General features: G+C 37.3%; 1 protein-coding gene across 1 annotated transcript; it reads right to left on the bottom strand.

Moving 5' to 3' along the window:
* Positions 1-16,300: 16,300 nt before the first annotated feature.
* FGF5 (fibroblast growth factor 5) lies at positions 16,301-43,322 on the bottom strand. Its single transcript, XM_020988582.2, has 3 exons — positions 42,881-43,322; positions 32,902-33,005; positions 16,301-17,574 (listed from the first exon to the last, which is right to left on the bottom strand). The coding sequence occupies exons 1-3, from the start codon at positions 43,245-43,247 to the stop codon at positions 17,224-17,226; spliced, it is 822 nt and encodes a 273-aa protein (XP_020844241.1). The 5' UTR covers positions 43,248-43,322; the 3' UTR covers positions 16,301-17,223.
* Between the last annotated feature and the right edge of the window lie 28,767 nt (positions 43,323-72,089).

The raw sequence follows: 72,089 nt of genomic DNA, 5'->3' as shown, positions 1-72,089 counted from the left end.
AGTTACATCTCCCTTTGAGTATGCAACATGGAGTAGAGAGTTGATAAAATGAATCTAAGGCTTTAGTGGAAGTAGGGTTAGAAGTCACTGACAAAGAGAAATGAAATCAATGGTGAGAAAGGGAGGCACCTTAATTCTCCTGGCAAGTAAGCCAATTCTGTTGGACTTCTCTAGGCAAGGCCTTGTCATACAAAGATACATTCTAAGTCTGAAATTTAATTTTAAATATTTTATAGTACTTTCCAATAGCCAAAGTTCTTTTGTCTATGTTATCTTGTTCGAGCCTCACACAATTTTGTGAAGTATAGTACAGTAAGTCTTAATATGCCCATTTTATAGATGGGGAAAAAAATCCTGAGGTTCAAACAGGTTATGATTTTCCTAATGCCACAAAGATAGTAAATTACAGAGGTGGACCCAGATCATCTAGGAAATTCCTGTGAACTTATTGAATGAGTAAAATACAGAAACCAAGAAGAATGCTGTAAGGAGATTTTCTTTTTCTTTCTTTCTTTCTTTCTTTCTTTCTTTCTTTCTTTCTTTCTTTCTTTCTTTCTTTCTTTCTTTCTTTCTTTCTTTCTTCTTTCTTCCTTCCTTCCTTCTCTTCCTTCTTCTTCCTTCCTTCCTTTTCTTTCTTTCTTTCTTTCTTTCTTTCTTTCTTTCTTTCTTTCTTTCTTTCTTTCTTCCTTCCTTCCTTCCTTCCTTCCTTCCTTCCTTCTTCCTTCCTTCCTTCCTTCCTTCCTACCTTACTTCTTTCCTTCTTTCTTTCTCTCTCCCTCCCTTTCTTTCTTTCTTTCTTTCTTTCTTTCTTCCTTCCTTCCTTCCTTCCCTCCTTCCTCCTTCCTTCCTTCCTTCCTTTCTTCCTCCTTCCTTCCTTCCTTCCTTCCTTCCTTCCCTTCCCTCCCTCCCTTCCTTCCTTCCTTCCTTCCTCCCTCCCTTCCTTCCTTCCTTCCTCCCTCCCTCCCTCCCTTCCTTCCTTCCTTCCTCCCTTCTTTCTTTCTTTCTTTCTTTCTTTCTTTCTTTCTTTCTTTCTTTCTTTCTTTCTTTCTTTCTTTCTTTCTTTCTTTCTTTCTTTCTTTCTTTCTTTCTCTCTCTTCATTTTTAATTTGTGAGGCACTAAGGGAAGAATATATTCCAGCTGTGTGTCCTATCACCTATGAAAAGTAGTATGACAGAATGATGAAGAAATCAGAGAAGCATGGGAAGACATATGAGGTGATAGAGAGTGAAATAAGCAGAAACGTGAAAATAGTGTACAACTACTACAACAATGTAAATGGAAAGAATAATAATACAATGAAAAAATGAAATGGAGTATTGATTGTGTAACTATAAAAACCAGGCTTCCGCCAGAGAAACAGATGAGAAAATGTAGCTCCTTTCCTTCCTGGCAGAGGTGAGAGACTATGGGTGTGGAACATCAAATTTGGGTGGGGAAAGTCAAATTTATTGTTAAGACTTATTTGATATACTGATTGGCTTGGTTAAATTTGCTTTTGCTCTCTGTTTTTATTCTTTACTATCAAGTGTGGTTGTTTGAGCGGGGGAAGCAGAAGGGAAATACTTGGCAAAGAAAATTATATAAAAACAACAGAGATGGATAAAAATTAAAGTATGATGATGTCATAGCACTAGAGTTTAATTGTTTAGTTAGGTGCTTAAATCTTTTGGCTTTGAAATTCACAAGGCCTACTACTTCTAAGGCCAAGAAGCCTCCAATCTTTAGTAGAACCTTCAAGTATTCTAAAAAGCCCAGAACTCATTAACAAATAGACCATCCAGATTCCAGGGCCTGAAGCTGGCTGAATCTTAAATCCTCAGTTGCTAAGGATACTCTGATCCAAGATATTATATTCATTTCCTTTGGATCCTCTTGGATTTAGATGATATTTGCTAAAGTAAACATGTTTTATTAAATGTTACTATTTCCTCTTTATTCCTACTCCTTAACTCTTTCCTCCATGGTAAGTGATATGAGCTTGGATTAATATATAAACAGTCTTCAGCAAAGTAGAAGAAAAGTCCATTGTAAAGAGTTTGGCCTAATTAACACAAAAGATTACATCAATCTATGCGGTAGGTTTACTCATTTTTAATTATATCCATTTTTAGACCAGTAGTAACTTATGAAAATGCTGGAATGTGTTGAGTAATCAACAGAGTAGACTGACTCACAGTCTCAGAAGAAAAGATTCCCAGTGTGCTCTAAGTGGTGTGACTATGGATGTGCATCAGTGGCTACCCACAAGCTAAACTTCAGTACCAAATTCATCAAAAGTGCGTGATCTGATGAACCCAATAGTAAAAGTGAAGGGTTATTAAATGGCATTGTATGAATAATCACAACTATGCTTGGTAAAAGATATTCCCAAGGTGTGTGTGTGTTTCTGTGTTTAAATCAAATCCCTTCTCTTTTCCTGTGCACTACGTGAATGTGCTCTCTTGTATGACTCAATTCTGATGAAGTTGGAAAACTAAAGAATAGACCATGACGAATCACTACATCAACTTCTCTCTCCAGAGAAGCAGGGAAAACAATTGTTACCCAAGTCCTCAGTAGATCTAGAGTCTTGAGAGTAGAAGAGATTTTTGCAAGGAATTCTTTGTACTCGATTTATGGCATATCATTAGAGTGTTTATGCATGTTGTTTCTATTAGAAGGTCAACATTAGGAATTTGTGCTTAGGGCTATTAGTGGAACTTTACAAGTCAGGAAAGTCTGGGCCTTTCTCATCCTCCCAATGGAATTCAGACTTCTTATTCTGAGGGCCTGGTCTCTGATAGGTGAGCTTTCAATTTATCTTGCTTGGAACCAGGCATCATGACACGCTCTGGCCAGTACAAACTCAGACCCTCAGGTCATCTCTTCCCAATCCCCTTCACATAAACTTCTTGAGGGTAGGGACTTGTCTTGCTTGCTTGTAATTTTATCTCCTCTGCTGAGCATGGTGTCTGACACAATACATTTTTTTTCATTCATTTGTTTTGAACCAAATAGTTCCACTATTACAAATACGGTACAAGTAGTAGAGTAACTTCTAATAATCTCTCCACAAATTTTGGGTGATATTTCATGTATTGCGAAAACAGTATCTTACTATATACATTTACATTGTTGCTTTGTTATTTTGCTACTTTGTGTATTAAGACAAATCTCATAAAAATGCTTTAGCCCATAAAAAATATCTCTTGACTTTTTTTTTAATGTGGTGCCCCATCATCTGTCAATACAGTGAGCAAGAAGAACATATTTAGGGCAGAAGGAATGGCGAGAATGACAAAGGGAAAACCACATACCATTGTCACTCTCTGACATTGCAGCTTAAGGGTGATTGAATTGGTCCAGTCATGTTGTGGTGAAGCAGGTATGTTTTATCACCCCCATTTTATACATGAGATAAAAGGTATAGCTACAGTCTACTTCAATCACTTTGGTACTTAAAGGAAGTTTTACAAAAGGATCACATGAACCAAGAAATGATTAAAACAATAGATTATTGTTTTAATACATTTCAACTCCTTTTAATTCATGCAGAGGAAGGACTAAGTCTCACAATGAGACATACAGGGACAAGGATAAGTACATGGGGAAGAGAGTTTCAAAGCAAAAGATGCCACCAGTTTGAGTTGGGGGGGTGAGGGGGCGGGGGCAGGGCTGGTTGGGCATCAGGTTTGCTGATCTTCAGGCTACTAGCAAAGTGGAAAAACAAAAAGGTGTTCAGTAATAGTTTTAAGAGAGGCTGCTCTCAAATTTGGCTCCCATGGCTCCCATGAAACTTTCATCAACACTCCCAGAGAAGAGGTGAGATCCCTGGGTCCTTCATTACCTCCAGACAAGATTATCTCAGTGTTATAGGATTTTAGAGGGGGAAGGAGTTGGTGTCTCACTTAAGACTCCCTGATTGGTTTTTCATATCTTGCAATATGGGCAGAGAAGTACTAGGAACTAGCCGGGGAAGAGATATATCAAACTTTTTTGTTGTTGTTTGGCTAGGCAATGGGGTTAAGCAACTTGCCTAGGGTCACACAGCTAGTAAGTGTTATGTGTCTGAGGTCGCATTTGAACTCAGGTCCTCCTGAATCCAGGACCGGTGTTCTATCCACTGTGCAACCTAGCTGCCCCTATCAAACAATTTTAATACCCAGGGCAAACAATGCAAAATTTGTCCTCAGGTCAGTTTGGGAGTAGATGGACATCCTGAAATGAATTTCAATCATAGTGCTGAATTGTGTGGAGGGCATAGTAGAATGGGGCTAGAACAGGGAGGAATTCACTTTGGATTAGACCTCTAAGAGGCCTTCATCTCTCTCTTTCCTATTTTAACTAATTAATCTTTCTAACTAGATTTTAAGCTCAACTATGTCTATGTTGTGGAAATACTAAAAGTGCTACCAAGGGCCTCCTAACTCTATTTACTTTAACAAATACCTGGTTACCCCAACCTTAAGTGTAGCTCTGACCACTAGAAGTATCCTTACTGTACAAGCAAGCACAGGGCATGAAAGTTCCTAAAATGGCAGGTTTGGCATATGTCAGAGCAGAGATAACCCCCACCCTCAACAAACAAATAAACAAACCTACATACAAAAAAAAAAGATGTTTCTTGGACTATCGTAGAGGCTCTGAGAAAGTTACTGAATGCCCCAACATCACATGACTGGCAAATAGAGTCAATACCAGACAATCTTTTGCAGAATTGAGAAATATGTCTAGGTTTTTTTTATATTTAATGAGTGTATTCTGAGTATTATTCTTTTTTTAAGTTTATTTTTAATTTTCAGTTACAAGTTCTCTCTTCTCCTATATCCCTTCATCAACCCATTGAAATAGTAATATGATACTCATTTTATATATATATAAAAGAGTCATACAAAACATATTTACTCCATTAGCCACATTCTAGGTAAAAAAAAAAAAAGAAAAGAAAAAAAGAAAAAGAAAGAAAGGAAAAAAATATGCTTCAATCTGCATACCAAGTCCATTAATTCCCTGCCTGGAGGTGGGTAACATTTTTCATCATGAGTGCTTTGGAGTTCTAGTGGATCATTGTATTGATCAAAATTACTAAGTCTATCAGAGTGGTTTATTTTTATAGTATTGGTGTTACTGGTTTCTCCTCATTCTGTTCACTTCACTTTGTATTAGTTAATAGAAGCCTTTCCAGGCTTCTCTGAAACAATTCTCTTTATCATTTCTTACAGCACAATACTACTCTGTCACATTCATATCCCATAACATGTTCAGCCATTCCCCAATTGATGGGCATTGCTTGTTTTCAACTCTTTTCCACAACAAAAAGAGTTGTGAATATTTTTGTGCATAAGGGTCCTTTTCCTTTTTCTTTGGTCTCCTTGGGGTATAGATCCAGTAGTGGTACACATGATATTATAGTCCTTTGCTCACAGTTCCAAATTGCTCTCCGGAATGGTTGAACCAGTTCATAGCTCCACCAACCGTGCTTTATGTATCTATTTTCCTACCAGATAACACTAAAACATGGTAATGGGGTACAAAGGTGGCAGGTATAAATCATCAAGGTCTTAACATAGCAAGATAAACTATCATTGTCACAGTTTTATCCTAAATAATGGGATATTTTCTTAGATGGAAGGAAACACGCATTTATTAAGTATTACTAGCTACTTGTGCCAGGCATTGTGCTAAGTGATTTGCAAATTTTATCTCATTTAATTCCCAAAACAACCCTGGGAGGTAGGCGCTATTATTATTTCCATTTTATACATGAGGAAACTGAGGCAAATGTGAGCTAGCTTGCCTAGAGTCACACAGTTAGTGTCTGAGGCTAGAACTGAACTCAGGTCTTCCTGGTTCTAGGCCCAGAATTCCATCCACTAGACCACCTTGTTGCCTTTAGGTATAACATATGTGTTGGCATTTACTCTCCCTAGCTTTTTAGTCTTTCCTTAATAGTAAATTAGATAGTAGTTCCTTAGGGTTATTGGGTGATTATTTATTGTATTACATTACATTGCTCCATTATATACATTGGAGAAAATCCAATATTTCCTGTTTGTTCTCTACTATTTGAGAATTCATAATTTAAAGGAAAGACCTAGAACTTAAGGGGAATAAAAGAAAAGAAAAATCATTGGCGCTGTGGTGAGAATGATGAGTGCATTACTTCTCCCTTATGCTGAAACTTCACTTACCTCATCTGCATGCTTCAATTAACCCTTGAATGAATCACCCTGATGCTTGATGAAAATCTGCAGGTGGCCCTGCTTCCCCTTCACAGAAATGGTGTTGACATGCGCCCAGCTCAGGCTTCCCCCATGCCAGACCAGTGATCGCAAATGTGAATCCTGTCTGTGTCTTCACGCCCACCTTCACGCCCATGCGCAGAGCTGTGACCACAGAGCCAGACGCTCACAGGGTGGTCCACTAAGCATACCCTCAGGAGAACAGCCAGAAACTATTTATTGACAGCAGTCCAGCCTTACTGGAATGCTTGCTCTAACTAAACCCGAGGTGCCTTCATAATAGTATGGTAACATTGCCAGCCTCCTCAAATGTCCTGGGGGGTGTTCATTCATACCGATCACAGCAGCCAAGACAAGAACAGGTCTTCTCAGAAAAAAAAAAAAAAGTTATAATCCTATTCAGATCAACAGTAAGAAGATGCCTTATTTTTTTTCAATCATGCAAAGTTGATAGGCAAGTAGAAATGCAGTTAAAATGGTTAGAGATACAAGTCCAGCATCTCTAGACATTCATTTCTTCGTTAATGAAATCAGTGCAATCATTACTACAGAAGCTGAAAGCTTTTTTAAAGGGGGGAGGGTGTGTGGGTCGGAATGTAAATCACACTAGATTCTGCAAGAAATGATAGTCTTAGGGTGGAATCAGGAATCTTAGGGGCCAACAAGGAGATGTGTACGAATTGGTACTGGAAATTACCATAACAATAATACTGTATCCAGCATGGAAACCAGTTTGGAGTGGGGTGAGGGTAGGAGACTTAGAAAGTACAAAATCGGTGTTCACTCCAGAACCCTTCAAAAGACGATGAATTTCGGTCAATTAACATCAGCTTCTGGTCAGTTCAACTTGTGTGGGAAAAGATAGCTCATCAAAATGGCACAAAGGAATGAGAATGTGCCATAAGATAGAAAAATAGCTTTGTTTGCTATAGTTCTATACCCCCCCCAATATATAATATATATAATTTGGTTTCCTGGGTAAGGTTTTCAACCAAGAAGGATGTGTAACACGAATAGCCCTCCATTTACAGGAAACTTTTCTGTATTCTTAAGTAAGTTAATACATTTATTCGATCACAACCTAGCCTCTTGAGTTTAGGTAGAATGATCCATTTTTTGTAGGGTATGTTCAGCCTTGAAATGAGTTGAGAATTAAGGTTCCAAATTCCACATGCTGAGAGACCATTGTAAGATACTGTTTCCACATTTATAAAAATGACTGGGAAGTCCTAGATCTCCAGCTCCACCCCTGTTCTGTGGTCTTTCAAAGTCACAAAGCCTTGATGAGCCAATGAGGCAAAGGACTACGAAGTGAATGCAAAAGCATTCACTCCAAGAGATCCCCTTTAGTCTGCAATTCACCCTGTGATATTGAACACAGTCATGTCTCCCAAAGAGTCTTCTCTTCTCTGAACTAAATATGCCCAGTTTCTTGAACTTATCCTCATCTGTCATGGGCTCGGGGTCCTTCACCATCATCATTGCCTTCCTCTCAACATTCTCCACTTTATGAATGTCCTTCCTATACTGTGGTAAGGTAGTGGCCCCAGACCCCATGGGTGCTATTGTGATGAATCATGATTTTCTATGCTTTTAGCAGAAGGCAGCACATTTTCCCAGACTGCTTTATACTGTCTCTTACTTCTAAAAATTAAACTAATCATCTGTACTGATTCATATGGATGGTGACTGTCATGAAGGTCTTACTATTTTCCTGTGAACATTTTAATATTCTGGTAGCAGCTACATTTAATCCCATGGGTACTATATTCAAGGGAATATAGACAGATTAGTGAGTTCTTTCAACTTTCAAATGTATAACCTATGTCAAAATTGGAAGGTAGGTTATGGAATCTCAGCATACTACAAAGAGAAACTGATCATAAAATGAAGCCTAGCCAGGAAAGTGTAGATTTAATTGTACTCTAGAGAGTAAAAGGACATCCTATTGCCTCTTCAGCAGAAATTCACCTGACTATATGGAAATCTGATAAATTCTCTAGTTTCCCACTGAGGGAATAGCAGAGAATTTAATGAGAAACACATTTGAACTGTAACTGTAATGGTGAGATTATACAATAACTAATCTTGCTGTAGGATATAGAATGAGTCTATTTTCTCCAGGCAGAGTTCATGTGGGGGTGGGAGAAGGGCAAAAAGGAGCTGGGGAAACACAAGTAGAACCGAATTAACAAAAGCAATGTCTTCACCCTCCTACTGACACCCCACTGGAATGCTTGTTTGATTTATGAATAGCTAAGCATTGACAACTACATGATAATCCAAGCATTTTTATGATTGCAAAACAAATCAAAATTTCATATGATGGTAGCCCAATGGGGATAAAGGCAGCTTTTCACTTCCTGAGACCCTGGTGGGGGGGGAAGGTGGCAAGAAAAAGAGACAGTATTGCTAAAAAAATCATAATAAATCTAGTTCTATGTGAAAAAAATGTGATCTTATGAACCACAATTATCATCAACTTTATCCTATATTGATAAATACCTATGCATGCATGAGGCTGTAGTGTTGCTGCTGAAAACATGTTCAGGCATTGTACAAATTTGACTCTTTGGAGTAAATAATCTTCATGCCCAACATCATGTCCAGAAACTTGACAGTGACTCTTTACATTGGACATTAAGTTGAAAAAATTGACAGAGGTTACTGGATACAGTTCCTTACTTTAAAAAGGTTTATAAGCTATGATTGAACTCACTGATAAAGACATAGACAAGACATACAGAGAGTCAAACAAATGTGAATTGAATATGTTAATTCCTTCCTAATGGATTGCTTCAGGAGTTTTCAATATCATGTCTAGTGCATTGAAAATAGTGGGCTTACAGTATTTGTTAGTTGGTGGGTTAATTAGGTAAATAAATAAAGCAATAAAAAATTAATTTCATGTAAAATTGAAGAGTCTCATATTTTTCTCACTATAGGCCATAGCTCTTTACCCAACTCTTGTCTATGTAAAACCTGAATACAGCCTATAACTAGAACTTGGTTCTAGTGTGTATCTATATATGCTTCAGTTTTCAAAGAGATGCCATAATGGGGACATACTGCAAATTTGAAGTCAGTCTGTATTGAGATGAATATTGCTCACTGATAGAGTTGAGAAGTTTTTGTGTATTGAAAACTGAGTCAATCTGCACAGTGGTAAGATTTCAGGTGATCAGTTTATCCCGGGGGAGGCATTAACTAACAGAGCAGCTGATGGAAAATGGAGTTTCCTGCCAAGGAAACCTGAATTTCCCTATAACTAGAAAGATAATCTCTCTTCATATCCAAAATGCACAGGGTAAGGAGAAATGATCATCACTTAGATGATTAAACTAAATGAACAAATATTGAACTGAATTTTTTAAAAAGATGAATAAAAATAGAAAAGATGAATAGGAAAAAAGAATTCTCTGCCATTCCCTTTGTGAGATCATCGATCCATGTCCCACTCCCTAACTGTGGGGATACAAAGCCCTATCCTGTACCAACTTCTTTCTCTATGCCTTTCCTTGACGATTTCACCAAACTCAGTGGGTTCGTTTATGATTTCAATTAAGATGAGTCCCTGAGCTCAAGTTCCATATCACCAACTGCTTATTGGACATTAGTTGGTACTACTAAAGCTGTGCCCAATTGAATCAATGCTGTATTCTAGGGAAATATTTTCCCTGCTATGGCTAGATAAGCTTAATTTTGCTGAATATTGGATGATCTACAAATGAATGAGTGAATGAAAAGATATTTTATTAAGCATTTACTGTATCCTAATCACTGTGCTAACAGTGGAAGTACAGATAGGTCTAATTGGGAAATACGACATATATAAATGAGTTCAGGTACAGTGCAGATGGAAAGGTCCAGGGGTCCAAAGGCTTTAGTGTCTTATCTCATACCAATTCTGAACCTGAAGAGGCTTGAATTAGCCCTAGAAGAATCATCCTCCTAGTCACGCATATTTACAATCTCAGAATCATCCTCCATTCCTAAAGTAGGAATTCCTTCAAATGATGCCAATGGTCAGCTCATCTATAATTTATAGTCTAAGAAAATTCCCTGGGGTAACTTAAATTTTGGCGACTGACTATAATTGGTTAATCATTATATTAGAGGCAAGATTCGCCTCAGGTCTTCCTGACTCCAAGGCTAGCTCTCTTATGCCATCCTGACCCTTATAAGACTTAAAGACTTGTAATTGCAAATCTTTTTGCAACTTCTTTTCTGCAAATGTTGCAATTTTTGCAAAACAAATCACTTTTCTTGTCTTTAGTATTCATTGAATATGTACTTGTTGGCTGAATATCACAAAAAAAAAAGAAAAAAGAAAGAACATTCATATTTTGGGTTCAAAATGTATAATTCCAATGTCTGTGTTGTCTCTTACCTGATCAAAGGTGGTGACAATTTCAGATATCCGTGCAAGGTTAGGTACAGCCTAGAAGTATCAGTTTTTAAAAATGACTTACTGATCCTTTCTATGCACTAAATGTCACGGATAGTGACAATTCATATTTATATGACACCTCACAAAGTCCTACTTTTTGCACAAGACCCTATGTGGCAAGTCATGCAAATCTTTGCTTTCATTATTTTTCAGAAGAGGAAACTGAATTTCACAAAGGCAAAGTGACATGCCCAAGGCTATGTACATACGAATGTTTACAGTCAGAATTCAAATCCAGCCAGGTCACCCATTTTTATTAAAAACACTAGAAAGCATAGGAATAAATGGAAATTTTCTTAAAATGATAAAAAAAAAATCAAACATTATCTATAATTGACATAGATTAGAAACCTTCTCAATAACATGAGGGGTGAAGCAAGGATGTCCATTGTCACCATTATTATTCAATATTGTACTGTAAATGCTGGCTATAGCAATGCCAAGAGAAAAAAAAATTGAAGGAATAAGAACAGGCAATGATGGAAAACTATCACTTTTCACTAGATGATATGATGGTATACTCAAAAACCTCTAGAGAGTTAGCTTAAAAATTAGTTGAAACAATTAAGAATATCAGCAATGTTGCAGGACATAAAAGAAACCCACCTAAATCATCAACATTTTTATATATTACCAACAAAATCCAGAAGAAAGAGATAAAAAGAGAAATTCCATTTAAATAAACTGCAGACAATATAAAGTACTTGTGAGTCTACCTGCCAAGACTCACAAAGGAACTAAATACAATTACAAAACACTTTTCAAACAAATAAGGATAAATAAGGACAAATTCAAACAAACAACTAGAGAAATATTACTTGTTTATGGATAGGCTGAGCCAACATAATAAAAAATGACAATATTACTGAAATTAATGTACTTGCTCCGTGCAGCCAAAGAATTATCTTATAGAGTTAGAAAAAACAATTTTAAAAAATCATCTGGAGGACAAAAGGTCAATAATATCAAGGGAATCAATGAAAAAAAAAAGTAAAGGAAGGTGTCCTGGCAATATCAGTTCTCAAACTATACTACAAAGCAGTAATCATCAAAACAATCTGGTACTGGACAAAAAAACAGAGTGGTAAATCAGTGGAATAGATTAGGCACATATTATACAGAAGTAAATGACCACAGTAACTTAGCGTTTGATAAATCCAAAGATTCAAGCTATTAAGGTAAAAACTTACTATTTGACAAAAACTGCTAGGAAAACTGGAAAGCACAGACAAAACTAGGCACTGACCAACATCTCACAACAAATACCAAAATAAGCTCAAAATGGGTACATGATATTGACATGAAGGGTGACATCATAAGCGAATTAAAGGAGCATGGACAAAATTTCTTGTCATATTTATGGATAAGGGAAAAAAAAATATGACCAAACAAGAGGTAGAACAGTTAATGGAAGGCAAAATGGCTAATTGTTGCTACATTAAATTAAAAATGCTTGCACAAACAAAACCAGTGCAGGGGCAGCTAGGTGGTGCAGTGGATAGATCTCAGCCTTGGAGTTAGGAGGACCTGAGTTCAAATGCGACCTCAGACACTCGACACTTACTAGCTGTTTGATCATGTACAAATCACTTAACCCTGATTGCCTCAGAAAACAAAACAAACAACAACAACAAAACAATACAACCAAAATTAGAAGGAAAGTAGAAAACTGGGGGGAAATTTTCCTGCAAGTTTCTCTGATAAAGGTCTCAACCGTTCCATAACTAATAAATGGTCAAAGTATATGAACAGACAGTCTTCAGAATAAAGAAAAATCAAAGTTATCAATGTTCATATAAAATGCTGTAAATCGCTAATAATTAGAGAAATTGTAAATTAAAACAACACTCAGGTACTAAGACGGCAGAAAATGAAAATGACAAATGCTGAAGGGGAAGTGGAAAAATAAGGACACTAATATGGAGCTGTGAACTGGCCCAACTCTTCTGGAGGACAATTTGGAAGTATACCCAAAGGGACATAAAACGGTAAACACCCTTTGACCCAGAAATACCACCACTAGGTCTGAATCCCAAAGGAATCCAAGGAAAAAGAGAAAAGACTTATATGTACAAAAGTATTTATAGCAGCTCCTTTTGTGGTGGCAAAGGATTGGAAACTGAGTGGATACCCATCAAGTGGGGAATGGATGGACAAATTGTGGCATGTGATTGTGATGGAATACTATTGTGCTGTAAGAAACGACAAAGTAGGTGGTTTCAAAAAACACAGGAACACTTGTATGATCTGATGCAGAAGGAAGTGAACAGAACCAGGAGAACATCGTACATAGTAACAGCAATATTTCAATAACAACCGACTGTGAAGGACTTAGTTACTCTGATCAACACAATAATCCATGATGATCCCAAAGGATGAAAAATGCTATCCACCACCACAGAAAGAACTGACAAACTCTGAGTGTAGATTGAAGCACATTTTCTTCCGTTTTCTTGTTTTTTTTTTCAACATGGCAAATATTGAAATATGTTCAACATGACTTCATACGTATAATGGGAATCATATTTCTTGCCTTCTCAATAGATTTGGTTTGGGGTAGTAGAGAGGGGGAGAATTTGGAACTGAAAACAAAAATTAAACAAAACAAAACAAAACAAAACGAACTCAGTCAGATCTCAGACCTCAAAGTCCAATGCTTTTTCCACCATTCTACATGGACATGAAGCTGGCAAGGAAGGGTTGGCAACTCTTTAACAGGTTCAGTTTGAAGCCCTGTCTAGGCAGGCCAAGCTATGGCTCTCCCATGAAATAGCTTTTTCTTAACACCCAGAGTAGTAAACTCAGATCGGATATTTTGTAGTACCTTCAATTCAGGAAATGGGCATGAAGTGGAGAGCTGTTTCCCTCTAACAATATACAAAAAACCAATTATGATTATTTATATAACTAACTGATCACCATTTTAATAATGCTTTTTAAAGATTATTCATACCTCTAAAATTGCCTTTGTTTCAAAATCTGAACAAAATTTTTTTAACACAACAAAATACAAATGAGAAGAATTTCTTCAGTGAGATCCATCTTCAAGCAAAAGTTTCTGGTTTTTGCATGACAACATTTTTATTACACTATTGAAAGGCAAGTGCAAACCCGTCTGAAACTGCCGGTGTCTTGCTTCCTCATTCTGTGAAATGGTTTTAATGGTAATAATCATCATACAGTATGAAATTATTATTGAAATTATGTTTCCATATATAAAACTGATCACATTTGAAATGTTTAGTTACTCTGAATAAGGGCACTAGAGAATAAAATTATTACAACCCCAGATTATCAGAATTAGTACTTACACCGCCCTTCATATGTCTTTTGAAAATCAAAGTATTATAGGGGCAGCTAGGTGGTGCAGTGGATAGAGCACTGGGCCTGGAGTCAGGAGTACCTGACAAATCTGGCCTCAGACACTTGATACCTACTAGCTGTGTGACCCTGGGCAAGTCACTTACCCTCGATTGCCTCGCCAGAAAAAAAAAAAAAGAAAATCAAGGTATTATTATAATAGCTACTGTAAGAAAACTAGTCCTGTCAATCTATTTTGTTTAGAGGGAGGTAGGGCAGAGGAAAAAAATACAAAGCATATCACATGCAAAATGAATATTTATATTCCTAGAGCCACTTCTTCACAGATTGCTCTAAATGAAGAATATTGTTAATACTAAAGAGAAATTTGGAATAATGAAACAGAAATTTGCCATTTTACTTAAAAGTTTGTCATTCCTAAAGTTTTAAAAGTAAATTTAGTTAACTTTTTAAAATGATCACAGCTACATTTAAATAACCTGATTATTGCCTATTATTATCCCACCTGTAGAGCGAGTTCTGGGATTCAAATGCATCCACAAATACTATAAATAGAAGGCTCTAGATAATAAGGATTATTGAGGTGGTATATAATATATGTTTTTTGAAAATGTTTCATTCAATTAGCTAATTTAGGTAACTAGGCTTCACTGAGCATTAATTAAATGTAATTGTGTATGGCTGGTAAACTGTAGATAAGAAATGCAATTTAATTTTTTCTTATTTTAGCTTGGCTTTAAAATTTGAGATGAATGAGTCCTGGCATGCATAAGATATCTCTCCTGTGCTTATCCTACTTTAACTTAGCTTCTACTAATCTAGTCAAAATAAGTACATGAGATAAGCTATGGGAATTTGAAGCGTTATCTAAATGACAAGTAACATCTAGCAAAATAGTAACATATGCATTCAGATCTGATGTCATCCTTGCCAGCCCTTACAGAAACACATTTACTTGGTTTTACAACTTACATTTCTCATATTTAGTGAAGAACTTTCTTTAAATCAATTCATAAAAGGAAACAATTGCCCAAAAAGTACAAATATGCTTTATTGTGGATTAAAAATTATTAATATATATTTTATGTACATAAAATAGCCAACCCTTGACAGCTGGATACTTTGATCCATAGTGTACACAACATCTGTGCTTGTAAAAATCTCTATATCACCAGCAAATTTAGTCAAGCCTGAAGCATTTATGAGACTATAAATTAATTATAGCTCTTGGAGGGTTGCAGGGTTAAAAAAAAAAGTCTTGAATTCATAAAGAAATCATGCAGCAAATTGAAATAAAGTTTAATCAGATTGTTAGTTTTATAATAATATATTCTATTTGAATTACAGCATGTCTTTGCTATTTGTGCTAAGCAACTTAAACTATATGAGCATAATTAATGAGAAAATTTTTCATCCCACTAAAACAAACCAGGCTGACTTAAATGGTAATCTGTTCAAATCTTCTATTTTTTTTTTTTGCATCATACTTAGAAAAAAAGCTGAATCTTTGATTAAAAAAAAAAAAGTACATGCACATCCAGACCAACAAATATACTTTTACATGTTTTCTTAAGTAGGAGACCAAGAGTATGGGGAAACAAATAACTGTTGTGAAATGCGTCATTCTCGCCAAGAAAGACTCACAATTCCCATGGTCACTACACCACTTTTATTGCCACATTTCTGTATAGAAGATGAATTCAAATATGTTCACATAAACTGCATGTAAGAGAGTACTCAATGAAATAAATAAGTTATGCAACTCATATTAAGCAAAAGTGTTTGTAGACCAGCACTTGCTGTATAATATGAAGTATGGTTAGACACCACCATTATCTGCTCCTTTCTTAAAGGACGATTACTGTAGCACACAAGTTGCCTTCCGTTATACATACGTCACTTGTTTTCTATTGAAATAAAAGGCTGCCATTGTTATAGGAATGGTTGATTACCTTTGGAAGGAAAGACTTTAAAAAGTTTTATTTTACGACCACAATGACAATTTTTGATAATGAGACAGGACACAGATAAGAGTCATCTAATAGATCTTTGATGTGGATATAGTTCTTTTTGTTTTCTTGCAGAACAATGTGTTTCCATAGGCCTATCTAGCAGGGATGCTACATTAAAGATATTTTAAGCCCTCCATACAGCATGCTTGTTGGACAAAGTAAAGTGTATTCTTCCACTTGTTGGAGAAGAGGTGGGTGGGTAACTGTGAGGACAAAGAAGAAAAGAAGGAAAACAAAGGGAAAGGGAAAGGGAAAGGGAAAGGGAAAGGGAAAGGGAAAGGGAAAGGAAGGGAAAGGGAAAGGGAAAGGGAAAGGGAAAGGGAAAGGGAAAGGGAAAGGGAAGGGAAGCAGAATGAGGGTTGTCCTGACCAAATGCTGTACATATTTGGAATAAAAAATGCCTTCTGTACTTGCCCTTCCAAATGCCTTTTCCTTTTCTCCCCAATGCCTCCTTCCCCATTCAATTCTCTTTACTTCAACTCCTATTCTGGCCCAGCCACCAAAGAGGAATGAATCCACGTTATGGCAAAATTATAAAGAAAAAGGAACCGAGGTGACCCTGGGGCTCTGGGGGAAGGAAATAAACATTTTTAAGACACAGAGCTAAACTTAGAGCATCTGATGAGGTCTGGTCAAAAATAATGAAAAGTCTGGGAGGAAAGAAAATGCAGAAGAAATCTGCATAAATTACAAAAGGGTTTTAAGTGCATGGATAACTGATGTATTTTACATTGAAATGATTCCTTAAATTGTAATAATGAAAGTAAGAAAATATGCTTTTTTTTCTTAAAAAACAAAACAAAAAGTTAATAAAATATTTTCTCTGCACCAAAATATTCTTTGGAAAATAAAAATAAAAATGTTCCATGTATGGTTCTTTCAAGTTGTTTTGTAAAAATCATCAAAATACACAGTCCAATCCTGAAGATAGAGGTCCAAATGCCATTGAGAATTAAGCAAACAAAGGGTTTTCCATTTCACGGATTTGAAGCCATCTTCTTCCCTTTAGGTTCCTACTAAGAACATCACTTCAGTTAGCACTCTTCTTCACTGTCAAACAGCAGCCTTGCTTGGGTCTAGAGATACAAATTGTTACCTCCCTGCACGTCCTTAATGGAGAAAAGTGCAGCTCAGCCTGCAGTTCTAGGCCTAGAACTCTGAAGATACCCATAGCAACTACTGAAGAGAAAAAAAAAAGTTTCCTCACAACATCGACTGCTATCCAAAGCGAAACTTGAGTCTGTATTTGACTGTATTTGGCTTCTTTCCAGGTGCAGGAAGGGGGACCTTTGGTTTGACCAGGTGAGGAGGTCGCTTGTTTTTTTCTGGAACAGTGACTGTAAAAGAAAGTTCTGGCTGCTCTAACTGCTTGAATCTTGGAAGGAAATGGGTAGAAATATGTTGGGGTTTGACCCTTGGACTGCAGCCTCTTTTGGCTTTACCTCGTTTGTTCAGTGCCACATACCATTCTCTTCCAGTCTTTTCCGTCCTGTGGATGGCTGAGGCATAGGTATTATAGCTGTTTTCTTGAAACCGCTCCTTGAACTTGCAATCATCTGTAAACCTGGTCTAGAAAACAAAAGGAGAGAATTTTGACTGCCAGGAGGAAACCTTGAATAGATTTGAGCTGCAAAATTTTCAGCATGTTATTTTTCAAAGTTTGAATTCCAGTAATAGAAGCCGAAGTTTCTAGTGACCCCTATTCCATCCCCTTAAATAAAACTGCCCAGACATTGCTATAACTACCACCCTCAACACTGTTCCATCATTCACAACGCTGATTTCTGTGCTGAGTTACCACAGGCCCAGTAGCCCAAACATTAACATTCATAAAAGCAATAATTAGATGCCTTAATACATTTAATTATCGTTAACTCTATGAAAGACCTCAAAATAAATGACCCCTGAGATCTGTAGTCACTTGCAGATTTGCAGAAAAAGCACTTTCTTCTAAGGCAGACTCTTGCAAGCTGCTGAACCCTTAGCCTTAGAATGAAGCAGAAACATTTCCCTAAGAAATTGTCCCTTGGCAACACATGATTTTGTGTTCTGCGAGCCGGGGTTATATAGTGCCCTTGAAACAAGTATAAATTTTCCATCATTGGCAGTAAGACTTAGACTGCTAAGAAAGGGCCATCATGTAGCTTTATTCAGATCCTGTTATATAGCTCTTTGGTTTTTTATTTTCTCACAGAGATAGCCACAGAGTGTTGGTGACTTCTAATTATTTTTTTTTTCTTTTCTGAATCAAACACTGATTACTTTATACACTTATTAGATGATATGTTTTCTTTATAAGTCTTTATAAAGAAATAAGTAATATGTAAATAATAGAAATTATTTCTGTGTAAATATCTAATATAAATTAATATAAATTATTTATATAAACATAATAACATATAAATTATATAAAGCTTTACAAAAATAAATTATTTAAATAATTTATATATAATATATAAATAATTTAAATATATTATATATATTAATAATACAAATCTTTATAAAGAAAATATATCATCCATAAAGCAGTCAATGTTTGATTCAGAAAAGAAAAGAAAAATAGGTCACTAATACTCTATGTCTATGCTTATGAGAAAATCAAAAAGTAATTCTAGGAAGGAGCAAAAGTGGTAGGAAGAGATAACAACAGCAATGATATGTTCATGTAAGATACTTTCCCTTTCTTATGGAAATACATTATTTGCTGAAAGAGAAGAAAAAAAACATTTTGTGTGAAATAGAGAAAAGAGGAAAAACACAGATTGTGTTGAGAGAAACAAAGAGAAAAGTAGCCCTTCAGATTAAAGTTCTGAGAAGACTGGAGGAAACTCTTTTTGGAGTAGTGACTGCATTATTTTCCCACTGCTAATTTGAATATAACTTTTTTCAAGACTTTAGGAGTTTATTACTAGGAAACTCCAATTCAAAGGACTATGGGACTAATCTATAATAACCATCTATGCCATATTGGACATTACTGTGGATTCTGGGCTTTTCAACCTAAGTTAGAGACAGGTCACTGGGAGTCTGATTCAAGGTTTTAGAAACTGGACGAAAAAAAATCAGATCGTGGCTGTCTGAAAGTGCTGATTAGAGAAAAGGAGAATCCCCTAGTATGGGATGAAGAACTGGTAGTAGAGTAGTAGAAAGGTTGCCTTGCTTTCTAACACCATCTACAGCTTGAAAGAGGAGTAAGCCCTTGAAAACTTATCTGTATTTCCCTTTATTCCTCTCATAAGGGGAAAGCCCATCACAGCCTGTAAGGAAGGAGGGGACTTTTGTACAACCCAGAATTCAAAAGAAGTGTTTTTTTTTTTTCATTGAAAGAGTACCATATTGCCTTAGCTTTTAGCCAAAGGAAGTCAGGAACCTCTGCAGACTTTGGTTGTAAAGATCCTTTTACATAAAAGATCTTAACCTCATTTTAGTGGCCCAAGAATAACAGAAAAATGACCTGGCTCAAAAGAGGTACAGGTAACAAGGGGTACACATTACTGCCAGAAAGACTCCAGATCTGAAGATTCCAGCGTCATGAGAAGCTTTGGATACATGCGGTTTTCCCTACTCATGTGTTTCTCCGCTGTGTTTCTGTAAGAGCGTTATGAATCCCTACCCACCTGCCCTCATCCCTGGAAACTGTGAAAGAGTATGACTCTTGTTTATAAGTAGTCTGTTATGTTTTGATTATGCCTGCTTTTGTCTTCTATTGAGTAATGTTATGTTATGGTTATTATTGTTTTTGACTTCTTGTTTAGTAAATAGTTCATGTTTAAGAGTTAATGGTATCATTGTGCCTGATTTGTGAAGCGTATAGATGGGGGCTCAGGAACTACAATGTGAATGTAGAGGTATAATCCCTGCCCAGGTTACATCTAGAACCCTAAGAGTGAATTGTAGTCACATTTCTGTCCAGATCTGGAAAAATCACCCTACCATACCAGTGAGAACGAACAAAGGTGGGATGATCAAGGCAACTGAGAGAGAGAGAGAGAGAGAGAGAGAGAGAGAGAGAGAGAGAGAGAGAGAGAGATCTGGACAGAACTGAGAATATTGGGGTCACATCTCTATATGTGCTACAATGATAAAGCTCTTCAGAAGTTCCAAAGCTATTTCACATTTCACTCAACACTTAAAATTGTTTATGAGAACAAACACTAAAATCTGACATAGCTTTAGAAAGAAATTTTATGTCATTTACTAGAGATTTATCTGGAAAGAAGTGGCTCCCTCTTCCAGGTTCTGGAAGATTATATAGATTTTGACAAAAGTATCACACACAAGTCACACATGGAATCACATGAAGGGATCCCAAAACATAAACCTGAGCAGACACCCAAGACTGAATGTGGATTCAGGACCTGCAGAAACCCCAAATTCCTTTTAGTTATCTCTTGCATTCTTAGAGAGTTACTGGGGTCAAGATGACATTCTGGGTGCAAGCAGTCTCTAAAATGGCATAATAATCAGTTTTCCAAACAATATAATAAAACATTCTTTCCACACAATAATGCTGAGATAGAGTGGGAATTATGATCTACTTGGAATATTTGGAAATATGATCTACTTGGAATACATGATTTGGGGCACATGTAAAGAACTAGAGGCCAGTGACACGTAATTTGCTTATGCTGGTTATTTACAGGTGGGTGTAGTTTGAGTTCTGGTGGTAGCCTTTATTTGGGAATTGTGTCCTTGTGCATTCAAACTTCCTAAAACTCTACTGTCGATATTCTTTAACAATAACTATGTTTGAAATCCAATGGGCTGAAAACCTAATACTACTTTAAACAAAGTGTAATATCTTTGGGATCTTGTTCCCATGTTCTAGAAACACCCTTTTAAGGTAAAAGCTAATGCAGGCAATATTTTAAGAAACCACATAGTAATTCCTTTCATATTTTTAACAAAGAAAGGATTTATTACAAATAGAAGTGTGTATTTGCTATTAATTTCTTAGATTTTTGAAGTATTGATGTGCTGTCCCGTTTAAATTATGTAGTCTTAAAGTTTTACCATAAAATAAAAGCTAGAGCTATCAGGGATGAAAGGATAAACATCTTAGAAATGATGAGGGAGATGGTTTTAGAGGAAAATAGATGAAATGAAAAAAAATATATGTGTAGCCTTGAATTTTTTCTTGAAGTGCAGTTGAATACAATGAAAAATGTCTTACACATGGTTCACTGACCTCATTTTCACTTCTGTCTTACAAAATCCATTGTCTCTAAAACTTAGAACTGGGAATGATCAGAATTGGGAAGGACCAGAGTTCAAGCCAAGTACTTTGAAATGTACTGAACTCTTTAGTCCCTGATTTGTATTTATTTCCCTTGAAGATGCAGTGAAAAAAAGGTATAGAGGATTTGACAAGATTTGTTATCACAGTTGTTGTTTGTTCAATGAAAGGGCCTTACTTCATTATGATAGGTACACAAACCTTGTTTTTCTGGTCTTAGTTCCTCTCCTTGAGATCCAGAACATTAGTAAAAACCCTCCCCAGAAAGTTCCTTCCCCAAAACTCTTGTTCCAAAAGCCCTGATGTTCAAGAGGAAAGTGTTCAGGCATCCATTTTTCACAGCGCGTCTTTGGTTGGGTGAGGGGAGCTGTTGATGAGAGAACATTTCAAAAAGTTTCTAGAATATGAATAGGGTCCAATGACCATTTGAGAGATGAGTGATAATTAGTGGAAGCACCTCACCAATCTCATTGCATACACACACCAATATATGTGGTGAGACCTCAGCCTCATAGATTTTTTGGACATCTCAGTTGGTCTTTAATTAAATATTTTGTCTGGAAACTTACTTGAATTATGGCGGAAAAGACCCATTTGAAGCAAACATTTCAGTGAAATGGTTCCTCAGAAAATACAGCTTTTCCATGAAGAAACTTCACCCAAAATAAGTATTCCTAGCCTTATGGATGCATGAGGCCAAAAAGCATGCAAGACACCCTTGCATGTTATGCAGTGAGATTTTTGTGCTGACTAAGCTTGAATTCCTGCAGAACTCCAGCAGATTTTTTTAGAAACATGAATTTCTCCATTGCAATTTTCTATGAAGGCACTAGGTGGTGCAGTAGATAGAGCACCGAGTTTCATGTTAGGAAGTCCTGAGTTCAAATGTCACCTCAGACACTTACTGGCTGAGTGATCTGGGGCTACCTCTGTTTGCCTCAGTTTCTCCAACTATAAAATGGGAATAATAATATCACTTGTTATTAGGATCAAATGAAATAATAGTTGTATAGCACTAAGTACAGTGCTTGGCACACAGTAGGTACTTAATAAATGCTTATTCCCTTCCATGAGATTTCAGTGAAAACATCATTTTGATTAGAAGTCATATTAGTATTCTATTTATTAATTCAATATAAGCAATATAAGAGAAGTAGATTTATTAAAACATTAAGATAATTTTTTTTAAATTTCTGATTAATCAGTCAGCCCACCAGTATGCATGTATTAAGCTCCTTTTATGTACCAGGTACTGGGGATAAAAAGAAAGGCATAAGACAGAGACTCCTACTCTGAAAAAGCTCATGGTCTAATGGAGAGTCAACCTTCAAACAACTGTGTAAAAACAAGATATAGGCAGGATAAATTGGGGATAATCTAAACACTGCATGTCACACACAGTGTAGTTCAGTGGATTCAGGCCATGTTGAATCACCAAAATCTAAGGCACCACCAATAGTTCTGGTTCAACTTGGAAGATGGTCTCTAATGAAATGCCTCAGGGACCTGTACTTGACATTGTGTTACCTAAAATGTTTATCAATGACTGGGACAAAACACAGAGATGGCATGTTTATCCCATTTTAAAATGACAGAAGGATGTTCAGAAGGATAACTAATTCATTGGATGACATTCAGGACCCAAAAAGCTCTGAACAGGCTAAAATATTGGGCTAAATCTAACAAGATGAAATTTAACGAGGCTAAATATAATGTTTTAAATCTGGAATTTAAAAAAATCTTCACAAGTAGAAGATGGGGCAGATGTGACTAGATAACAATTTCTAGAAAAAAAATCTTGAGGCTTTAATGAACTTTAAGCTGAATATGAGTCAGCAGTGTGACATGACAGAATATAATATATATATATATATATATATATATATATATATATATATATATATATATATATATATATATATATATATATGTATGTATAATTCTTAGGTTGCCTTGAAAGGCTTAAAATCCATAGAATGGGAAGCCCTGGTCAGTATTCATCTGAATAATACGCTTGCTCCGAGTACCGCGTTTTAGTGTTACTAATATGGTGAAGGGACTAAAGCTCATGATAAATGAGGGTTCTTTGAAGGACCTGGGGATGTTCATTCTAGAGAAGAGAGTATGGGAACGTGATGGTTGCATTAAAGTCATTATCATGTGAGAGAAGGCCTGGTCTGTTTGGTTCCAGAGGGCGGAATGGTGAAAAAAAAAAAGGCAGATTTCCGTTCATTGCAAGCAAAAATTTACTAAATATTACAACTATCCAAAAAGTGAACCTTTTCAGGAAGCCATGGGATTCCCTGCAACAAAGGCTTAAAGAAAGCAAAAAGAATCCAGAGGGAGGTCAACAGAGACGAGAGCTTCCATCATTAAAAGAGGTGAGGATAGAGAAAAGACCATGGTTTTTAGCACATAAAAGAACAACGATCAAACAAAAGATGATACAGGAATATAATGGAATGTTATTGTGCTGCTTGAAATGATGAAAAGGATAGATTCAATGAAACCTTGGAGAACTTATATGAATTGGCAAAGTCAAATGAACAGAACCAGGGGAACAGGTTATCTAAATACAACAAGAATTTAAAATTAAGACAATTTTGAGAGTCAAGAACTCTGATCAAGGCAAAGACCAGTCACAACTGTAGGAGACTGATGATGAAGAATGTTTCCTACCTCTTGGCAAAGGTGGTGGAGTAGAGGTGCAGAATAAGTAACATATCTTCAGAGTCCCTTCTAGCAAAACAATTTTGTGATTCTATATAGAAAGTGTAGGGAGTGTAGACAAATATGTACTAACTAGCCGTGAGACATACTAAGGATTGAGTGAATACACTCGTTTTATAAAAATAAATCCCTATTTTTTCCTGTTTGCTTACGATTTTCTTCTTTCCCCTTAAAACAACAGCAGACTCTGGAAATGATCAAAGGAATCAAAGAGAGAAAGGAATGCAGTTAATTGAAATCTATGCAAAAGTGAGATATTACTGTTCATTTCTCTGAAAGGCCAACCCTTCTAAGAGGAGGAAGTTCTGCTATTCTGCATGTACATTCACTATTGTTGCCTTATTCAACTTCAGTGTCTTTTCCATGTGGTGCTGTCCTCACTTTTTTTTTTGTTCTAATCCTGACTTTCCAATTGTTCAGAGCCTGCCCTTCCTCATCCAGTAGTACCCGTTTGTCACCAATACACATTAACAGTAACTCTCAAGGACTTTAACTGAAAAAAAGAAGGAAGGAAGGAAGGAAGGAAGGAAGGAAGGAAGGAAGGAAGGAAGGAAGGAAGGAAGGAAGGAAGGAAGGAAGGAAGGAAGGAAAGAGAAGGAGAGAGGGAGGGAGGAAAAAGAAAGAAGAAAGAAAGAAAGAAAGAAAAAGAAAGAGAAAAGAAAGAAAGAAAGAAAGAAAAGAAAGAAAGAAAGAAAGAAAGAAAGAAAGAAAGAAAGAAAGAAAGAAAGAAAGGCAAAGGAAGGAAGGAAGGAAGGAAGGAAGGAAGGAAGGAAGGAAGGAAGGAAGGAAGGAATGCTACATTGTTTTAATGAGAAAACTTGGCCCTGAAGAAGAGATGAGGAAAAATGTGTCTCACTAACTTCTTTGCAGAGTTGGGAGACTATGATTGTATGAAACTGCTCATGTTATTAGACTCCACTGATGTATTGGTTAAAAGAAAGAAAATATACCACTTGTGTTTTCCTTCCCCTCACTTCTAGAGGTAATTGGTGGATTCTTTCTATCTTGACTTTTTTCTCTGTTTCTAAAATAGATCTGGGCAGTTTTCATATATATATAGATAGATAGATAGATAGATAGATAGATATAGATATCTATCTATCTATCTATCTATCTATCTATCTATCTATATATATATATATATGTATCTTGAAATATAGTGTCTAAGACAAAAAAAAATCAACACGATTATCAGGGAATCCTATGACTCTTAAAAGATCTCTGCTTGACCCGTTTTCCAGGTCAATTGTTTTTGTTGTCAGATATCTTACATTTTCTTCTACTTTTTGAGTCATTTTAATTTTGTTCCAATATGTTTTGGTGCCTCATATTCATTTCCTTCTGTTTGATGTATTCTGGTTTTCTGGGTAAGGTTTCCCTCTTTCTCCTCTAAACTATTTATTCCCCTTCCACTTCTTCCCTCCATGGTTCTTATTTAATTTTTTAAATGCCTGACTTCATTTCTTCTAGTTATTCATGTAGTCCTTATGGGAAATCTATTTTTTCCTCTGAGTCTCTGCTTGCAGTTGTATGGAGTTAATTGCTCCTTCTTTTGGGGAATTTCTAGATTTGTGCTATGTATACACACATGTATGTATATATACATATTTATATATAGGTATATGTGTATACATCCATGTATATGTATGTGCACGTATACATGTATGTGCGTATACATGCATATATGTATTTGGTATTGGTCAGCATTTTCTTTGATTTATTCATCTCTCCAACTTTTGCGTTACTGCACTCAGACTTTGTGCCAGAGACAGGTTTTGCCCCTTGATGAGGTTGCCTACTCTGCTTGGTCTGGCCCTGCAGAACTTAGGTTTCCACACTGATCTCCACCTCTCCAGGTTTGCATATTTCCACATCTTCCTGCCTCCTTTAGGTTCAGAGTGATGGAGCTTCGGGGCCCTGTATGGCACCTCAGAACAAAGTGCTCAGGACCTCTGAGCCCCTGGATGCCTGTGCTATCCTAAAGTGAGTAGTGTGTTACATTGGTCACTACACTTCCTAGGGCTTTCAAGGTCCCCACCCTGCAGCTTTCTCACCATTCTAGGTCACTGTCAGCAGAGCTTCTGCTCTTGCTTTTGGACACTGAGCTTTGCAGTCTACACATTATCTCTAGCCCATCTCCGTTTATGCTTGAAGGTTGGGCTTATTTGACTGTGCTGGTCCTGGCTTTTCTTGTGCTCTCCCCATTTATTACCCAGGGGCTTCTGGGTGACTTTTCAGTTCTGGGAAAGAAAAAGTCATTGTCATTGTTTTTCATTAGATTTCTTGATTCAGTCTGGTACAAATTTTAGTTAATTTTTTTTTCTAATGTGGGAACAATAGAGTTGGGCAGTATGTCTCCATTTAAGCAACCATCTTGACCATCTTTATTTGCTAACTGAAAAGAATAGTTCTAGGACTGGGAATTTTGAGTCAGATAGGAAGAAAATGAAAAATATTTTGAAGCTATTGGACCTTATAAACCAAATAAAATAACTGCTACTTCTAAAATGTTTTGAGGTTGACAGAGTGTTTTATTTTATTTGATCCACATAACAATCCATTGACATAGGTACATCTGGTGTTATTATTACCATTTTTACAGATGAACAAGCTGAGACCCAGGAAATTGAAGTGACTTGCCCATGGCCACACAACTATTAAATATGGCACGCTGGATTCAAACCCAAGTCCCTCTCAATTCCAAGTCAAACATTAATTCTACCCTGTCTCTTAGAGCAGTGGAAGCATTGTATATAAGGGGAAAGAGTAGAATGGTGGACTGAGAATCAGTGTACCTTGGTTCAAACCCAAGCTCTGCTACTTACTAACTAGCTGTACGACATGGAGCCCATCACTTGACCTACCTAGAATTCACTTTCCTCCTCTCTAAAATGAGCCAATGGACTAAAGAATTTCTAAAGCTCCTTCTGAGTTTCATGTAAAAGATTGAGAGCTGAAAGAGAAGGGGAAGAAGGGAATAGAACAAGTGTTATTAAGCACCTACTATGTGCCAGCACTGTGCTTAGTGCTTTACAGGCATTATCTCATTTGATCCTTACACCAACACTGGCAGGTAGGTACTAGAATTATTCCCATTTTATGGTTGAGGAAACTGAGGCAGACAGAGGGTAAATGACTTGTCCAGGGTCAAACAGTTAGTAAAAGTATCTGAGGCTGGATTTGAACTCATTTTCTTGACTCCTGGATCAGCAGTCTGTCTATTATACCACCTCACTGCATAAAGTAACTTAGAGGTCATTAATCTAACCCTTTCAGTTTACAGTTGAAGAACAGTAGCTCAGAGACTTCAGGTGATTTGCCTGGGGTCTCACAGGAATTAAGTAGCAGAGCTAGAATGAAGATGTCCAACTTAAATTTAAGGCCAGTTCTATCTCCTAAGATTCTATTAGTACTTCCCACACTGTGATTTTTTTCCAAATCAAGAGAATTGTAAAACTTATTAAAAATTACTACATATAACCAAAGATCTTCCAGTCTCATGATAGCATGTCTGAATTTGAGGCATTGCAATTAGACTTAAGAAGTTTAATATAGTACAATCTCCTGCATCAAAGATATCAACCTCCTTAATCCATTCACTTAAATTCTCTCTTTCTCCCCCCCCACATATATGTATGTATGCATACATACATACACGCACATACACACAAAAATAATGCATGTGTTTGTGTGTGACTACACATAGACACATGCATGTACATAGCCATGGATATAATTAAACATTGAGATGAATCTTTGCATCTGAAAGCAGATTTGTCCTTGTCCTATAAGTTCATCGGTGGGTAAATCCCTCATAATCAAAAGGTTTACAGACTGCTAATAGAACCAGAAAGATCAGTTCAGACATATGACTACTATGTATGCATTACATGCATATAACATATACATGTATATACACATATATCTGGGTTTACATGGTATAGAAAAAGTGAATATGAACTGCAAAGATAGATGACCCCCTTCCATCTGCATTTTGGTGTGAATCTGTCACTTATTCTCCAACAGCCTTCTAGTCCAATTTAGGCTATCAAGGTTAAATTATAAGATACTAGATAAGGAGGTGTGGGGGGAGGGGTGGGGAGGTATCTCTGTTCTAGATGATACTTTAGGCCAGGGGTGGGGAACCTGCAGCCTTGAGGCCACATGTGGCCTTCAAGGTTCTTGGGTGTGGCCTTTTTATAGAGTCCAAGTTTTATAGAACAAATCTTTTTATTAAGGGGATTATTCTGTGAAGTTTGGATTCAGTCAAACGGCTGTACTTGAGGACCCAGAGGGTCATATGTGGCCACGGGCTCTGATAAGTGTTTTATAATGTCCGCTTAGAAGAATTTTTTTTTTTACTGTAACATTTTCTATTGCTCTTTAGATTGAGAATTAAATATTAATCAATTATCTGATAAATATTTAAGGGTCTACTGTGTGTCAGTCACTATACTAGGTACTGGGGGTTAAAAAAAAAGAAAAGAAACCTGTCCTCATGGAGCTTACATTCCATCACAATTAAAATAATACAATTATAAGTATTACATAAAATATATTATATATTACATAATTAATATATGCATGTATGTGTGCATATTCCTTTAATAGAAAGAATTTCCTTCCATCTAGCTCTTTTAGGAGCTCACTGAAGCAAAACAGTAAGATTGAAAGAGATGTCTGAGTAATAACAAGATTGTGGTGAGGCATGTATCCTTTTTAAGGAGTAGGAATTAGCTTGGGAAGTTTTATAATTAAACACAACGTAGGGAAAGGAAACATCTATTAATAAGAGGCTAGAAGGTGCCCTAAGTAATATATTTGAACCAAGACAGAAGTAGAGGCTAAGCAAGATGCTGAGCTGCCAAGGAGGATGCTTTCCTATGTCTCCAAGAAACAAACAAAATCTTTGCTGAGAGTGAATGCTAAGGGGAAGCTAGCAGATGCCTTGCAGGAAGAAGGGGAGAGATCTCCTTCCAGAAAAGCAAAATCTGGACCTTCTTGGGAACTCTAGAAGGACTCCCTGTTAAACTTCCTATTAAAATGCAAAATGCAAATGATGAGGAGGGAAAAGAGAAAAAGATGGAGAGGTAAAGGGACTATTTATTTCTGGGAAATTTTTGATTCAGCATAAGAACTATTTGAGAAGGAGAACAGGTAGAGAAGGAGTAATTCTAGTACTCATACATAAGGTAATTTGAGCATCAGCCTTGGACTTCCCCATTGAATTCATGGTGGTTTCTAATTTTTAATTTTTTTTTTATTTTTGCTGCTACAGTAAATCAATTAACAGGAGAGTCTAGTCAAGGATACTACACAGTACCATCATGTCCTATTTATGGTATATTGTACCTAATCAATGTAGTATTAAAAATGTGTCCTCATTCAGAAGTAGAACTGAATACTGGCCTTCTTTTCAAAAAGTACAACCTTCAAGCCTCCTATATACACTGGATTGGGTATGTGATTTTATATATGAATATAAATATTTTATATCTTTTTTTTCAACAGAATTGCCAAACACACAGCAGTATTTAATAGTGGTCAAATTTTGAATGAATGAAACAAAATTTCTGCGACTGAGCTAAGTAGTGCTATGAAACCAGTTCTTTGTAAATCCAAACAATATGTTTTTTAAAAAGCGCAGACAAGCAAAAAACAATTTTGAGGGGAAAAAAAACAAAACAAGCCTCCTTCTTTCTTCCCCAAATCCAGAGTAATTATAAGGTTCTAAAATTTGTTTCTCATCATAATAAACACTAATAGGGTGATTGCGAAGATCAAATGAGACAATATGTGTGAAACACTTAGCATAGTGCCTGCCACAAAGTAAGCATTCAATATGTGCTTGTTCCCATCTCCTCTAGTGAAGAGTCTGGGCTGATGTTTCTAGGTCTCTAAGCCGGTTGACCAGTAGGCATTGACTCCCTGATGAACTTATGGGAAATATATCTCAAAAAAATCCACTTTTGAGCTTCAAAGATTCATCTTGAGGTTTAATCAAGTATTTATTATGTTGCCAACAAAAAACCAACCCATTAAAATTCATTTAATATGCCTAATCAATCAATCAACAAGAATTTATAAAGTGCCAGTTATGTGCCAGCTGCTGTGCAAGGCACTGGGGATACGGTAACAAAAACGAAGCAGGCTCTTCCTTACCTCCAGGTCCTTCCATTCTATCCAGGGACACGTACACATAAAAGTATGTACAAAGTACTTATTCAAGGTAACTCAGTGGGGGAGGCATCAGCAGCCTCATGTAGGTAGACCAGAGTTGAAAATATATTACTAAAGAACCCATCTCAAAATGATACCTCCCAAATATAACATAAAATGCTAATAAAATGCTGTAATTAGAACTTTCCAACCGAGTAAGATAATCCAAATGTTTCCATATGGGACTTAGAAGAGCAGTACTTTCTTTTGCATATGTTCACCTAGCTACAAGATAATTTTGAGCACCCGGGATGTGCCTATAAATCCAAGTAAGTAATTCTTTAAGTACCCAGTAAGCTTCTATCGCAATAATTTAGAAATGACAACAACAGAAAGTCAATCTATCTTCCCCAGTAAAGGTTGGGAATTGAGGGGAGCATTGATGAAAGGAAGAATTACTTCACTCGTTCTTTTAGCATTGGCTTTGTAAGGACTATGTTTCACTGACCATAGTACCTCGAACCTATGTAGGTACCCAATTGGTTTCTCTACTGAATGCTCTAGCTCTACAGGAAAGCTCAGCATCTCTGTAAAATAATTTATTGAAAGTAACTCAAAATTATTTATGCCGATTTCATAATATGGTTTGTAATTTGGTTGTACTACACCTGTCTTTGTGATCTAAACTAATCAATATTTGGAAAACAGCATTAAGTTTTCAAAATCTTAAACAGGACTTTTAAAACAAGAAAAAAAATCTGTGCCTAGGACTGATAATTGCTAAAATTAATATTATTTCAAAATCTGGAATCCTTAAAAATGAACCTCTTTATAATTTAATTATGTTTTCTTTTAAAGCAAAAGGTCCCATAAAGCCCAATAGGGTCAGATAAGAGAATGAGGGCTTGAGAAATTTCATTTTGAAAGAGTCCAAATAATTGCAGAACTTAACATTTATCTCTACTTTAGCTCAAAGTCATCAGAATGACTTTTATATCAACGCCTTTCAGTGAGTGATGAGCACAAGATTTGCCAACTTGTCCTGCTTAAAACTCATTAGGCCATGAAATAACTTTACCCTGCCAAGCCTGGACAGGAGAGCATCTACTGTTTTGGCATTGTCTGTGTTATTTAGACCAGCCATCTTTAGACATTTGGGTCAAGTTTCTAGAAATTTGTTGTTTGAATTTGACTGAGGAATCGAGTATCCTATCTTCATAGACTAATGTAGCTAATTGGCATCCATTTGTAACATAGTACTCTTGGTGACAATTGTCCTTAACCTGGTCCAAGTTTAATCTAATTTATGTAAACTGGAGGCTAGCAATCAATCTGAATTTAAAGAAAATAGTAAGATATTCTTCTCTACCTAAATTGAACATTATCAAAAAACAAGACTGTATTACATGGTAATGCTCAAATATAGACAAATCTCCTTATTATTTTATAAACGAAAGTAGATTGATGAGAAATTATTCTATTCGTTAAAGATAACTTTATTATTAATGTCTATCCTTTGTCTGGATTTATATTCTTATAATGCTATTGGGATTTGTGAGAGAAAGGGGATATCCTACATTTCCCCAAATGATGCTATGGCGAAATAAATATAATAAAAGAGACTTTTTTCAAATAGTATATTATTATAGTTCCCATATTATAAAATACTGACTTTGAAAATTACATTTCTATGAACACACACATACATTAAATACATAAGTCATTAAGTTAATTTGAGTGAGAGATTATAGACTTTCACCATGATCTCTTCTTTATCTTAAAAGTGTTCTATAACTTTAGGCTGCACTGTAGGGCCTAGAAATATTTCATATCCTACTGTTCATTCCAAGAAGCAATCAGAGGTTTTTAAAAGGCATACTAAGTGGCAAAATGATCATATTATAACACATTTAACTGGTATGTGAGAATTATCAGTCAAATCATCTCTAAAATCACCATAAAATGATTTTTTCCTTTATTGAGTTAAAGGGTTTCTCCTACCAAATATTGCTCATTTTAATCTTTTAAAAACATTTATTTCTTGAATAATGCCTTTAAATCTTTGTTCACTATATTGGGAAAAAAAACCCATCTTCTACATTTATTTTTTGAGCAATCCCCCTCCCCTTGGTGCCAGAAAAAACAATGATGTATAAGGTGATAATAAGCACTATAGTATTGTAAAAACAAGGAATATTTATGAATCAAAGTAATCTTAGACTGTACAAAATCTTCTTAGACATAAAAGTAATTATTTTATGAGAGTAAAATACAAAGATAGAATACATGGAAATAAATGATAAGGGAGACTGAATACACAAGGGTCACATACTTTCCATCCAAGAAAACTAATGAAATTATTTATCTACATATGAATTTACTGGTATGCAATCTATGAAATACAAACTGCACCACTTGTATTCATTCCATTTCTCAGCATTGAAAACTCACATTTTAAAAGTAAAATAATGTTATTTCTATGTGTACTTATGTCTAATAAGTGAGGATATTTGAATCCAATAAAAATGTTTGAGTAATTGAAATGGATATCAAACACATAATTGCAAAAACAATTTTTGCTAAAATGTAAATTAATCATGTTTAATATAGACATGTATACACATACATGTGCATATGCATATACACATACAATCAGACACATATATATCCCTAGACAAGTTGCCACCTCTACCTATGAATTTGGAAAATAACTTTGCGCGTAAAGTTTCCTTAACATCTTTAATTAATGAACATAATGCAATTCTACTTACACTTGCATGGAGTTTTCCCTTTTTTGACATCGCTAAAAATTTGTTGCTGAAAACTCCTCGTATTCCTACAATCCCCTGAGACACAGCAAATATTTCCAAAACACCTAGGATGACAGAAATCCCAAAATAAAACACAGATTGCTTGAAAGTGCTGTGAAGAATTCAATGTCTATACTGTTTCGCTTTATGTTATGTCTTCTTTGTAAAACCAAATCTACTTTCTTGTTTTGCTCAACACCAATTTTGAGAAAATTGGTTAGCACCTTAAATGATTAATTGCAGGCTCCGAAGATATTTCATTAATCTCTTTTTTGTTATTAATACTCATATGTTTTCTTGCAAGCACTGATCCACATTTACTAAATAGTATTTGATGATAATACCTTTTAAATGGAAATTAAAGGAATTTTTTTTTCATTAGTATTCTCTAAAACCCAACACAGGGTTTTTGGCAAGAGTACTAAGCCTCATTTCTATTAAATATATGGAATTTGCTCTGTAAGTCAACTATAAAGAAATAAAAGCATTGAAAATATTATGTCTTTAAATTCAAATTTGACAAATCTTTACAATTAGACAAGCATATCTTCTACCTTTATTTATTACAATGCATTATTATATAAATATCTGCAGTGCATAAGGTAATATTTGTATTACAGGTATTTAGGAACTATTGGCTCAATAAAATTAAGTTTAATTGAATAAAGTTTTTATAGCTTGTGTTTTTTGTGGGAATATAAAAATTTAATTGGAATTACTTAATTCATATTGTATATATCAGTCCAATACTATTAACATTTTTTTTAGTCTCTGTTCCTTTATTTGGAAATCACAGATCCACAGGGATTAAGGAAAAAAAATCCCAGATGACAGAAAATTGTAAGTGAAACAATTGTGATTTATCCCATAGATTGGCAATTCGAGAATCAATATTATGCTATGAAAAGAGGAGTTTAGAATATAGCTTTAATCTCACAGTCATATAAATATCAGAGAAACAATGGGGGATACTGTGGGAAGAAATTATCCCGGTTTTCCATTTTCCCCACTATCTGCATATTGGAGATATATGGAAAAGAAGCCTTTTGTCCTCCCGTCATGTTGTGGATCTACCAGCATTTTCAGAAAGTCAGATACACAACACTCCCCATTTATAAACTATGCATTAATGTGTGATCATACTTGCATCACAGAAGGGCGCTCTATTTCACATCAGGGTTTCCCCAGAGTCCCTGAAAAATCCAATTTTTCCTGGCACGTGGGAAATACTTTTTTCAAATTCTTCAATTTACACTTAATTTTTCAGAACTTTATCAGTTCTCCAGAGTGAGGGGCACCTAAATGCTGCACTATTTAGAGAAATCTCTCAGCTAAATTCCATGAGATTACTTGGCCAGGTGGCAATTTCCCCAAGCAAGTCAGATCATCTGAAAGACTTTTTGGGAAGAAGAAAAAAACATTCTTAGCTGTGAGTACACAGCTTTCATTAAGGAAAGCAATGACTAATTTAAATATGTTCACTTTAAATTAACTCCTAAAGGAACTTTTAGGAAAAAAAATGTTGTTTGATGTTAGGATGTGAATAAATATACCAGTTAGTCAATAAGGTATTGCCCTGTCAATTCCAGTTTTCAATATATTTTAAATACCACTGCTCTTTAATAAATCTTAAGGGACAAACTATTTAACAAAGAAGCAGATCTAACAATAGGAAACTAAGGACTTATTTTAAGGTTGTTATTAATTTTGTTTATGAAAAACTCCAGGGAAAGGTTCTATAAGAGTAGTATTAGTGCCTTTAGAAATGTACAAGTTTGCATTGACTATGGATGACAGAGAGAAAGAAAAAATGAAGAAAGAGAAAAATAGCAAAAAAAAAAAAACCCCAAATATGGAGTGAGTGTGACAGGGCAGGGGGACAGATATCCTTTATGATATTTCCCCCTAATAATAGTTAGAGCTTCACATTCAAAAGTTTCTAATTTGAATTTCAAGAAAACAAACCCAAATTCATCATTCAGATGATCTTGGAGCATTTAAAAATGAAGTGTCCTGTACCTATAAACATTTCTGAGTGTTGGAGTGGAAATATACTAACAGAGAACAACAAAAGCAAATACTTACTGGAAGCACATTTCCCCTCAAAGTAATAGCTTTAAGACTTTTAGTTAAAAGAAAACATTGACTTATCTGAATAGGAATTAACAGTCTGGCAATTGTATATTGTTGATTTTTGATATCAAATATAATGTTATTTACTCTCTTTGTCTGGCTTTTGAAGAAAACAATAGCATTCTGACTCTTTTAACATTCTCATATTACATCTGTTTCGGGGCTATGATCGCTGATTTTTTTTTTATGAGACAAACTGTATTTGAGGGATTTGTTCCTGATAAATTCTTCTCCTGGGAAATTTAGACTTTTTTGTACTTAAAATGAGACTCGCTTTAATAGAATACAACATTAAAATATATGCAACTGATTCTTATACATTTACATTTCCTAATCTGAAAAGCACAATCTATTTGCACAAGCTTTGCTAATTCACGTAGGCATTACTATAGATCCAGGGCAGATGTGTTAGACCTTATTTTAATATTATGGCAAACATTAAAAAATGGTGTTAAGGGCAGTAAATCCAAAGCAACTCCAGCAGTGGTTTCATGGTAATTCATTTGCATTGGACATCGGACTAAATTTTGCATTTTGTTTCATTTCATATATTCCTAGGATTTTCTGGAAAGCAACCGGTCTTTTATGTTTACTGTGCCAAATCTCAATAAGTAAATCAGGCCTAGGATTGTGGTTGTGTGTATATGAATGCACATATGCATGGAAATGCTAAGTGCTACAGTTGGCTAATATATATATCATAAAGAAGTTAGTAACTATCTAGCCCTATTGTCCTTAGAAGCCTAGAAGCCTGAGTATTGAAATCACATTGTGCTAGCAATCATCTTATACCAACCAAAGGGACTAACCTTAAATCGAATGTGTGGTTAACATATTTGTTGAACAAAAACGGATCATTGAAAATTATAGCAAGTTAAGTTCGTATTCTTGACTCAGACTCCCACCCCTGTTTTTAGCATCTTGCTTTCCTTCTCAGAAACCACCCTTCCATTCTCAATGTTCCCTCTCATCACAGAAGAAAACTATCTGAGATAATTTACCCTGAGGTTTCAGTGATTTAATATGCTATACTTCCAGAACGTTTGCATTTTAAAAGGAGATCGCTAGGAGGGAGAAATGCTAATTTCAAAGGAATACATCACTAACAGAAGAACTGTAAGAACTATAACACCCAAGCATGGAAGATATTTTGAGGAAAGAGTATATCCTTGGTGCCTCCCAAGTGACAGGACACAGGCACCTATATGCTCCACTTAAGCATAAGGCCGACTCATTATTCCAAGGCAAATATGCTCAATTAGGCATTATAATATAGCAAATGAGAATACTGAAAAGCAGCAAAAAAAAAGGAAAAATAATGTTTTCTTGAGAAATTTTTTTTCCTATAGGATATTAATGCCAGAGAAATATATCTGAGTTATAAAATCATATACAATATTCTTTTGTGTAGGTATAACAAGAGATCTAATAATGTAAACAATTACTTCCTCAGTTAATATTTATTTCTCTGGTCTGTAAAGCCTTGTATTAGAAGCTATAGCTAAATGAAGAGCTGAAAAAAATATGGGCCAAATTCATGCACCAGACAATTCTGGAAATCCTCAGACTGTCCCCCTGAATTACCTTACGTTGGCCAAATCCACCAGATAATCCTTTCTTGTTAGTTAAGCCAATTTAAGCCAAAAAAAATACCTTTAGGGTTTTTACAGTATCCAGATGGCAGCCTACAGTGATTTTATCTAATATTCATAATCAAGAGATGGCACAGTCATTGAGTTTCAATTTCCTCATCTGTGAAATGGGTAGCTCATACCTTCCAAGGGTATTGTGATGCCTAGAGGAGATGCTCTATGTAAAGCACATGGCTAACCTGAAAGCATTGTATGAATATTGTTATTTGTTTCTTCCCAATGGTCAATGCAGAGGCCAGCACAGAAAACTTAATATTTTTTAAAGAATCAGATTAATGAGATGGTTCCCTAATTTTGCCTTCACTTTGCACAATGTAGACATGAACCGTAATCCACTTTGGCTGGGAAGAACAAAATCATGGCTGTTAACACAGAACACTAGAATAATTGGCCAATCCAGTTCCATGCATATGTATGCCAGTACTTTCAAATCAAAGAAAAAAAAATAGCACTTTGGGCAAAATCAAATGATGAAGCTTTTCAATTTTCAGGCAAATGTTTTTGCATCATTGAGATGTGGCCTTTGCTTAAGCTGCAACGCATCCAAAATTTGGTGATTCCCAAGGGATTCCCAGGAGAATTGCTTTGACATTTCAAAAGCATTTGCATTCCAGCTATATTTGAAATACATAAGAAAAGGGAGGTGAGGTGAGGTGGGACTGGGATGAGACAGGAACCTTTACAGACCTATTAAATCAGTGAAGGAGACCTCTATTATTCCTATGTATTTCCAAATGACAAAGAATTTATGGGATTTAAAGTCGCTCATTTTATAAGTGAAGAGATTAAGACCCGAAGAAGGGAATAATATCTTCTGATTACTGATCCAGGACACTTCATTGAGACCACTGACATCCTGATAAGTATATCAGAGAGACAAAAAATGTGTTGCATCGATAATTCTATACTAACCTGACACCCCATTCAAATTATTTCGAACTTGGTGGGAACTTAGTAGACCAGGTCTGGAGTCAGAGATCCTAAATTAGAATAAAAACTCTGGCATATCCTTCCTACTTTTGTGACTTTAACCTCTCTGGCCTCAGTTTCCTCAACTATAAAAGGAGGCCTCTAAGTTCCTGCCCAGATCCGAGTTTATGATCCTAAAATCTATCGTTTTGAACTGCAGAGCTCCAAAACTTTGAAAAGTTTCCTAATGTCGAATAGTTTTGTAACAAATGTCCACATTCCATCTGTTAAAATGTTAGTGTTTAAAATAACTCGTTTTGAACTTACACGAATGTTAGAAAGACTTTGCATAGCAAAGCCTTATCTTTCCTCAAGGGGCAAATGTATAAAGTGAGCATATTTTGAATAGTTCTCTGCCTTTGCTGCAAAGAATACATGCTAGCATTGTTCAGTGGTGTTTCAAGACCCTTTTAAGGATCATCAGTTTTCTTAAATGTGCTCTGTTCCAACCCTATCTCTTCTACTATCACTGGTCCCTTACACATAGTCCTTTGTTCGATCACTTTCCCTGTGTTGCAGATTGTTACTTCAGATGCATGAAACCTACAACGTGGTCACAATGTGGTACTGTAGAAGTAACTGGTTATGGAGTTAGAGGAAAGAAGTATAAATCTTGGCTCACACATTTACTACCTGTGGTACCTTGACCAAGTCATTTCATTTCATCTGTAAAATAAGGTGGTTGGACTACTTTTTTCCAGCCCTTCCTATTCTGAATCTTAAGCTCCTAAGTGATAGGAAGGACATAACTAACCTATAGGCTTTTAAATACCTGAAGGAGGAAGGAAATAAGGCACTGATGGGTATGGGGATGTGCTATCAAAGCTGCCTAAAGGCAAGAATCATGGTTTAAACTTCCTTGCCATCTTTCACAGTATCCAGCATAGTGCTGAGCATAAAAAAGTAAACAATGATATGAAAAGAGTAATTTATATTTACATAATGCTTTATAGCACATATCATATTTGACATTTACCACAACCTTACATGGTGGGAGCATTAAACTATTGTTATGAAATTTTTACAAATAAGGAAATGAAGACTGGGAGAAGCACAAGTATTTTGCCCCAAATTACACAGCAAGTAAATGGTGAAGCCAGAACTTGGAACTGAGGCTCCAGCCTCCACTCTGCTTTCAGCAGAGTCAAGGAATCTGGGAACCAAACACTGCATGAACTCAAACTCTATATTTTTTTGGGAGGGGGGTGGCAGTGGTGGTGGAAGGATTTCTTTGCTACAAAGGAGGGTTCAGTTGCAGGGACAGCGGAAGTGGTCTACAAAGAAATGACTGTTATATAAAAACAAAAGACATCGATACAACATTAAATGTACATGCTAGGGATAGGGTCTGGACTTGAGATTTAATTGGCATAGAGGACCCCTGGATCAGGAAATGCCTTCTACTGATGCAGGTCAGAAAATTCTCTTCAACTCATAGTTTGAGAGATTTGCTTAGATTAACACCAATAGGTTAAATGGTTTACCTAGGGTCATACAGACAGTATGTGTTAGAGGTGAGATTTAAACCCTGGTTTAAGTCTTCCTGGTTCCAGCTGGTATGCCATGTGATTTCTCCATGCTATGGAACAGTATTAGAAACCTAGTAATTAAAATTCATTACTGTTAAAAAACCTAAACTTCACAGTGCTCAATGAGAGGAAATTGCAGTTAAGTGTTAACTCCAGAAGGGAGTCTAGTTGACCCTAACTGATACACAGATACTCATTTTGTGGCTAAGGAAAGACATTTGAGGCTGTGGTTCATAGCGAATCAGGCTTCAGATTTCACGAAGGTCTCTGTTCAGATCCTGCTTCTGACATATGCTGATTGTGAATCATTTAATTCCTCCAGGCCCCAGGCAACTCTTTAAAACCAAATTGCTACATAGTTGTCCATCTACACTGTAGAGATTTGTTCCCCAAGCACTCCATAGACCGTTTAAATCCCAGCTCTTCACGCTGGCACACAAAAAAGGAAAGAAAAGATCTATGAATTCTGAAGACCTATCCACCACTGTGATGAAGTATGGAATAACTAATTAAATTACAACTCTTATTTGGTTAGCACTTTAAGAAAATAACCTTCTTCTATAAAGATATAAAGGAAGATAGCCAGAAAGAGGAAAGGTAGTGTAGCAGAAGGATATGAAGAGTCAGAAGATTTGGGTCTGAAAGCAGAGGCATGTGATCTTGAGAAAGTTCATAAGCCTTAATTTCCTCTTCTGTAAAATAGAAGTAAACCCTTCTCAACCTACTTTACAGGTTTGTTGTGAGGATGAAAAAGATATGTGTAAGACACCTTGTAAATCCCAATGTGTTATAGAAATGAATGCTGTCATTATTCCCTTCATCTCATCTAATTCCAAGCTGTTTGAAACCGCGTGCACCAGTGAACAGGAAGCAAACCAAGGTGAAATATACCTCTGAATGCCCAAGGCCACTCTCTGAGACTATCAATTGAAGAGCAAGTGTCAATGATATCCATGGACAGAGTGAGTTTCCTCACTGGATCAAATCAAACAAATCGTGGTCAATAAATTATTTTCTTAAATGAATTTGCCCTCATGTACACTGTTAGCCTTAGATACATTTTTCCTTCTCTTTGTCTTGAATAATCTCTCTTCTCAGCAATTCTTTGTAAAGAGGGGAATCTAAAAATTAGAGTTTTCTGATCAGAAGTCAATCCCCTTCTTCCCACTGAAACACACAACACATATACTTCTCCCCTGTTCTGCTTAGACCTGCTCAGATACAGCAAGACATCCCTCGTTCTTTTATGACTGACTTTCAGAATAGAAGATTGGAACCAGAGTTCCTACAAGAATTGTTTTCCATAATTAGAAGTACTTATGTACAAAAACTTACATAAAAAATGAACAAAGGGAGAAAGAGAGGGACTTTATTTAGGGTCCACAAATAATCCAAATTGGGGCAATACCCCAGTGATGTTACAAACAGGCTTGATCTAAAAAAAAAAGACTCGGGAAATGAAGTAGGGGTGGGGGGTTTGAAACACCATCTAGGGTGGTGTGCAAAGTGATTCCTTTGGAGGAATGAAGGAGATTGTGTGAGGTGGGAAAGGCCTGAGGCTGACAACTATAAATCCTGAAGGAAGGGCCCAAAGCATTCTTGGTACTAATGATTAAAGTGGAACTGAGTGTGATAGAATGGAAAATTCCTTTTCTACAAATTCCAGTGTGGGATCCCTTCACCTCAGCAGGTATAACAGCAGAAGAAACATGACTGAAGCACAAGTATTTTGCCCCAAATTACACAGCAAGTAAATGGTGAAGCCAGAACTTGGAACTGAGGCTCCAGCCTCCACTCTGCTCTCAGCAGAGTGTTCCCTCTGTTAGGTACTTGAGACCCTGTTAAGACAACCAGACACTGTCAAGACAGGTTTTTCCCAACCCCATGGAGGAAGCATTCTAGAACACCTCCTACCCAATGCACATACATACACCAATGTGCCTCTTCCAGAGTCTTGTGGTATCCAGTTCTTATCTCTGCTTTTCTACTGTCTTCAGCCTCTAGACTTCTGGAAGCAGTCTGGACTAGAGCTGGCCTTGCTGCACTACCTTAGTTTTCCTTCTCAAACACTGCCTACACCTATAACTATGAAGCAGAAGGATTCTAGAATCATAGATTCAGAGCTATATGGGACCTTAGAGAGCACATACAGTAAAAATCACACCTTTTACATGTGGGGAAATTGAGGCTCAGAGGCTTAAGTTCCTGGAACTAGCCAGACTGCAAAATAATCCAGTTGACCTGGAGGCACCCAAATCAACATGTAGCTTTAGAGTTTGTGTTAGTTACAAGTCTGGGAGAGAAACTCTGAAGAAGGACAGGGTATATAAAGCTGAGAAGTCAGAGAAAGATGATAGTTTAATTTGTTCTCTCTCTCTCTCTCTCTCTCTCTCTCTCTCTCTCTCTCTCTCTCTCTCTCTTTTCTTCCCTCCCTATGTATCCATTCACAATCTTACTTAAACTTCTTCCACTTGCATTTTTAAATTTTATGTCCCACTGAGATACCAAAAAAAAATATTTTCTAGGGCTAATTCAGTGGTTGATTTGCCAGGGTGGCTGAATACTACACACCAGACCCAAACAACCCATAAACCTAGTTGGCAAGTGGCAGAGAAGAAAAGCAGAACATGCTTCATTTGCATAAATGCTGTCATTATTTACCAAGAGAGATGTTAAAAGAATTTGAAGGATAAAGGTAGAAGAAGGAAGGCACATTTAGGGGTGCATAGTAAATTTCATTTAAAAGGCTGATGCGAGGGAGTTGCGAAGTTGGCAAAGTCATTTCTAACGTTCCTTTTCAGAAAAAGAGCCGTGAATGCTGAAAGCCCTTACATTTTAGCACTTATATTCCAGCCCTGCCTGCTCTCAGTTTCTTCATAAATAAATAACTGCCCTCTAATCTACCTCCAGGAATACTAAAGACCTTTCGGACAACCATCATTACAAGGAACTGCAAATAGCCCAGTTGATTTTCATTCGGATGTCAATCAAATCGCCCTGTTAAACGTGCCTGTTGGCAGAATCACCATTTTCGGGATATTTCGCAAATACAGCATGTGGTGGAGATTGGGGCTGTGAGCGGGTGTCAGATGTCCTTAGAGGATTTTTCTGGAGATAGTTGGCTGTTCCTCGCAGTGTTGTATTTTGCGATGAAGCGGTTGGAGCAGAGAGGGCAAGGATGTGCTTTAATTCTTAATGAGAATTCCAGCCATGCAATAAATCTGAACTAAAGACAAATTCATCAAGGAGAGGAGATAGCTAGGAAGGGGAAAGAGTGCATTGGAGGACAGGAGGGAAGCAAGTCATTTTTTTTTTTTTTGTGCTTCTGATTGCCATCCTATGCCATTACTGGTGTTTACGTATAGAGGATGGGGGAAGAGGCCAAAGTGGTATCTTAGCTAAGCTACCCAAAGACCTGGACTGTAGGTATCTAGACACGAATATAAATATCCACATAGCATGTGTGTGTGTGCAGTGTGTGTTTAGGAAAGATGGGTCCCCACCCAACTCGTGTGATTATAAGCAGCACTGGTTCGAGTGCCAGTGTCCAAGGGTCGGGAAAGGATGTTTTTATTTCCCTGAAATCTCCAGTTTTCTCCCAGTTCGTCCGACACCTGGCGCTGCGGGGCCGGTTTTCTAGGGTAGCAAACAACTTACTTAGCATATTGGCTTCGTGGGAGCCGTTGACTTTGCCATCCGGATGGATCTGCAGATGGAAACCGATACCAACTCTGCAGTAGAGACTGCCAGTCCGGCGCCCCGATGGGCTCCACTGAAAGCTGCTCCGCTCCGAGCCGCTGCCTTTAATTCCCAGGGAAGAAGAGGAGGAGGCGGAGGAGGCAGATGAGGAAGAAGCCAAGAAAGAAGTGCCGTTTCTGCCCCTACTACCGCTGCCCCCTCGATTCCGATTACTGGCTGTGGGTCTTAGTTGCGCTTTGGGAAGGAGTTGCTTCTCTTCAGCCCGGGAGCTGCCAATCAGGTGGCCGAGGAAGAGGAGAAGGAGGAGGAGGAAGGACAAGCTCATTCTTCCAGACCCAGGAGTCCTAAGAGCATCTTGCGAGGGTCCTTCCGGGATCCTTGGCCCCGGTGCGACTGCGGTGGCGGCGGCTGCGTGCCTATCCTGCCCCCCTCTCTGCACTCGGTGGACATATCCTCAGAGGGGAGGGGAGGTGGAGAAAAAGAGAGAGAGGAAGGGGGGGAGAAAAGAGAGGGGAGAGAGAGAGAGAGAGAGAGAGAGAGAGAGAGAGAGAGAGAGAGAGAGAGAGAGAGAGAGAGAGAGAGAGAGAGAGAGAGAGATTGAGGACAACCCGAACAAATCTCAACCGTGGCCCAGAGATATTTATAACAGGAGTGATCTCACTGCTCAATGCATGCCTGCGAAGCTAAAAGACCTTTCTCCTCCATCCGCTGTTTTGTGTACGAGCCGGCCAGAGCCGTGAGGGAACCTCGCTCAGGGAGGAGATGGGGGGGGGAGGAGAAGGAAAAAGATGAGCAGGAGGAGGAGAAACAGGGAGGGAAAAGGCTGCACCCTCAACTCTAGATGCATTCACCGGAGGGCCACCGCCGACAGCTCTCATTCACTCCTGGCACAGGGTTAATCCCCATCCCACAGCAAAGCCTGGGAATTCCTGACACAAGAAAGACAGATCTTCCGGCAGGCAGTGGCGGAAATAGGTGATTTAAACATGGAAATGTGCCATTCTCCCCCGCCCTCGCCATACACACATCAGAAATACCTCCCACCTCAACCCAGGTCACCATCTCCTTTCACAAACAAATAACTTGCCTTCCCCGCCTTCCCAGGTCCCTGAAGACCCCCCTAAAACCGGAATGTTTTCCCTCTAGGAATTAAATTCTGAAGCAATTCTGAAGCACGTTAGAACTCAAAGCCAAAAAGGGACTTCTCTACTCCAGAAACTCCACGTGAGCAGAGAGGTTCTGTCTCTGGCAGCCCAGTTCTAATTTCTGGAGGCTTTGGGGGGAAGCCGGAAGGGGAGTGGGGGAAATCAAATGCTTTAAGGTTAATAAAGGCCCAGACTGGTTAACTTCTGCACTTAAGACATCCATGCAGATCAGCATCTACTGATACTTGTGTAGAATCGAAGAACAGAAATGGACTTCAGGGTTCACCTAATTCTTCTACCTGAATATAAACTCCGTTTACTTGGGTCCTGGACAAAAACTGGTATAGTGCCTGGACTACAGAAGCACTTAAGAAATGCTTGTTTATTCATTGATTGATCAGCCAGCCGTTCATTTGAAACGCTTCAATGATGAGAAACTCACTACCTCTCAATCCTAACAATATTTGGATTTGTTTTACCACTCCTGTAGACCGCTCTGTGGTCTTATTGCAATATGAACACATGCGCTCAATCATTTGACTGTATCCATGGGAGGACAGAGTCTGGGCTAGTAAAAAAAAAGCCTGGGTTGCTCTCCCTCCCTTCTCCTTAGGGTTTGCAGATCTGCTATTTGCAGAAGTACGATGAATTATTAGTGATAGATAGCTTCTGATTTTAACCTTAAGAAAACTGAGAATGGAGAATTTCTCTTTATGCGATGAATTGTCACTTACCTGAAAAATATACCTTACTTGTATCCTTGGAATGGTCCGCAAATATACTAAAGCTATAAACTACATTCTGATACATTATTTGCTGGAAATCTTAATGGAAAAGTTGTATTATAGGCCAATAATGCCAGTTCACACAAGCCAGGGGTAAGGTTAACACAATTTGGCTTTATATCTATCTTAATAATGAAAAGTACATAAAACATATGCATGTGTTTCAGAACTGAAATTCTTTCAATTCTTCCAAGATGTAACATCAAACCAGTTAGAGAATCACTTGACCAAAGCACTGGAACCAATATCACCAGGAAAGAAAGGAGACAGCCTAAAAAATGAATGTGTATATCAACATAAGTAGCTATTAAAAGACATACAATAACTTATGAAAGAAAGAAAGAAAAGGCTAAACTCTACAGTCAGGAGCTGAATAAAACCCTTTTGGCTATTTAATGCTCAAGCAGTGCCTGAGATTTGGCTACCCTTCAGCAGACATACTCTGCAACAGCAACATGCTAAATGCTAAAATGTTAGATTTTTTTTTGTTTGTTTTTAGTACACAGAAATTCCAAAGAGCATTTGATTTCTTACTACTTAATGATGGAGGAAGCTGAACAGGATGCAGTGAATAAAGGATTGATAAAATTTCCCAATTGTAGGGCCAGATATTTGCAGGTTTCCCTACTGCCCTAATAAATCTGTGGAATTTAAAATAAAAATGCCTTGGCTCTGTATGATCCTGTAAAGTATTTATTGCAATTATTGAATTGTATCATCATTTTTCTAAAGGAGAGAAATATTGTCTTTCAGATTCCGTTTCTGTTTTTTCCTAGAACAGGTGACCTTGCAGGAACCCCTACAGCTGAAATATCATAAAGGGAAAGAAAATGTTTTACTTTGGATAAGTAACAGCTGAAGAGAATTTTGGCTACAATCACTAAAGGCTTACCCTCATTCTGCACAGACTTTGACTCAAAGAAAGAAAATAAGACTTTAGCTGCACAAGAACAGAGGATAATGTTCCCACAGAGATCTAAAGGACTCCTGTGTTCACTCCAACTTTCGAACCTGGTCTTGGAGGCTACATGCTTGTGTCTGTCCCTGAGGATTGGACAAATCAGACCTGATGATGACTTCGGTTTATGTTGCAATGCAATGCAGATCAGCATCTACTCTGAAACTTAAGTCACAAAGGGTTGCATAAGGCAATGAGAGAGATTAAGTAACTTGCCCAGGGTCATATAGATAGTATGTGTCAGAGAAGGGACCTGAACCCAGGTCTTCCTGAGTCCAAGGCCAGCCACACTGACTCTTTGAATATATTTGAACATAGACTCATTTACAAGTCAAATTGGCATCACAATAGGAAGAATCCCTGCGAGGGGTGAGCAGAGAACCAGAGAACGGGACAATATAGTAATTGTTCGGGGTAAAGGTCTACAAAGGTCCCCTAGCTAGCCATTTTCGCTCTGCTGGAGGCTCAAAGCACTTTTGCTGGTCTTCCTCAAAGGCTAAGCCAGCAGAGTAAGAGATATGAGTTGAGGCAGCGTAAACTACAAGAAGAAGCCTAAAGACCGGTTCCCCACGCGTACTTCCGGGCTCCAAAAAGAGACTGTTTCTCAATCCGACAGCACCAGGCTCAATTCGTGTCAACAGCTCAGAAGAGAAAGTGCATCGCACTTTCCAGCGAGCATCTAGAGCTTCGCTTAAAAAGCGCCCAAACCGAAGAGGGGCTTTCTGCCCCTTTATCAACTCTTGGGTCGCTCAGATGCCTCTGGGAGGGAGCCTCATTATGGGTCAAAAGGCTGCACAGAAGTTGCGTTACCAACCGCTCGGCTAAATGGTTATGGTTAATTACCTACAAATTACCCAGCCAACTGACATCAAGGTCAGAGAGAAAAATGTATTCGAGCAGCCCAACCTGCAGAAATAAACTAAAGACAAGAGACAATTTTCTTTCGATTGACAAAGTGAAGCCAACTCCGAAAATCGGCAGAAGCTGGTTCCAGGCCCTGAGAGAGCGCCCGGGGCTGGCTAGAGAGCTGAGGCTCCTTAGCCTCTCCCTCCTGGCTCCCGCCTCCCTTGGTATCTATTTGTCTAGCTGCCTTGGTCGACTCCTATCTGTGAATCACCTGTGTAGTCTGCTTGCATTCTTTCCTCTCAGAGTGAAAACAGGACTACGCCGGTGGCCCTTTCCCTTGTTATACAGTCTTAGTGGGTAAGTCCACCGTCAAGGACCATAGCAAGGCAGTTGTCATTTACCTTCAGCCTTAGGTTGGAGCCCAGGAAGCGAACGAGAGAGAGCTGGGCTCAGAAGAAGGCCTAAGCTGGGGTTTGCCTTCTTTGCTACACGTAACTGCCTTCCTTGATCCTCCCCCAAATTAGTGTTTGTCCAGAAACAAGGGGACCCAGGACAACAGACCCTGCCCTCTTCATCTAGCACACTTTAAATAGCTGAGGAAGCAGGTTCTTGGGACTTTCCTAAGAGGCTAGATGGAAACTGGAGGCCAGGGGTCTCTGACAACCAGAAAGCCCAGAGTTCCACATTTCCCTAATTTAGAATGTATCAAAACCTCCTAGAAAAGAAGGACAGCATATTTCTGTTAGGAGTAAGTAGAATATGCACATGGGATCCCCATTGTGTGATTCCCCCACAGGCACAAACAAGATCTGCAGAGCTTTCTTCTATGTGCTGCTTCGTAGGCAGTTTCCAGATGGGCTTTAAGAGACCCTTCCCTCCCATTCTCACCCCCACCTTATGACCTCAGTTTCAGAAAGTAAGGCAGAGGTCCCTCTCATCCCATAGTGACTTCCTCCCCCATCCCTCCCAGCATATAGTATTCCGCTAAAGCCTAAATTGGGGGCGGGGAGGGGTGGGTAGGAGTCGGGAAGTGATCCTGTTGAGGCCTTCTGTCGACACTGCTGCCAGGTCCCTTTATTTCCACCAGGCCTGTCCTCTGATCAGCCAAGTTGGCAGCCGAAACTAGCAAATAGCCTCTGGCAAAAGGGGGAGGCTAAAAGGAGGGGCATTTTCAGGGGGCATGAATTGGAAAGAAACAAAGACACGAGGAGAGTGTGTGGTGGAGGGGAACACTCACTGACTGGAGAGAAAAGAGAGGCTCCGGCCCCTGTGGCATGGCAAAATGTGATTGGAAACCCCCCTGCAGATAGTAAGGCTTTGGCCCAGGGAACTCAGCTCACGCAGGCTTCTTCTAAGGTCTTGATCCCTCTGAGTAAGCATCTGTTCTCTTAATAGCAGACAGGAGGCTACTAGTCTCTTCTTTGCAGAATCGGGGTTGGGAGGTAGAGCTTCGGGTGGTGCATGAGATGGAAAGGGAGAGGAGCAAAGACATTGTTTCTAGAAAGAATGAGAACATTTATTTTAAAAAGATTTTTTGAAAAATTCTCACATGTTTACTTTCTCAGTTCTCTTCCCCCTGTTCCTCTTCCTTCTCTCTCTCTCTGTCTCTGTCTCTGTCTCTCTTTCTCTCTCCCCCCCCCCCTATTGATCATCCTGGGAGCTTTGATCTACTCTGTTTCTAACATTATTTTGCTGAATAAGCAAACCTAGGCCAGTTTGCTTATTCCAAGGGAGCTCACAAATCCACACCTCAGAAAACTCAGCCAGCCTCAGCCTCCTAGGTAGCTGAGATTAAGGAATATCTTTTTTTTTAAGTCACTTTGGTAATTAAATCTCCTTAAAGGCACTTGCTTCCTGTCTTTACTTCTTGACCCTGTTCTCAAACCAACTCCATGCACCTGCTTGACAGCCAACTTCAGAGACTTTGTCCAGCTGTTCTTGAAGCTCTAGAAATCTACAGCTCCTTTAACTTTCTTTGATCAACCATTCAAACAATCAACAATTATTTCTTAAGTGTCCCAGGCACTGTGCTAGGCACTAGGTATACAAGTACAAAGAATCCTTCACTCTCAAGGAGCTTACATACTCATGAAGGAGGGAAACAAAAGGACATATATGAGCATATACAACACAAATATAAGGTTAATAAATATGAAGTAGTTATATACAAGGTATTTGGGGGGTGGGGTGGGGGAGGACACCAGCAGTTAGAGGGATCTGGAAAGGCTTAACCCAGAAGATGGTGCTTGAGTAGTATATTACAAGAGGAGTTAATTCCATCTTCCATCAGTTGCTCTGTTTGGGAACAATGTACTCGGCCCCTCCCCATAGCTGATCACCTGAAATCTCATCACTGCCAAAAATGACTAAACACCTTCTCAATCTCAGTTTCCTCTTCCCTCTGATTGAAAGGTTGAAGGTCGAGCACTAAACTCCCAAAGCCTTCCTTTATATAGGGCTAAGAACAGCTATGTTTGGCTTTAACTCCAGGGAGCTACAGACTCCTGTGCCAGGTACCCTCTGATTTTCCTCCCACCCTTTTAAGGTTCTTTTTGTGTGTTGTCTTACCCCTCAGATTGTAAGCTCCTTTTCTTATTCATCTTCCCAGTGCTTAGCACCTTGCCTAGCATGAAGCCAGTCCTTAATAAATGTTTATTGAATTGAATAGAAATAACTTTCTATTCTAGGCATGGGGGATGGCTATTGTAAGGGTACATTTACATCTCCATGTGGAAGATGGAGTGTTGTGCATTTGTGAAGAAGCGAGAGAAGATCATTTGGGCTGGATTTCAGAGCATGTGTGAGGAAGAGTGTTGTCCAAAGAAGCTGGAAAGATAGGTTGGGGGCCTGGTTGTGTGGAGCTCAAAAAGCTGCAAAGGAGGTAATATGAAGCCACTGGAGTTAGTCAAGTGGCAGCAGGTGGTGCTTGATTGAGGGGGGAGGTCATATAGTCAGATTTGCTCTTAAGAAAAACTATTTTGTCTGCATGGGGGATGGACTGAAATGGGGAGAAGCTTGAGGCAAGGGGATCATTAGAATGCTATTGCTATAATCAGGTGAGGAGTGATTAGAACCTGAGCAAAATGCTAATTCTTTGAATGTAGAAAGGGGGTCATGGTAGAAATGGCAAAAGTTGATATGTCCTGGGAAATGTTTCCTTTTCTCAGTTACTGCAGTCTGAAAAATTCACTGTTTCTAATTTGACATCACATGACACTCTATGTTGTTTACCCCCCCCCCCAGCTCTTTGGACAGAGCTTCACAATCTACTTTGAGAGGTAAATCCTGAATCTCTCAGGAGAGATAGTTCTGCTTGTGAGAGAGAAGGAGAAAACACTAAAGACTTTATATGTGGAGTGAGAGGGATTGAAGAAAAAAATGTCAATGCTATACTTTGTGTAGAGTACTTGGGCATAACTCTGCCAGAAACAATTTTATTTAATTTAACATTAATCTAATATCCAAGTCATTTCTGGCTTACAACGACAGATGTCCAAACTGGCATAGTTCCTCCATGCCCTGTAACATGGCTCTCAACCCCAAGATGATTAAAGGTAACATTCACTGGGATACTGAACAAGGAACAAGGAAAAAGATCTCAATAATACAATTTGGGGGTTAATATTCTGAAACCAATAATCATTACCCTATTCCTTGTTGGAGCATTCCCCCCCAAGAAAATAATGGAGAAGGATGTATCATTGTATTATTATTTTGGGAGCATGGGTCCTATCACTTCTGGGGTAGAGATGGCAATGATCTAATCTAGATGAGGGTTAAATTTGGTTATCATCCTTAATGCATTTCCCTAAGAAAGGACTTAGCTTTTCTACCCACTTTTCTAAAAAGAAGGTTTGGAAAGTTTGTCTCCCCTGCCAGAAACATTATTTTTTAATATCTCCAGTCCTACTAAAAGAAAGGTTTATTTGTTGTTGTGTAATATACTCCCCCAAAGAATACAGGCAGATGAGAAAGGGAAATGTGACTGAAAAAGAGAAAAACAATGCATTCTTCCAAAGGCAACTGTATGCTAAGGACTGGAAAGAGGATAAAAAAAAACCCCAACATCTGAGACACACACACTCTCACAGAATCACTAACTAAAACAGAGCTAGAAGTTGCTCAAATATAGAGGCATTACTCAATTACTGACCAGCCCAAAGGTCATTTGTTCAGAAAGTAATTTGATCAAAGCTGAATTCTCTGTCTCATTTATTGGCTTGTTGACATAGACTATGCTTTTGTATGTCAAAATAAGGTACTACATTTTCTTCAATCCCAAAGTCAAAGCAGTAGCAGGCTCTGGGAAGATAAATAGCTTGGAAAATTGGCACTAAAGTAGGGACCACAGGTGGATGGTTTCCCTTGATGCTCTTGCCCATGTCCCCCTCCCCAGTGACACTTTCCCATCCCCAAAGAGTTTGCATAGAATATTGGAATGAACAGAAATGATCTGGAATTCCTTGTTTACAAAATGTTGTGTTGGAGTTGGAAAGAGGTGGTGTTTACCTGATGGGCAAAAACAAGGAAGAAACAATCCCAGGAACATCCCCCAAGAAATAACTGGTACTTTGTTCATAAGACTCCCACAGACAAGAATTTTCTTTCAATGAATTTTAGGTTTGGTAGTTTGGTTTCTGAAGTTGCTCTTCTTAACTACATTTTCTATTATTCCCATTTTCATCTGAAGCCATAGAAATGAAAACCTGTCCTTTTCACTCCAGATAATGTGCATTGATTTTACATATACACATATCTAGTAGACAGCTAGCTAGGCTCCAATAAGCTGAGACTGCAGGAACTTACAGCCATTACCAATCCCTGTTCTTTCTCCTGGTTTGCTCTGAGTTCATTGTTCTGAAGTTTCCTGTCCACTTAATAGGGGAACTAGGCTCCATCATACTACATTGTTATGTCTGCCTTAGATTCCTGAAGAACAATTCTACTTTTTGCTCTAGTTTAAGAGATCTTCCCCCAGCAAGGAGACAGGGGAGGAAGTAGTAAAAGAGAGAAATTTTTATTTTAATTTATTTTTAACATTCTTTTCTCTTTTAAAAATTTTGACTTCCAGATTCTCTTCCTCCCTCCCATTTCTGCCTCACCCACTGAGAAGGCAAACAATATGATATCAATTATATATGTGAAATCATGCAAAACCTATTTCCATATTAGCCATATCACAAAAAGGCAAAAAAGAAAAAAGAAAAAAAAGCTATACTTCAATGTGCACTCTTTTCATCAATTCTCTTTCTGGAGATGTATAGCATTTTTTTCATCATGAATCCTTTGGAATTATCTTGGATCATTGTATTGATAAGAGTAGCCAAGTCTTTCATAGTTGATCATTATTATAACATTGTTGTTACTGTTCACAATGATCTCATTTCACTTTGTGTCAATTCATATAGATCTTGCCATGTTTTTTTCCCCCTTGAAACCACCCCTTTGTCATTTCTTATAGCACAATAGCATTCCTTCACAATCATATGCCACAACTTCAGCCATTCTGTAATTGATGAGTATCCTCTCAATTTCCTATTCTTTGCCACCTCAAAAAAGAGTTCCAAGGTGTTCTCCAAGATGGTTGGACCATTTCACTATTCCACCAACAATTCATTAATTTCACCCCTTCCAGTATTTGTCATTTCTGATAGATGTGAAGAATTGTTTTAATTTGCCTTTCTCAAAACAAGTGATTTATAGTGCTTTTTTGTGTGTGACTATATATAGCTTTGATTTTCTCTTCTGAAAACTGCCTGTTCCTATCCTTTAACCATTTATCAATTGGAGAATGGCTCTTATTTTTATAAATTTCACCCAGCTCCTGATATATTTGAGAAATGAGACCTTTAGACGAGAAACTTGCTGTAGATTTTTTTTTATTACTTTACTGTCTATGGTACCTTTTAGCAAAATGTAGTTTCCTTTATTATCTCTTTTAACTAGGTCTATTTTTGCTTTTGCTTTGAGATCATGATTGTCAGCCCTTGCCTTCTTCACTTCAGCTAAAGCATAATATACTCTGAACCGGTCCTTAATTTCAACTCTGTGTACTGTATGTATCTTCCTGTCCCAAGTGTGTCTCTTGTACTCCAACTCTTATAAATTCAACATTCTGATTTCCAATTCATTCTGCTATCTGCTTCCATTCTCTGGGTGAGTTCATGCCATTCACATTTACAGTTATGATCATTAACTGTGTATTTTGCTCCATCCCATTTTCTTCTGTTTCTTTCTCTCCCTCTTTTTATCCTGTCCCTTCTCAAAAGTCTGTCTTGCTTCCAATCACTGCATCCCCAAATCTACCCTCTCCCTTGTCATCTCCACTCTCCCCATGTCTCTCACACCCTCTCCCTTCTCTCTCCCTATTGGGTAAGATAGATTTCAGTACCTGAGTGTGTGTATATATTCTTCCTTCTTTGAACTGATTTTGATGTGAGGCTCAAGCATTGCCTGCCACAACCCCCCTTTTCCCCATCCACTAGAAAAGTGCTTCCTTTAATGCCTTCTTTATATGTGAGAAATTTGCCCTGTGATACCTCTCCCTTACTCCTTCTCCCAATGCATCCCTCTTTCTCACCCCTACATTTTTTTTTTGGAGATCATTCCAACATCATTAATTGAAAGCTATACCTTCTGTCTATGCCAACTCCTTCTAACTACCCCAATAATGATGAAGTTCTTAGGAATTATATGTATCATTTTCCTATATAGAAATGTGAACAGTTTAACTCTGTTGAGTTCCTTATGATTGCTCTTTCATGAGTACATTTTTATGCTTATCTTGAATTTTTTATTGAAATGTCAAATTTTCTGTTTAGCTCTGGTCTTTTCAAAAGGAATGATTGGAAGTCCTCTATTCCAGACACCCCCCCTTTTTTTTTTTTTACATAAATCCAATATGAAACAGGCAGTTTTGGAATCATAGAATTATTCCAAACAGCAGAGTCTCTAGTATGAAGGCCTTTTTGGGACATTTGCAAAGTGGTTGCTCATTAGCTATTTACATTTCATGTCCTCTAAGCACAGCCTAAACTAGAGCAAATAAATTCCCTCTCCCCCTTCTCTCCCTCTTTTCTCAGTAAGAGGCTCCCCACTTGTCTGCTGCCAATGTTACCCTTATAATTGTTTTCATAATCCCATACTTGGGGCCTTAAGAAGAAGAAAACTACCATCTGCCTTTCAAGATCTCCCAAAGTTCTGTATTGAAGGAAAAAAGACCAAAAAGAGATGGCATCATACCAGACATAAGCTTGCCAAGGCGGTTACGGGCTGTTGGGCTGACTCAAGGAAGACAAGACCATCCCTCCACTGGTCCTCCAGAGATCAGAGAGTCAGCCTCATACTTCAAGAACAGATACAAGGAAAGACCCAAGGGGCAGAAATTGTGCCTTTGTTATATCCATGGAGTTCTGACTCAGTAGCCAATTAAAAGTGTCCTCATGTCAGACAGGAAGCAATAAGAGGATATCTGAGCCTCTTCTAAAGGGGTGGTGGTGGAAGGGAAGGGCATCTCCATGACCTCAAAGGGGATGCTATGCAAAGAAATGCGGAGGCCAGACATACCTTTCCTATTTTGACTGCCATGATGATATTTATAGGAAAGACATAGTGGTAGAGTGGAGACAGGAGGTGGACTCCATAGACTTGTGTTCAACTCGAATACCTATGTGTGACCATGGGCAAATCACTAAAACTCTCTTATCCTCAGACAATGTTCTAAGACTGGAATTCATCAAGTGTTTTTGAACTGTAGTGGTGAGGGAGTCCTCTGACCGAGGATGTCACAGGTCTTGAAAATATGAGCAGTTACTCAGATCATATCCACAAGGGGGAAAATGGCTAGATTCTGCACACTTATTCTGTCTATAACATCAATCAATCAACAAATATTAAGTAGCAAATTAAATTCACTTTGCTAGGCAGTAGGAAAACTACAAGTTTAGATGAGATTCTCTGTTCTCATGGAGCTTACAGCCTAGTATTGGAACAAGACAGAAACCCAGAATCCATCTTGTTTTAACCATTTTTACTCCCTCATCACTCTAATAAATGAGTCCTTCCCTTTTATTCCTACCACCATTTTATCACATTAAGGTGTCTACCCATACGAAACCAACAAGAGAATCTTAGCTGCCATACTGAAAACATATGGTTTGAATATTTTATTTGGACCAATGTTTCTCAAAGTTTTGGAGAAAGTATGTCCTGGCCTTATAGCCATTATGATTATTATGATTTACTTCAAATAACCAATTACATTCTAATTTTTTTTTTCTTTAAGGGATAAATACAGTGGTTCAGGACAGAGCTTAGATGCGTTAACCTAGCAAGAAGATTAAGTGTTGATTATGTGCCAGACATTATGCGAAGTGTTGGAGATAGAAAGAAAAATTAAGATTAGTCCCTGGCCTCAAGTAACTGATCTCCTAATACGGGAGAAAATATGTAAACAAATAGGGGTTCAAGGCACTAGCAGTTAAGGAGTCTAGCAAAGGCCTTCTACAGAGGTGACGTTTGATGTGAGGATTGAGGAAAGCTAGAATTCTAAGAGGCCGAGGAGGGAAAGAATTACATTCCACTTACGCACTGATATTGTTTTAATTTCTATGTTGCCTGTAAGCATCTTATAGTATGCCTGTTGCTCTCTCTTAGCTATGTCTCCTCTGTTTCCTTGTCTGTGATCATAATTGCCACTCCTGATTTTTCTGAGTTTTCCTGAGGCATAACAAATTCTGCTTTAAAACCTCATTTTAACTCTCTATGAAACTTTGTTTCAGGTATTTCTTAAAAACAACATATTATTGGATTCTGCTTTTTACTACACTTTCTATCTTCTGTTTTATGAGTTCATGCCATTCACATTAGAAGTAATTATTGTTAATTGTGTATTTACCTTCATTAGGTACTTTCATATTTTTTTTCTGTATCTTCCCCCTCTCTTTCCAGATAAGATGATAAAACAAAAGGAATGTGCTTGATATTAGAAGTCTATAACTGAAGTAATCTACTCCTATTGTACTATCCCTCCTCTTGTCAACGTGGCTACAATCTGACTACTACTTCTTATACTTTCTTTCCACATACTCTTCAGTTTAAGATCTATGCCCCAGTGTTATGGTTTTCCTTGTATACTCCCTCCTAATCCCCCCTCCTCCCACCTTCTTTTGCCTGCCTTTTTTCCTGTTGATTTTGATATACTTCTCCACCAAATGTGTGTATGCATGCTTTATCTGATTCAAATAACAGTATTTTTTCTATATATAGTTTTATTTTGTTTATCTATTTTTATATATATTTATTTATCTATTTATAGATAAGTACTATATTCTGATATTTCTGAGGAGGACTCAGAGTAAGGAAAAAGTAAGTAACATCTCAGAAGCCTCCAAGACTCATCTCTATCTTTGGAGACCCAGAGTTTAGTTCTGGTTGATAAGTTACATGTAAGTATGTAAAGGAAAAGTTAATAAAATTATAGGAAGTTGCAAATTTTATGTATGTATATATATATATATATACACATATATATACACACATACATACATATATATACATATATACATATATGTATATATATACATATGTGTGTGTGTGTGTGTGTGTGTGTATATATATATATAGGATTGCTAGTAATTACTGAATGGGAATAGGAAAGAATATACATTCCTATCAGTGGCTCATGGCACCTTTATAAAAATTTATCCATGTCCTACGGCATAAAAGCCTCATAAAAATGCAGACATTTTAAAAACATTCTTTAGTAATTATAATCTTCATATTTGCTTGCAGAATTTGTTGTTTTTCACTGGAACTGTAAAATTTAACTACCACCTATCAGTTTCTGGTACAGAACTCTGCTATTACCCCACCACTGGGGTCCATCTATGGATTCTTTCAACTGACACTTTGTTTTCTATATTTAGAAGTTCTGGGAAATTTTCTTGCATTTTTGCAATGTAGTGTTTAGGTTTTTTGATTTGTGTCCTTTTGGGAGACCCATAGTCTTTAGGTTGTCTCTGTGAACCCTATCTTCAAGATCAGTATAGTTTGCTTCTGTGGAGAACATATTTTCTTTTACCATTTTACTTTTTGCTTTTCTTTTACATCATCCTCATCTTTTGCATGACTAATCAGTTGTCCTTATGTTTCTTCAGTGAGCTTCGCCACTGTGCTTTCAAGTTTTTTTTTCCATCCTGCCAATTATTTTCTGCTCTGCAAGCCATAAATTCTGCTTTTCAAAATTCTTATTTCTCTTTTAAACAATTTTGGAACATTCTGTTTCCTGCCTCATAGCCACAGAGCTCTCTGCCTCATAAGATCTTAATTAATTTTCCTTTTTCTTGTAATATTTATTTGCACATTTTTGAGTGTGCTTAGCTGATCTGGAGGCTATTTTCCCTCTTATTATTATAAGTCCTGTCAATTTATCTGCTTATGCTCATGCTCTTTGACTCAGTTTTCTTCTATCCTAGAGCTTCAGAAACTTCAGTTATGTTTCCTTGCTCACTTTCTGACTCCTTCCCATTTGATTTCAGGTTCCCTACAGACTACATCAAAGCTATCTCAGCCCTTTTCCATACTGAAAAATTCCTATTTTACCATCTCTAGTGTTTGCTCAGAGTGACTTCTGCGTGTACAGTACTAATTCTAACTAAATGCCAGTTCACTTTTTCCTAGGCTTAGTGGAACACAATATATTCTACTCCCATGAGCATTCTGCCTCAGTTTCCTCTGTTCTTCTCTTCTGTAGGTGAGTACTATTGTAGCACAAACTATTACAGTCCCAGTCAGAGCAAACTTCTACATTTTGGTTTTCTAAGGATTGGGAATGGGGGGAGAAAGGGAGAATTGAGATATTTTTTACAAACCTGTGGGTAAGCTACATCAGAGCATGCCTCTTGGTAGAGGATGGTTGCTTAGTGAAAGTTAGGGTTTAAGGATTAGTAATCTAGGGGCAGCTAGGTAGTGCAGTGGATAGATCACTGGCCCTGAATTCAGGAGGACCTGAGTTCAAATGCGGCCTCAGACACAAAATAGTTACTAGCTGTATGACCCTGGACAAGTCACTTAACACCATTGCTTAGCCAAAAAAAATAAAGGATTAGTAATCTGTGCTATTAGTTCATTGGGTTTTTACTTTGTCAGGCCTCTTGGTGAGGTCTAAGGTCAAAGAGGTCTTAGAGCACAGAGATAGCTGAAATTGCTTTATCTTTTGTGCATAATTCATATTTTGGAGAGGTATGAGAGGTCATGATAAATGGAGAAAGTGTGTATTCCTCCATCTTGTTGCTTATGCCATCTCTCAATACTCTTCTCAATAGAAGAGAAAAAGAGCAAAATTAGAATAATACTAAAAAAGACTAGAAAAGTAAGGTTCTTTTAACTAACACACAAAACCAAAAATTTTGAAAATGAAAGGGGAGATAAAATTAAAAGCAGAAAAATCCACTTTGAATGGACATGTGGAAGTAGGAATTGATTTTTTGAAAACTAATATAATAGATAAACTGATAAGTAATTTATAAAAAAAGAGGAAAACAAAATTAATAATACCAAAATGAAATGATTTCATGAAAATTAAAATTAAAAAGGAAAATTTACAACCGATGAAATGGAAACAAAGGAAGTTATCAGAACTATCTTGTGAAACTATATGCCAACCAAATTAGCAACTTGGATAAAATAGATTAATATTTCCCAAAGTAAATGGTCCATATTAAGGGAATAACAATTAGATAATTTAAATAAACTAATCTCAGAGAAAGAACTTGAATCAGCACAAAGAAAATTCCAAAGGAAAAAAATCCCAGGACCAGATTGATTTATACATGAATCCTATGAAATATTCCAATAAAAATAAATTCCAATATTCTATCAATTATTTTCAAAAATAGGAAAAGGGACCCTACAAAATTCCTATAAAACAAATATGATCCTGATGACTATACCAAGAAAGAATGAATCAAAGATAGAAAACTATGTACAAATACCCACAATGAATATTAATATTAAAATATTGAATAAAATATTAGCAAAGAAATTATAGCAACACGTTATGTTGGTTATGTTATAACCAGGTTGGATTTATACTGGCAAGGTTGATGGAACATTAGGATTATGATTAGGACAATTATAAACATAATAGATTACATTAATTACAAAAACAATAAAAATCACATGATTATATCAATGGATGCAAGAAAGGTTTTTGACAAAATGCAACACACATTTATGTAAAAAAAGCATAAAAATATCATATTTTCTTAATATGTTAAATAGCATGAATCTAAAACCAAAAGCCAGCATTATCTGTAACCATTAAAGGTAAAGCAAGTTTGTCTACTGTCATTACTATTATTTGATATAGTACTAGAAATGCTATTTATGGCAATAAGAAGAAAAAAATAATTTGAAGGAATAAACATAGGTATATAGGAAACAAAAGTATCATTTTTGCAGATATGATGTTTTACTTAGGGAATTTTATTGATTTAACTAAAATCAAATAAAACAATTATTTCAGCAAAGCAGAATATAAAATAACCCCTGCCTAAAAAATAATCAGCCCACCCTACATGAAGATATAGAAAAAATACTTAAAGTAATTATAGAATATTAAAAATATTTGGGACTCCACATAAAAGACTCACACAGAAATATCCATCCTTTGTAGAAATAAATATAGGCTCAAATAATTTGAATTATTAATTTCCCATGGTTGGAATATGCCCCCCCCAAAAAAAATCCAGAAATGAAAATGCAACTGAAATTTACAAATGTGTTGTATTCCATTCAAGATCCAAAGGATGAAGGGGGATCTAGTGGTATCAGATCTACAAATATGTCACAACGCAGAAATTATCCAAACTAATATTGCTTAAAAGTTAGAAAAGTTGGTTAGTGGAATAGAGATAAATGTAAAGATTTTGTGCAAAATAAAACCGATACAGTTACAATTAGAAGAGAAGCAGTTATTTGGGAAATGAAACTTGGCAGCAATCTTTTCTGATGATGGTCTGATACCCAAGATATACAGGGAATTCATTCGAAGTCATAAGAACAAGAGCCATTCCTCAACACAGAGGTAATCAAAGGGTGTGAATAGGCAGTTCTAAACAGGAAAAAAAAATGCAAGCTGTCAACAACCGTATGAAAAATGCTACAAATTGTTAATATCAAGAGAAAGGGAAATTAAAATAACTCTGAGATTCAACCTTGTATCTATCAGTTTGATAAAGAAAAATGACAACTATTGGAGGGGATGTGGAAGTTCAGATACACAAACATATTGTTCGTGAATCTGCGAATTGGTCTAAGCATTTTGCAAGTATAAATAATTTCAATTATTTGCAATTATGCCCCCAAAAGGCACTCAGTTGTGCATCCCTGTGACTCAATGATACTATTGCCCCAAAGAAATCAAATAAAGTTGAAAGGATCCATATGTTCAAAATCATTTATAGCAATACGAAGGAGGATTGGATCAAGAGGTTAGTCTTGGCAAGGAGAAGGATCATCTCTTCATCAGAGAGTGGAATGAAAGAGGAAATACCATGCACTTATATTAGGCATGTATGATATGAGGAGTTTGGGATTAAAAAGGGAACTTGCCCAAATTGCCTCAATTCTTTGTTAAAGTACGAGGTATTGAGCTGAGACAGTGAGATAAAGAATTCTGTGGGAAGTCTGAGGTGAGAAGAGATTTGGAATAACCACTATGGTGACTGGAATAGATAACTGATTAGGGAAGAGTAGATAGGAGTAGCCTTGCTACTGTATTTGACCCAGGCAACTTGGTTTCGTGACTTCTTCGCCTTTATTCAGCAGCATGTGAACAGGAACAAAGGAAGTGGATGATGGGAGTAAGCCAGGGGTGGAGTTTGATGCAATTTGATCAGTTATTGGACAAGGGAATAATGGAGAGTGGAGAGTAGATTGACACACAAGAGATCAAAACTGAGAAGGGAGAAAAGTATAGCTGGAGCTTGAATGATTGTCTAAAAAAGGACTGAAGGTTGGAGTAATGGGAGGGCATGGTGAGAGCAGAGAAGAGGTTCAAGACTAATGAAATATAGGGAGAGATTGAATGACAAAAGACAATGTTTACATAAAATAATTTCCCTTTCTTGAATATGGAAATGGATATAAAAAGGGTATGTATCCTACTCAGCATCAAGCACATTTTTTCTTCCCTTCTTCCTTCATTCTTTCTTTTCTTCTTTTCTTCCTTCCTTCCTTCCTTCCTTCCTTCCTTCCTTCCTTCCTTCCTTCCTTCCTTCCTTCCTTCCTTCCTTCCTTCCTTCCTTCCTTCCTTCCTTCCTTCCTTCCTTCTTTCTTTCTTTCTTTCTTTCTTTCTTTCTTTCTTTCTTTCTTTCTTTCTTTCTTTCTTTCTCATTATAACCTGTGAAGCCATTTTCCTTGGCTAAGAGATGCATCATGATAAAAGATATTATAAAATAGGTTTAATAATCATGTTACTATTTAGTATGCAAGTATGTGTTGTCTTTCTTGCTGATAAACGTTATATTCTATGTTTTGTATCCCCCAGCACTTAGCATGATGCTATTCACTAGCAGTTGCAAGAAATAATATTGAATGTCTAGAAAAAGACATGAATGAATGAATGAATGGAGAAAGTATAAGACATTATAAAAAGTGATTTAATAGATATTTTAATTTTCTTCCAAAAAAGAAACATCTTTAACTCTTTAGTTAAGTATAATATGATTTATTCTTCAGTTTGAAAGTTTGAGAGTTGAAGCAAGGTGTTTGTGTGTGTGTGTGTGTGTGTGCATGTGCATGCATGTGCGGATGTGTGCATGTATGTGTGTGTATCATGTGCCTTGCCACTGCTCTTAATTACTGTAGTCAGTTTTCAAAAATCAGTTTTGTTTTCTCCTTCAGTTCCCTGGCTCTTGGCAGGATACATCAGGAAAACACCTGTTGTCTGGTTATAGAGAGAGACACCTGTCAGTGAAACCACTAAGGACTGACATGGAACCTGTCAATACCCTCTCGGGAGTCTTGGGTATTGTGGGGATAAGGAACAGGCACCTGTTTGGGACCATCAGAGGCTGAATGACAGCTTATTGACCTCTGACAGATGATGTCGATAAATCGTTCCTTTGCCCCGAACTGTGATCTGAGGCCTCAACATCTGTTGAGAGGCAATGTTTAGCTAATTTTTTTAGTAGAATAGAGTGAAACAAATCCTAGGCACAGAGCTGGGAATGTTGCATTTTGTGGATATGTTGTTTGAGGGTAGAGAAAGAAAAGTAAGAAGATTGGAGAAAGGAAAGGCAGCAATGGAATAGGGAGGGAAGGAGGAAGTAAGAAAAGAAGAAAAGAAAGGGAGGGAGGAGAAAGAGGAAAGGAGGGAGAGAAAGAGAGAGAGAGAGAGAGAGAGAGAGAGAGAGAGAGAGAGAGAGAGAGAGAGAGAGAGAGAGAGAGAGAGAGAGAGAGAGAGAATGAATATAAGGAGCAGAGAGAGGAGAGAATAGACTTGGATATTTAAAAAGGAATTTATGGGATTTTTTTGTCAGCTTTCAAACAAGATCCTAGGATCTTGATGTGGAAAAGGACTTTGACATCAAACTCCTTCATTTTATGGATGAGTTAGAGACTAGGAGAGATGATTTATTCAAGGTAATACAGGCAGTTGAGTAGCAGAATCAGGAATTGTACCCAGAACATCTGGCTTTTTGCTTTGTATGCCACGATAGACAGTACTTACAAGTTGTTTAAAAAAATAAAAAAGAAAAAGAAAAAAAAACAATTCAACTTAATGCCTTCAGATCTACCTCTGATGCCTCTATGTGACATCTCTGTTTCAGCCCCTCCATGTCACTTTAGCATGATTAGTTTGGATTCTTTAAGTTTCACCTCCTGTACTTCTTTGGGAATCTTGAGCAGACAAGTGGTCTAGCACCAGGTAAGAATGTAGATTGTGCCCTAGAGGCAATTTCATTGTCTCACTGGCCTATTCATGGGCAATTTTGAGATTCAAGCAATTTCAGCTTCTCAGTCCTTTCGTATCCCAGACTTTCTGCCTTCGTTGAATTCTCATGGGCATCCCCTTTATAGAGGAAAACATTTCATTATTAAAGCGTATATCCAGAGGGTGAATTATTTGAGTTTTGAATGTTTTCTTCTTCTTTTTTTTTCTATTGCCAAGACTTAGCATGCAAATTTAGACTAGTTAAGTGGGATTTCTGCCCTTGAAGAATAGCTTACAGAGCTGGTGATTGAAATATAAGATAAAATAAAATAAAATAAGGCAACCAAACCATTTACTATCTCTTCACTGGAAGACCTGTTTTGTAGCATGAAGATCTGCCAACGTGAATGCCCCTTCCAGATGGATTTGTCCTTCCTCTTTTCCCCACATCTATCATCTGCATACACCACTGACATTTTCACAGCCTGCATTCACTGTTCTCCTGGAAAACTTTCTCCACCTAAAGCACTAGAGAGTAGCTAGAAATATCTCAAGGCAGAAATTGAAATTACTTGAAGCTAAAAGCTTTGGAATCTTGTCCCAAAGCTTGGATCATGTCATGTCAGTAAGTCTGTCAAAAAGCATTAATTACAGGCTGAATGGTAAAGTAGGAGATTCTATGGCCCAATTTTGCTATTAGCTTATTTCTTTATTTATAAGGGCTAGGTAGAAAAATGAGGAAGAACAAAGTGAGTTCCAGCACTTTGTAGGAAGACAATTTTTATCCTACCATTTTTAAAATTAGGTTTAAACTATTCTAAGATACTTGTGTGCATTGGAGGGAAATAGCCCTTTGGTTTTCTTCTCCATCACTTTAGCTCATTCTCCTGTTCCCTTCCCTTCTATGGGAGAGGTGGCAACTGGGAAGAGGAGGTCAACTGGGAAAAGAAGGAAGTGTGCTGCTGTTATCTCTGCCTCTTCTTTGTCTCTGCTCCAACAACAATTCTCATTTCCTTTGTTAGTACTCTGGTCAAATTAATGATTGGTTACTGTTCTTTGATCTTGAAAAGGACTAAAATGACATCACTGTGCTAGAGACAGTTACAGTGCATCTGACCAATATGAGCTCAGAATGTTGTACCACAGGTTGGGTACAAATAGTCCATTTGAACATTTGGGATGGATTCTCTAAATTTGTGCATGAGAGACTATACCATGGGGTTGGTTTGGTAGAGCTGTATCTTACTGTTTATTGTAAACATACTTTAAAAAAAAGTTAAGTCCATTTTTGGGGCCCAGTTTTTCTTTTAATGCTGCCAGGAGAGCTAAGTGAGAGACTGTGCAAAAGCATCTAGGTTCATTCCAGATCATGCAGGAAAAAGTTGTGGTTTTTTTATTTGACTGAAATGCTTACAGCATGTTGCAAACAGGTACAACTAATATAAAATAGGTATCGGTAATCCAAAATTGGTGGAGATCTATGCCCCCTAGTGGACAGGAGGAATTCCCCAGTGTTTCTCTACTTGTGAATTCCCCAATGTTTCCCCACTCATTTTAATAGAGGGGTAGAAGGAGGAGAGGCCTTTTGAGAGGCAGTGAATGCATGTCAGTAATTGTAGCAGGGGAGACTGGTGAGAAAAGGCTGGGATGTCCACAGGGGAAACCATGGGCAATGTAATGACCTTTTGGGAAATGAGTGAGAGATCCATTCAGAGTGGCTCTATGGGCATAGTCTAGAAAGTCATTCCTCAAAGCCAGAGTCCTAGAAGGGGTTGTTCTACATGCACACAGAATAGTAATCAGTTTAAGACGGATAACAGCTAACTCTACTCACCAGCCAAATACCTTCCATGATCCCTTGTTAAATAAACATATTTATCAATACATCTTGCCCTGGAGAAATACAGAAGTAATAAAAATAAATAGATAAAATCAACAACTAGAATACTAGATATTTATCTCAAAGAAGTTAAAGATGGGAAAAACCCCTATGTACATGTAACATATGTGTTCTTGCTTCCTCTCCCAGAGCCAGCTCTGCTATCTCACCCCACAGGGTTCCAGAGTATCCTGGGAGGAGGTCATGCTTTTCTAGTCCCAGCTATATTGCTTCCATTTTTAGAGGCTACTCATTAGCACCCTAGTTCCATTTAACCATTTACTCAGCATCGGATAACTTTTCCAAAGGGATATTTACTTCAAAAATATAAGAAGAACAAAGTACAAACAGTTTTCCCAATACCTGCAGGGCATACTCTCCCTTACAAAGCACCTCAGTCTCTGGAGGAATAGGCTAAAAATCTAGTTAGTTCTTGGTTCTTACATAGTATTGTTCTACCAAGTTCCCCTCCAAAAGTGTCATCTCTTCTGGATGAATTCTTTTCACAGCTACCACTAAACTGGGGTCCCAAAAGTCACATCCAAAGGCACAAATGTTGGGCTAGTTGTGATACCTGTCAAGTCCTGAAATAAATCAAACTCATGAGTGGAGGAATAAAGCATCTTTAATCATGATAACAGGGTAGCAAACCTGCCACTCTGGGGGATGTTCCATCAGCAGACTCACAGTAAAAAGTTCTTATACTTTTTAGGAGAAAGAGGATAGGGGAGGGGTTCACATTAGGTAGCAAAGCCTGGTCATGAGATGCCAGTCACCCTTTGCAATCTGAGCAAGAATAACCACTAATTTGGTTAATTTACCATTTGTGATCTAACTCACTATAAATCTCAATGAATAAGACAAAGGCATTGCGAGCTGAGATCCAATTCAAGTGAAATTCCTTTACAAGGTAAAATCCTGGAGTGGGAACTTAGAGTATAGTTCAGCTCAACCTAATTCAGAGCAAATATTTTAAGAAGAGGAAGGTGAGGGCATCTGTAGAATTCTGACATTAATAGGATTATTAAGAAGAGTGGCAGGTAATAGGAAATATTACTGGATAGTAATATTTCTGTCATTATAAACAATTTTTTCTGTCACACCTCTTCAGGATTATGAATCCTGGATTCTTCTGGCTCACTCTCTGGAACAAGATGGGGACTGTACTCCTTAGAATGGAAATTAATATATTAAAAAGATCAAAGACCAAGGGCATTTTTGGGGAGTGGGTAAGGATTATGGTTTCAGAGGGATGAAGGCACTGAGACCTTTCCCCTTGATGCATAGTCAAGACCAAAAAAGACACTGAGATTCCTTAGACAAGAATGAAGGAAAGGGGAGGCTGAAACTGACACAGGTCTTTTAAAGACACTGATTGCCTTAGCTAAACAGCCCATCAAAAAAAAAAGTTCTTTCCAATGAAAGATGTGGTTAGGCAATGGAAACCAAGTACAGAATGGTAAATGTATGGTCTGTTGTCTCTTCAATGTAGTTTTCTTACACATCATGATGACTAATGGGGAAACATGTTCTCAGAATCTTTTTGTAGAAAGATGACATCTGAGCAAGCTGATGGGGTCTGCCATCTGTTTTAGACTGTCATTATATACACAAATATTGATAGCTGCAATTTTTGTGGGGTAAAGAACTAAAAACAAAATGGGGTCCCCATCAACTGGAAAAGAGTTGGGAAAAAAACCCTAATATGTTAATGTCATGAAATATTATTGTACCATAAGGAATGACACATATGATAAAGTCAAGGAAACATGGGGAAATATGTATGAACTTATGTAGAGTGAAATACATTGGATCAGGAAGACAATTTTCATAATGCTGTAAAGGAAAACAATGTCTTAAATGTTTTGCTTCACTGTATTTTCTTTTAAAAAATTAGGGCTTCTATAGTGGGAGGGGAGAGGACAGTGACTTAGTACGTAGAAATAGAGCTATAAAATAAGAGAAAAGAAACGAGTATAAGTTACTAAAACTTCACAGGAGGAAACAAACAGCAATTGTATTACTTTCTTTTTTTGTTTGTTGGTTTTGTTTTTTTGCTAAGCAATGGGGTTAAGTTACTTGCCCAGGGTCACACAGCTAGTAAGTGCTAAGTGTCTGAGGTCAGATTTGAACTCAGGTCATCCTGACTCCAGGACCAGTGCTCTATCCGCAATTTTATTACTTTCAGGTTGAGTTTAATATAGATATTTTTGGTTCTCTTTTTGCTTATAATTTTTAAAATTCATTTCAAAGTTATATACAAAATGAGAAAAGAAAAAAAGAGAACATTTCCACGTACACAGCAGAATGTAAGAGAGGATTCAATATAATACAGTAAATTTTCATGTCAAGAAAACCTATATAATAAATACTATACATTATTTTCAAAGCTACCCAGCTTTTCTTTGCTTAAGTTAATATAGACTTTCAAAAAGCAGTAACAGAAGTTCACATTTGTGGGTTTTTTCCAAGGAAATGTTCATTGATGATTGCTAAGTTTTTAATAAAATAATTCAAATAAAATTATAATGCCAAAATGGCAAACATTTTGAAAATATTTACTTATCATGAATCTTTACATTCACAAAGGTCAAAGCTTCTTATTAGGCTGGATTACTTTTCTCTGAACTATTTAAGCCATTGAAAGGTCATTTTAAAGTATATTTATTAAATGAATGAAATTTCCTGCTTTGTTTTGAAGGGAGTTAACCAACGACAAAAAAGAGTCATAAAAAAGAAATTTGTATAGAAAATATTTGAAACTTTACATTTGTATTTTTCAACTGCCTTCTTGAAATAACAATTCTTTTCACTGCTAGGAGATATTTAAAGGCAGCCAGAGTCAGTAAGTAGTATGCAGTGTTCTCTGGCTTTAAATCCCGGAACAGGTGCTTCAGCTCTCCATGTGTATAAATCTATAGAATTAACTTGTCTATTTTTTGAAACAAATTAGCTGGGTTTGGGCTTCAGGTTACCAACTCAGAATACCTTTATAGAAGTCATCTGGCCATTTAATATTAAAAACTATTTGTCCTAAAAGATCACAAATATCTTGCAGTCCTTGAAAATATGCCTCAGTTTCTTCACCTGTAATAATCATGTCTGATTTTACAGATATGTCAAAATCATTGATTGTATTTTAAAAAAATACTTTGAACTCAGAATAATTAGAAGACAAGCTTAAAAACAACAAAAAATCAGATTTTGGGGAAAATATATTGCACATTAAACATATGATACATGATCATTGAACATATACAGACTGGTCGGTGTGTGACATGGATAGATGCATGATCTGGGATCTGTTCCTCTCTCTATCCAAGGGAGTCCTGCCTTTGTGGGAGTAAGAAAAGTCTGTGGCTGAACATTCATTCCTTCACTTTCCTAGCCCCAAACAATGGTATTGGGCTACAGTACCTACATATGACACCTCAAATATTTGTGATTTATGGTCTGGTGCTCTTTTAGGAATTCAGAATAAAGGACACTTTTCCTGGTCACTTTAAAGGAGAGGGTAAAATATAACTTACTCTCGGCCAACTTAGGTTCTTCCCACCCAACCTTGGCTACACAAAAGAGAGTCACAAATAAAAACCAACCTATGTATCAAAGAAAACAGTAAATAGAAGTCAGGGAAGTTAAGAAGGTTAAAGTAGTTGATAGAATACACAAAATTAAATGAGCTTTTCAATCTAGAAGCAAGATACAGTCCTTAGGGGAAATATTGTTTCTGTACAGGTCTGTTCTTAGCCATTTCTGGAGCACTGAAATTGTGAATCAAGAGAATTAGTAGACAGTGGCATTCCTCATGTATCTAAGGTTCTAAGTCATCCCATTTGCCATGCAAAAATTTAGACCGTCTCTCTAGCACATCTCTGTTAAACTCTGACTCTCCAAAGTTTCCATGCTCATGCAGTTTCATGGGCTCCCAGGTCTTCCAAACAATCAGGAGTCATACCTCTCTCCTAGATAGCATGACAGAACTACCTTTCAGGGAACTGCCCCAAATTGTCCTTGGGCAGAGGCATTACACATATAAAGGAATTTAACAATTATTTAAGATGCAAAGCAAATAGCTACAAAATGTTCACATCAGCACAGAAACTCACTGGCATAGCAATTAGGTAAAGTATCGGGAAATATTCCTTCAGAAATGTTGAAAATTATTTTATTTAAAATAAAAGAATCCCTACCGGCAGCTAGGTGGCACAGTGAATAAAGCACTGGCCCTGAACTCAGTAGTACCTGAGTTCAAATCTGGCCTCAGACCAAACACTTGACACTCACTAGCTGTGTGACCCTGGGCAAGTCACTTAACTCCAATTGCCTAAAAATAAAATAAAATGATCCCTCCTGACATTTTTATTAGTTAAAAATGAATCATCACTTTTCTATTTTCCCTTATCATATCTTGAAATATTATATAATGTCTATTCCATTGTATATGGGGCAGGTACATGGTGCAGTGGATAATGTACAGCATCTGGAATCAAGAAGACTTATCTACCTGAGTTCAAATCACTTACTAGCTGTATGACCCTAGACAAGTCACTTAACCCTATTTCCCTCAGTTTCCTCATCTGTAAAATGAGCTGGAGAAGGAAATGGCAAACCACTCTAGTATCTTTGCTAAGAAAACCCCAAATTGGCTCATGAAGAGTTGGACATCACAGAAAATGACCAAATAACAACAAATACTATTGTATGTTCTCTCTATGCATATATGTATGCACGTACATATGTATACATATATACATATACACACACATATGTACATATATATATATAATTGTATTGTTTCTATTTGTAATTTGTGGTGTATATATATCTGATATCCCCACATATACCTCCCAGCTAAAAGATTGCAAATTCTTTGGGGGCAGAATCCCTGTTATTTTAAATCTTTGTATCCCCAGTGCCTTGTGATTAGCAGGTACACAATAAATATTGGATTTTAAGTTGAATTTAGGGGCAGCTGGGTGGCATAGCAGATAGAGCACTGGCCTTGGAGTCAGGAGGGACCCTGGCCAAGTCACTTAACCCAAATTGCCTTCCCCAAAACCCATGAAGTTGAATTTAATCCGACTCTAGAGATAGCAATGCTAGCAAAGATGCATAACACTGGGGGCAGCACACAAGTTGTTCTCATTGTAGCTCTTTAGAGGGTCACACCTTGACCTGCCTCTCTTCTTATTGGAATGTTCTCATAAGGGAGCTTCCTAGAGAATAAAGAAGCATCAAAGTCTATGTGTGAATTAAACATGTTGGCATGACATCAAAGGTTACTTTCATCTGAATATTTAGGGACACTGATTAAGTCACTGGGCACTCTCCTCCTCCTCCCTCCAAGCCTTAATTGAGGTGCAGAAGGCAGGAGCCATTAGTACTATAAACAGAACACCTTCCAGTAATGCTAAGTGGTCTTGGCTCAAACAGGAAGATGAAGCTCATCTGGAGCGGGAACACATCACCATCAAAGAATGTGCTTATCTTTCTGTGTCCAGAGGTGACTCTTTAGCTATATATGGGTCAGTGGAGAGTACATTGATCTTGAAGCCAGAAGACCTGGGTCCTTGTCCTGATTTTATCACCTGAGCAGATGGCCTTGGAAAATTCGCTTTATTTCTCTGAGCCTCAGTTTCTTCATCTGCAAGTTGGGAATCATAATACTGCACTGTATACAGAGTAGGATTTTTCATAACTCTTAAATTTAATGCAATATAAATGTGAGTTATTTTCTCTCTCCTGGTGCCATTCTTCTCACTGGCCATACAGCTAGTTCCTATCCCTCCCTATCCATGGTAAACAAGGAGAGAAAAAATGGGAAGAGAAGATCTTTATCTAACCTGTCCCCTGCTGGAGATGAGCCATCACCCAACTCTTTTTTTTTTTATCGCTTTTTTTTAATGCTACTTAAGGAAGGGAGATGGCATAGTGAATAGGGTGCTAGGCCTGAAATCAGGAAAACTGAGACACTTAACTCTATTAGATTGGACAAATCACTTAATCTCTCCCTGCCTCAGTTTCTCCAACTGCAAAGTGGGGATAATAATAACACCTACCTGCCAGAGTTGTGATGGTCAAGTAAGATCATATTTGCAGTGTTCTACAGAATGCCTTGAATGTTATATATGCGTAATAAGTATTTGTTCTCTTATGTCCACTGTGAAATGGGGAAGAAGGGGGAAAATGGTTATTTAATTTGAGGGCTATATCTCCCAAGGGATTTCTATCATAAATAACAAAGATAATTGCATTGGTCAATGTGCAGAAAAATGATAGCTCTCCATTTAAAAACCAATGGTGCCAAAGTGTTGAAAGCCATGAAAAAATGACTGCCCAAAGCCTCCTATTACTAGAGCTATATCACACAGACACTTACATTGTTTATTATACAAGTGATAACAGCAATATTTCTTCTAGATAATAAAGACATCTGTCATACAGTGCTATAATGCAGAATAAAACCTCAAAATCACACTCAACTTGTCAGGTGGATAGAACACAAACCATTTTTCTTCTGAGATTGGGGCTGGTCTCTTCACATATTAAATCCATAATAAAAAGGTTTTCCCATGTTAGATGTTTTAATTATTTTAAAATATGTTGATATTTTTATTTCATCTTCTTTTTCAAATACATATCTCCTTTTTTTTGGTCTTAGCATTTCCTCTTTGTCTAATATTTAAAAAAATAACGATCTATCTCATAACAAAGAATAAAAAGAAAAGGGATTTTGAAAAAAAGAAAAGGTAGTTTATCAAAACTAAGTGCCTAACCATCCAGGCCCAGCAGTCTCAGTGGCTTTCCAGATCATTCTCTCTTACCTCTGCTGGGAAGGGAGGGAGCTGAATTATTTTGCCTTCTCTTTGGGACCATGGTAGGTCATTACAACATACCACATTCAGGGCTTTTTGAGTTAATTTTCTTCTCCTCTGCTTTTACCTTTCTCTAGTCATCATGTACATTGTTCTTCTGGCTCAGTTCTATAACATTTCATACATCTTACCATGCATCTCTGAAGTCTTCATAAAGAATATATTTTTCCCCTAAAGAAAAATATATTTCCTTATGAAAAAGAAACTGGTTTTTTTTCTTGTTACATATTTCAGCCTGAGTCCAATTCACTTTGTTAATAATAGTTCACATTTATCCAGCACTAAAGTTTGGTGAGGTAGATGGTGCAAATATTATTGTTCCAATTTTATAAATGAGAAATTTGAGACACAGATATCCTGCAATGGATCATATAGCTAGTAAGAAGTATAGACAGGACTTGTAGTCAGGTCTGATTACTCCCAAATACCAAAGTCTTTCCCATTTAATTACCACTTGTTTGCCAGGACTATTACAAAGAAGAGGAGGTGAACCTACCTAACCCTGATCATAAAATGCTGTTTAAATCATCTCCAAACAGCATAAGTTATGAAGCAAATGTTAACTCATCTTCCTAGACGGAAAATTGAAGCAAAGGAAAAACAGGTCCTAGTTCTGGCTTTGCCATTAATTAGCTCTGTGAAGTTGGACAAGGCATTCAATCTTTCTAGGCTTCAGCTTTTTGTACCTGGGAAATAAAGCAATTGGTCTTGAAAGAGTTCCAAAGTTCTTTTCAGT

Source organism: Phascolarctos cinereus, unplaced genomic scaffold (assembly GCF_003287225.1).
Source record: "Phascolarctos cinereus isolate Bilbo 61053 unplaced genomic scaffold, phaCin_HiC Scaffold_9;HRSCAF=440, whole genome shotgun sequence".
NCBI lineage: Eukaryota > Metazoa > Chordata > Mammalia > Diprotodontia > Phascolarctidae > Phascolarctos > Phascolarctos cinereus.
This window is presented reverse-complemented; position numbering and strand designations above follow the sequence as displayed.

Bases quoted from the DNA above. Each gene is read 5' to 3' on its own strand.
- FGF5 (XM_020988582.2), bottom strand. From the start codon at position 43,247: ATGAGCTTGTCCTTCCTCCTCCTCCTTCTCCTCTTCCTCGGCCACCTG. The intron at 33,006-42,880 runs GTAAGTTGTTTG...CTGTCATCCTAG, and splicing joins CCACGAAGCCAATATGCTAA to GTGTTTTGGAAATATTTGCT. The intron at 17,575-32,901 runs GTAAGTAGAATT...TTTGTTTTCTAG, and splicing joins AGGGAAAACTCCATGCAAGT to ACCAGGTTTACAGATGATTG.